The sequence below is a fragment of the Malaclemys terrapin genome, chromosome 17 (genome assembly GCF_027887155.1).
Source record: "Malaclemys terrapin pileata isolate rMalTer1 chromosome 17, rMalTer1.hap1, whole genome shotgun sequence".
Taxonomy (NCBI): Eukaryota; Metazoa; Chordata; order Testudines; family Emydidae; genus Malaclemys; species Malaclemys terrapin.
The window spans coordinates 7,515,221-7,587,309 of record NC_071521.1 but is presented as its reverse complement, the minus strand read 5'-3'; the positions used below and the strand labels follow the sequence as shown (position 1 = coordinate 7,587,309).

At 44.2% G+C, this 72,089-nt stretch overlaps 1 protein-coding gene across 3 annotated transcripts; it reads left to right on the top strand.

The window, feature by feature from the left end:
- The first annotated feature begins 20,238 nt into the window (after positions 1–20,238).
- On the top strand, positions 20,239–70,999 carry OLFM1 (olfactomedin 1). 3 transcript variants are annotated; one of them, XM_054007905.1, is made up of 6 exons: positions 20,239–20,741; positions 41,091–41,240; positions 46,839–46,994; positions 50,055–50,274; positions 62,673–62,779; positions 69,304–70,999. In XM_054007905.1, exons 1-6 carry the CDS (start codon positions 20,646–20,648, stop codon positions 69,976–69,978), a joined length of 1,404 nt encoding a protein of 467 aa, XP_053863880.1. In that variant the 5' UTR covers positions 20,239–20,645; the 3' UTR covers positions 69,979–70,999. The 3 variants fall into 3 exon arrangements, with proteins under 3 accessions (XP_053863880.1, XP_053863879.1, XP_053863881.1); XM_054007904.1 differs by lacking the exon at positions 20,239–20,741 and adding an exon at positions 37,499–37,956; XM_054007906.1 differs by lacking the exon at positions 20,239–20,741 and adding an exon at positions 39,739–39,931.
- The last annotated feature ends 1,090 nt before the right edge of the window (positions 71,000–72,089 follow it).

The window sequence follows — 72,089 nt, the reverse complement described above, 5'->3', positions numbered from 1 at the left end:
AGAGGGCATCCTTAGCAATTATCCCAGAAGGAAAACTTTTAACTTTCATCTTCCCAGGTTGCTGTCACTTCAGGGGATTTTGCAAAGTGCCACCTTTTGTGTTGTTGGTGCACTTTGAGCTTCGGGGTAGGAGGGGGTGTCACTGCTTTCATTGCACAGAAAACTTTCCCTTTTTCTTTCTTTTTTTAATATGCAACTTCATCAGAGAGGTGTTTTAAAACTCCCGACTACAAGCAGATCTGAAGGGCCTTTGAGATCTTGAAAGGCTCCTGCCTCCTTGTCTTAATTTGGATGCTGTGTATTCCCTTCACTATTCTTCAGCTCAGAATCCAGCGTGAGGTGTGACCCGTGACATCTGGCAGCTGGTGTGCTCTCTGCCTGGCCCAGAGTCTATCTGGCACTGATGCATGACTGCCAGGATGAGAGGTTTCTTGACAACTGTAAGTGCAGAATACCATTCCCTTCAGTTGTACATAAAGCATTCCCCAGTACATAGTTTGCTAGCTGCTCCTTTCATCATAGCTGTTCCTTTAAAGTCATTGTTAGTGTTAGTGAAAGTTGTCGGATTGACGGCACAGGTGACACTGATGAAAGTTGTGCAGACGATGCATAAAAAATCCAGTAAATTAGCTAGAGCAACATGCGGTCCAGGGGTGTGAAAGCCAGTGACATCTCATCGGAAAAAGCAGAGCATGCAATAATCTCTACTCTGCCGAGTTATCCTTAACAGCTGCAGTAACTGATCTCAGTTTTGTGTGTCAGTTTCACCTATTACCTTTCTGGTGTAACTAGCAGAGCTGTTTGGAAAATGGCAATTATTTCTCATGGGAAAGTTTAAAAAAAAAAAAATTCCCCTCAAAATTTTCCATGATTTTTATAAACACCTGAAATAAATTCAGTTTTCTTAAAAATGCCAGGTTTTGGAAAACTGTTCAGTTTTCAAAAAACAAACATTTGTACTGAAAACCCACAAATGTTACTGAAAACCAAGTTTTGTGGTGGAAACCAAGAAATATTACTGATTTTTTTTTTTATTTATTTTCCTGAATAAACAGAACATTTCAAACAAGAATCAAAATTTTAACAAAAATGTCATCAAGAATATCAAATATTTGAATTTTTTTACCAGCTCTGATCAAAGCACTAAGTCAATAAGGCCCCAGTTCGGCAAACACCTGCACCCATATTTAACTCTATTACTGTGAGTGATCCCAGGAGATAAGGGCTTAGTAGTAGTAGTCAGTAAAGTTGATGAAAACAAACTTTACAAAGACATCATCATTAGTAGTGTCACTTTAAGAGTAGCAAATATGTATTTTCTCAAAGCCCTTTCCCAAACTTTCATTACCGTTTACAATACCACTGTGTAACAAGTATTTTTATTCCCATTTTACAGGGAGGTAAACTGAGGCACAAATAAGGATTAATGAGGTGCCCAGGTTACGCAGTGAGTCACGGTAGATCTAAAAGTCCTGGCTTCCAATGCATCCCTCCAATCACTCGCCCCCAATATTTTGGTCTTGATTTGCAAACCTTTTGCTTTCAGTCCTAGAATATACATTAACAGGAGACTGACCCTTAGCAATTAATTGAAGTTTCCAAAGGTCAGGCGTTGGTGGCCATAAATATCCCATGCACACAAACTGGGCCTTTTAAACCTCCTTTTAAATATTTATGACCATGCCTCTGTGGCTACTGGAGAATCTTGTAATGTTATTAAAAAAAAAAATCCTTCTGAATCTAAAAGCTCAGCGTGAACCATTTTCATATATTATGCATCGCTACGTGCTGTTTATGGCCATCTTCGGCAGTGTTTATATGGTAACAAGCTAGAGTTCATGAATTTTGAGCTTTGAGGGGACGTGGGTGTCTGCGGCGTTACGTGGGAGTATGTTCCTTTGGCATGGGAGAAAGGGCCAGGAGGTGTCCTACAAGCCATGGCCCAGCACTCTTGTTTAGCAAATGAGGGATGGATCAAGTGCCAGGCCAGCCTGTTGGCAGTTGCTGCTGGAATGTGCCCAGAACTGGCTTCTCCAGTGAGCTCAGCGGTGTCACTGTAACAAGCCCTTTCGCTGCCCACTTGGGTCGGAATCTGCTGCGAGTGGGATGCGCTTGAGTAGCTTTGTGGTGTCAAGCAACGCCATCGGCAATAAAGACACGGCTCCCATTCCCTCACCTTGGCTTATGGAGTGAAGGGCAGTCAATCAGAGGTAGGGCCTTTGCAAAGGCACTGTATTAGGTTAGTATAGTGTCCTCATAGCAGAGAGGAGAAAGGGCTTGACTGAAACCACTGGGCGCAGACAGACTCAGTGGTTCTCCTGCTCTAAACACAAGATCCCCCTAAATCCTGGCCTGAATTACTCCCCTGCCTCACAGGGTGTAGTGAGGATAAATCCATTAAAGATTGTAAAGCGCTTTCAGACCTACTGATGGAAAGTGCTACATAAGAACCACCAGTAAACAGCCATGGAAGGGACTGCTCACTACTCCACAGCTGGCATTCCCTCAGGATACCTGGGTTTCAGCTACTCTCCAGCTAGAAGGCCCCCAGTGATGATGTGCGGTAACATTCATAAAAGGCTCGTGTACATATAGTGACAGAAGGAATCTACCGCCATGAGTAACAATGAGCAGCCGTGGCCGTTGTCTTAAGCGCCTCTCGCTAGCGTGTTGCTAATTTTTAGGCAATGTACTGCATGCAGCTCTGTGCATAGGCTCCAGATGCAGATGTGCATGTCATGCCATTACACGGCGGGTTGCCCACGCCTCCTGGGGGGCCTCTGGCACTTACTCCGTTACAATTCCACGGTTGGGAAGAGTTAAGGAGGTGAGGTCTTTCGGGCCAAATTCTGCCCTCTCCTTCACCCATGCAATCCTTTGGACTCTCACCAATTGTAACCCAGCTCGGAATCCAAGCCGAGATGCTGACTACGGCGCTTTAGAAATGCAATCAGAACCCCAGGGCTCATGCTTCAGTTTCCCCTTATTTCAAAGCTGCTCTTGGTCTGGAACCTGCTGTAATTCATGGAATGTTTTCTTTAAATGTTTGCTGTTCCAAGGAAAATGACCCAAAATATTAGCCTGACTAAAGCCAAAGGCAAAACTCCCACTGTGTCCTGTAGCACCCAATGTAATGTACAGCTCGCTAGGGCCTGGCCCAAAAGCTCATTGAGGTTAATGCAAAAACATACACTGATCCAAGAGAGCCAATCTAAAAGCACTGGAAACGGAAGCTGTCTGGTTCTCTGTGGGACAGATGAGGTATCGTGTAAGAGTGGCAGGGACCATGCAAGCCTCCCTACACCACCCCCACCAGTTTGCCTGCATCTTGTTGTGGAGGGACTTAGGAGCACCTCCAATGGTGAAAGGACAATGTAGTCCTTGTACCTCTACAGTCCTATGGCTTATTGGTGAGGAGACCAATAAAGATGATGGTGACATGTGCTATGGGTACCCATTTATTAGATATTGGTCTGAGGCCACCCACCCTTTCCCCACAGGGCACCAAACACCCATCAAAAGATAATGTGAACCACTTCCAGTGGTTGGAGCAGGGGAACAGAACACAGCACTCCTGGATTCTATGCCTAATATCATACCATTACTGATCCAGGAAGTCACTAAACCTCTCCATTAACTTGTCTCTAAAGTGGGTATAAAATATTTATTAACTTCACTCTGATGATATATTTATTTGCAGAATATTGTCCAGCCACTAGGTTTCTCTATGTGCTGTACAGAATTCCAAGCAGGGCATGGTCCCTGGTAAACAAGAGAGACAAAGCTGGGACTCAAACTGTGTGGAATCTTGTTGGTTTGTGTCAATAGATATCTGTTTCTTTCAATAAACACCTCCTGTTTAAGGTAGACTGTAATTCCATATGTCAGGGACCTCACTGCGGGTTTGAAATGCCTGCTGGTAAAATGCTTTAAGACCTTCAGGTAAAAGGTGGTAGAGATATGCAGAGTATTATTCTGTAACTGTGTAAAAACATGTTGTCCGGCCTTTACAATGTAATATACTTGTCACCTTATAGCATGCCACCTTTAAAAAAAAAAAAAAACCTCCAACAAACATGAAGTGTTATTTCTAGAAAAAGGCTCTAAAAGTGCCACCAAAAGTGAGAGTGAGAAGAAATGCTTTGGATACAGACAGCTGGAGGGAGTCAGTGTTGCTGCCAGATATCACCCCTTTAACACAGCGTCGCGGGCTTACACCAACTCAGAATGATTCCCATTGTTGTTGCGAACGGGAAATTGATTGGTGTCACTCAAACCCAGGGACGCAGAGAGAAGCTGGCAGAGAGGCCAACCAAGCTGAAATCACTTGTGTACTCTCAACGACTTCTAATTAACGCAGAGATGGGCTTTTGTCTCCATGCAGAACTGTATAATGCAGGCTGACTGATCTCTTTTTCCAGATGCTACTTGGAGAATGGCTTTATTATCCCTTTCTTTGCAATGTTTGTGTGTAAAATCACTCGTGGTTCTTCGGGAAAGCGCTAGGTGAGTTCTGCTTCCCAGTCCTTGTCATTTCTGCCACTGACCGTTGTTCTTAACTCCAGATAAAACAAACGGCCCCCTCTTCCTGGACACCCTTCCATCATTCGGCATTGATTAGGCCAGTCGTAAAATCAAATGTGTGTTGATAACAAAGGGTATGTCTACACTGCAATAAAGAACCCAGGACAAGTCTCAAAGCCTGTGTCAATTGAGTGCAGTGTAAATGTTCAGTCTCACTCTGGTGTCCGGGGTCTGAGACCCCGAGAAAGGGGAGGATTTCAGAGCCTGGGTTCCAGCCCAAGCTGGAATGTCTACACTGCTCTTTTTCACCCTGAGAGCCAGGGCCAGTTGTGGCTATGCTGCAGATCTCTTATTGAAGTGTCGATGTACCCTAAAGCATCACCGTAAAAATTCCAGTGTGGATAAATAGGCACATAAGGAAGTAGGATATGGAGTTAGGAAAAAGAATGGATTGAAGCGCATTTAAAAAAAAATTAAGGCTAATCAGAGTTAAAAAAAAAAACATTTTGGTTACTTTAAAGCAAATGATACTATAATGTACTTGGTATATTACATCTTCAGTTGCAAAGTAGCATCTGCTCCATAAAATGAAATGAGAGAGTTACCATATGTAGGCAGCATAATGCGGACCCAAATTAAATAAAAACATTTCAGGGGATATGGTCCAATATGCAATCTGGGCCTTGGAAAATGCTGAGCTTTGTGCTATAGTTGCTAGCAGTTGGCTAAAGTGTTGAACTTGCAACAACACAAACACGTTCCATTTTTTAGCAACATAAGCTGTCATCTACGCATTCCCTCTCCGTGCGGCATTAGCACTGGAAAGTCAGGCACGTATTGTTTTAATTTATCGTCTTTTTTTATTTCTTGCCATTTTTTTGCACCGGGCTGATTGCAAATTTCCATTTGCTGCGAAAGCTCTGCAAGTGGAGCCCCAATTCAGTGACTGCACCTGTTAAGATAATACACTTTCTATTTAACCAACTGCCACGACAGAAATACAATGGAAACTTTCCCAAAGAACACCCGGTGAAGAAATAAGCCTGTTAAGAAAATACATTGCTAATGTACCTAGAGATAAATTGAAATAGACAAAGACATCTGAAATATATCTGGCTGCCACCTTGCCCAAATTCCCACCCTCTGAAACAAATACCTCTTAAAGGAAAAGGCTTATTAAGAGACCAATGTTTTTGAACAGCCAGATGTTACTCCTTTAAGAGATCAGTCTAAAGCTGCAAAGAAGAACCCTTCCTGCATGAGTCCAGCTCACTGAGTCTGTAGCATTAGCAGTTATTCTTCTCGCCCTCCACTTGTTTGACTTTGATGTGACGTAGAAAGACTTAAGAAACTGCAGGAGCCTCTCCATTGCTGGAAGCCAGAAGCAATGATCCTTGTGTGAGTTCAAAGAGCTTGTGAGTCTTTTAAAAAGTGCTAGTGTGATAGATTGTTTTCTTTTCAACGGGATGTATCAGATTGTGAAAAGGAAGGGGGGGAAAAGCCACATTGGAATAGCAATAAATAGTGGCGCTGTTTTGCATACTGCTTCATGTCTTGATGGCTCAGGTAATTATGCCCTCCCAAACCAGAATTGCATAGTCTGTGGTTTTACTCTGCTTGCTCGCATCCTAATCATTTGAATAATGAAGATGCTAGCGATGGCACCATTGTGCTATTTAAAAGCGATGACATAGACTCACCAACTGTGCAGCGTGAACTGAAGCAGCCGATGAATAAAAATACAACCTCAATAGAAAGCAAAGGGAAATGCAATGTCTGCTCATGCAACTTCCTGTGCATCCATCTGTAAACGTTGATACGCCTGTAAAACCTGTAGGAAGTTACTTAGTAAGAAAGGCCATTTCCACTGAATTTGCAGGCCATTTGCACCGTGAAAATGGAATTCAGTGGAAGAATTATAGAGAAATAGTATTATAATAAAATTGTATGTGCCTAGGACATCACAGTTGACAGAATGCTGCCCACCAGGTTCATTTAGGACTTTATGTAGCTGTGGGGAAAGAACTGGAACCTTCTGGAAATAACAGGCTTCTACTGTTTAGAATCTCCTTCAGTACTCCGCGGTATCAGGTCTAAGACACATGTTGCAGTTCTGATTCCATTCATTAGTGGGCAGTAGATTCTAAATATCCACCACCCAGTTCATTCCAACGTTGTCAGTAGACGAGGTGGTTGAATAATGCCAAAAAAAAAAAAAAAATCCTGGTACTTTTTTAAAAATAAATTTGCTTCAACTGTTCTCAGGCCTCATGCCCACTATCAATTAGACTTCAGTCCATTTTTAGTATTATTTGTATTAAAGTTGTCCTTAAAGACCCCAACTGAGATCAGGGCACCATTGTACCAAGTGCTGTAGATGCACATAATAAGAGACATTTACTGCCCTGAACCCTTACAGTCTAAGTAGACAACATGTTGGGTAGGAGAAAGAGAGTATTATTAATCCCATTTTACAGATGGGGAGCTAAGGCACACAGAGATCAGTGACATGCCCAAAGTCACATGAGAAGTCTATGGCAGAGCTAAGAAGCAGATCCCCTGAGTCCCCATCACAGGACCTTTTCTCCTTTCAAGTGAATTTATTGCAGGAATGTCGGCCAAATCAGTAAGTTATAGTTGAACACTACAGAGTATTCGTGGAAAGTGTATTTCTCATCAACATGTTGCTTGCTTGTAGCAGTTCAATGTTCCAAGGGAGGGAGGTCTCCTGTCAACGTATGGGCCAAGTCCAGCTTTGCTTAGCTTATGAAGTCTGGCAAAGTGGCATGACTGAAAATCTTCTCTCTCTCATCTAGGCAGCCACAGGGTTAACATTGAAACTCAGTGGCTTAGTCACCAGCCACATCCAGTTTTGTTAACGCCCGTAATCGCCATTGGATGGGAATCCTCTCTATGCCATTAGAGCTGCTTTTCCAGGTACCTTTTGTTATCGGCCTATCCACTTCCTCATTCCTTCAGGTGCCTTAATATTTGTTCTTTCTGAGACAAGAGGATGAGTCTTGTCAGTCCTCTGAATCCTTCCAGGGCTCTGATCTGCTCTTTCTTGGTCTCCCTAAAGCATTAGTGAATGGACTGAAGTCTTGCAGCATCCCCACCCCTCCCATCCAAAAAGAAAGGTGATGTGCTGCAGAGGAAAAAAAAGACACGTTTTCTAAAAATATAAGCAAGCCATCTTTTCACAAGTGAGCACACATGGTTCCTTTCTCCTGTCTCTTTCATCCTCTGGCTGCATTCCACGCACGTAGTAGGCAAAGCTCAGAAACAGGCAAGAACACATGGAAAATATCCCTGTTCAACCTAGTATTCTATTGCACCAAAGGGCCAGATCCTCAGGTGATGTGAATCCGTGCAGGTTGGCTGAAGTCAGTGGCCCTGTGCCAATTAGCGGTAATTCAGGTTTTGGCCCTAAATGTTGTAACAATGGGATATGCATCTTCCCAAATGTCCCTGTATGTGTTAATCTCTGCAGCCTCCTCCTTACTGATGTAATTATGTTCATCCTTGGGACCACCTTCGGTGTCTGAGGTAGCCTGGGAGGTGGTGGGAGAGGCGGCTCTGCTCAGCATCTGGACTTGGTTGCTCAGAGTTGGGGAGAGGCCCCGTCATGAGGCCAGGACCCTGCCCAGAGACTGGGACAGGTGGCACCATTGCCCTGCCCACTCCCTGGGAACCCTTTGCCTTTGGGCCTCTGTAGCGGGCTGCAACTCTGACATGGGGCCCGGGTTCTGGAGCCACAGGTAGTTTCTTGTGCAAAGGAGCAAACGCAGCTCTGCAGGGTGTTTTTGTGCCCCTGATTTCTGTGGGTGCAATTGACCCCACAAATCCCCACTAAAGCCAGCCCTAATCGGCTTCCTTTGTTCTTCTGGGTCCTGAAAGTCACTATCACAGACAGCTGCTCTGTGATGTGAGTTAATGAGCTTGAGGCCAAGCCCATCAAAGTCAATGGAAGGGAGGCAGGGGGATGTCAGGGATACGGCACTGGACTGAGATTCAGGAGACTTGGATTTGATTCCCAGCTCTGCCACTGTGCCTCAGTTTCCCCTCTCACTTTTGTGTGTCTTGTCTACTTGGACTGTGAGCTCTTTGGGGCAGGGATTGTCTCATGTGTTTGTACAGCACCTGGCACAGTATGGCCCCAAACTTTGTTGGAAAAACAATGAGGAGGCTGGTGGCACCTTTGTTGGGGCATCTAGCTATTATTACAATAAATAAAGACCGCAACGGAAAGACTCCTACTGACTTGAATGGTCTTTAGATCAGATCCCGAACTCCCCACAGTCCTGGGGATGACTGACGCTGGAAAGGCAGGGAGGGGAAAACCTGTACAAAAGTCACTATAAATAAACAGAGGATCTTTCACCAGCACTAAATTCACACAAAATAGAACACAAATCCTGCCTTCACGGGGCACCCATTGCCTTGGCTGGAGTAGCCACTGGTGTAATTAAGCAGAGTGTGTCGCTCTAGGAATTTGTGCTACTTCTTTCTCTGAAGGCCTAGCACAGAATCTGCTGCTATGGGTTTTTTAATGCACTAATTAAATGGCCCCATTGTACGTTCGCTCTATCTGTTACCCTTATTGTTTGTAAGTCCTGTCCTCGTTTTCCATGTTCCAGATTTGAAAGATGGGAACAACAGGAAAACAAAAGTTGTTTTTGCAGAATATTCGCAGGAACTATTTGTACCTTGAGTCTAACTATGAATGCTGCTGAAACATGTCAAAATGCATTAGCTGACAAGTTGTTAATCCAGGCAGCCACAGACCAAAGCAAAGACGGGGGGGCAGGTGTCCAGAATTTCTGAAGATCAGAATTAAGGCATTTCTCATGTGAAGCGGCTGGCTCAAAGAATCAGTCCACTTTCTCTGGTGTGGGTCTATCATGTAGATACAAAATAGTTTGTATCTACATGATACACACACACACAATTGTTTTTCAAGGAAAAAGAGCCCATAAATGATTGCAACCCTGGAGCAGCACTAACACATACGCTGGCAACGTATGTGGGTTTTATTGCTTCATGCCAATTTACTTTACTATTCATGAAAAAAAAATGTTGGTGCTGTTACCTTAGCAACTGCCGCATCCTATTTTGGTGATGTTCTGCCCGAGGTACAGGAAGTCTTTTCTTAAAAAAGCATGCACTTATTTATTGATTTCTTTTTTCCTTTTTCCTTGACAATGTGCTAAAAGTTGATAATGCCTCATCAGTGGCACATGTACACATTCTGGTAATGAAACAGCAGGAAATGCAATTATTAATTATTCATGTTTATTATTTGTATTATCATAGCCCCAGGAGCTCTAGTCAAGAATCTGGACCCTGTGGTGCTAGGCGCTGTACAAAGACAGAACAACAAGACGGTCCTTACACCGAAGAGCTTACAATCTAAGTGTAAGATAAATGCTAACAGGTGGAAACAGAATGCTAGGGGAGCGTAAGGAAACACTGAGACAATATTGGTCAGTGTGATAGATGGTGGGCTCACTGCTAAACTGCTAGGAATAATAGCCCATGAATAGTGCTGGGTGATACTCCTGGAATCACCACCTTTTGCTTGCTTTTAGGTCATTACCATACCACTACACAAACGAAAAGAACAAACCCCGAGGTGTGGTGGTCTATGGATTACAATGAAGATCATAAACCACCTTAGTTTCACGCCAGACTGGGCCCAGTGTCATAACAGGTCTGTAGGTCCTGGCAGAGAAGATGCTCTGAGTTTTGGGTTTATCGTGGAATCTGGAGGTTTATGCACTCTTCTCTGTTGCCCTCGTGCCTATCACCCTTATCGAAAAGTACTACATTAACGTTCCAAAAAACACTCCCGCTTACAATAGCAGTGCCCTTGGCTGTTGCTGAAAGATGCTATACTTGTTTCTATATGAGAGGCCTTGACATGAGAACAGTTCTATACCTTTGCAACTGACGGAGCAGCATAATGAGTTGCAGGAAGACTGTATTGTGGAAACCTTAAACACCTCCACATGTAATGATGGAACGTGGGGAGACTAGGAATCTAAATAGCCCAGAATGAACTCCCTCTGAACTAAAAAAGGGACACAAAAGTCACCATTGAGAATGATCTTTTTGACCTCAAGAACTTTTCTCCGCTCCTTCAGTGACCTGTGGCCATTGCCCTTATGTCCTCTTGCCTTGTCCCCCTTGCATTGGACGAATGCTTATGGAATACTGGACCAAACCACAGACCTCTTTTCCTCCCCGCCCAAAGTAGAATGGGTCCTTGCCACGGCTACCTCCACTGGCGACCGATCACCAGGAGTTTCCAAGGTCATGATCTTTGAGCGGGTTGGAGCCTTCATTTTAAGATGACAGCTGGATTGGCAGCAGAGATTGTCATGTTGAATTTAGACTGAATGCTCTTCAGAGCAGGATTCCTTTCTCTGCTTGCTGTGGTGCCTTGCGCATTTTGGAGGTATCATGGCCAGTTTTACGCTTTCACCTGTAATTTTAGTTTTTCCCAAGTGAGAAGGTTTTTCTAAAGAATAGCTTTGCTTTGGTGGTGTTGCTAGTTCTAGTTGTAAGTGACTTGCCAAAGGCCATACAATGAACCAGTGGCAGAGTCAGGAAGAGAGCCTAGGAGATCATTCCACAAACTCCAACAAAATAAGAGTCCTGGACAATCCTTGCTGCTGCCACTGGGAAACTGGGGCTTTACATCTACAGCTATGTCGGACACAATGCTACTACACAGCATCTCAGCTGAAACTGCACATCCAAATAGCCAAGAAATCTGGATCAGGAACTAACTCCAAACTTGACAGCTGTCTGCTATCTCCGTCAATGTCCCATATTCAAACACCACCTTCCACCACCCTTTGGAGAAGTTCGGATCCAAAACTTGTGACTTGGGTCTTGAGACCATCTGTAACCCAAAAGAAAGAGTGTCTCACTGCACAGGAAATGCAATTAGCATCTACCCCCCAACAGGAAGGGAATACGCTTTCTCTGTCCTGTCTGTACATAATGGAATACTCAGAGATATCCTATGAGTCTACTCCAGGTTAGATCCTCCGCAGTTCTATGAATGTCACCACACACAGAGTGGTATCAAGCCCTACGTTTCCATGGGAGTGCTCAATTACCCTGTCATGGAGCATGAGGAACCCATGACAGCGCTGCTCTTGCCAGGCACCTTTCTCCTGTCTCTTGACACTTTTCAGATAGGAGATCAATAATATGGGTCAGCTTGGAAAGTCAATCGCTCTCTGGACAACCCTTAGCAGACAGCCTAAGAAATGTCAGCATAAATAATAAACCTCCAGAGGGGCTAGTAAGTATCTGGGGTTGCTTAATATATGAGGGTCGTGAGCCGGGGATGAGATGAGTAGGGTTTATAAACTACTATTCCGAGGTGGGTCCAATAATCAGTCTCCTTGGCTTTTTGTTCATCAGTGCCCCTGTGGTGCAATCAGCAATATCTTACTGTGTAGTTCAGATGTATTCCCATACCAGTCAGAAATATTTTTCAGCACACAAGATGGTTCTTGCTGCTTTGTGAATAGGACGGAACTTCTTTTGGGCGGGGGGGGGGGGGTGTTGGACGGCTTAGGGAAATAACAAGTGACTATATAGAACCTTTTATCTTTTGGTTGCTTGCTTGAATCCAACCCAAGCCCAGAGAGAGTGAAAGTTGGTATCATCTAAGGAATGGTGTCCCTAGCCTCTGTTTGTCAGAAGGTGGAGATCGGCAGGAGATCACTTGATCATTACCTGTTAGGTTCACTCCCTCTGGGGCACCTGGCATTGGTCACTGTCGGAAGACAGGATACTGGGCTGGATGGACCTTTGGTCTGACCCAGTATGGCTGTTCCTACGTGCATCTCATGGATGTTTTGCAAATGGCTTTGTTAGCCTCTGTTTCATCCAACTCACAAGTCAAAGGGTTGTGATTGGTCAGATGGTATTTTTCTTGTTTCCCTGATCTTACAATTGGGTGGGTCTTGGTGCAAATCCTTGTGGGAGGTGAATTTAAAATGTGCTCTGTGCGAGTGTTCCAATGTGCGAGCTTAAAATTTGGCCTCCCTGGACATTCATGAGGGTAAAACGTGACTGCATGATCTTTGGGGAAAAATGAACACAAAAGGGGCGGGAACACAGCAGAAGTGAATTTGCATAAAAACATATACAAATGGCCACAGAAAGGTTTGTGCATTTTTTGTTCAGGTCTGTAGGTAGCAAAGCCTTGGAGAGGTGGTCATCACCATGCCTGGAATATTCTTACTCTCAATGGGAGAAGAGAACCAAAATATGCTAGTTAGCAGCAGCCACTTGGCTGCGTGGAGAGGCTGTTGGAGAAGCAGCTAAAGGAGACTGCAGGACCAGCTTTGAGGGAAGCAGTCAGTCTGCTCCTTGAGAGGAAAATGGAGGGTTTTATTTGTTTTGTCTAAAACACAAGTAGCAAAGGGGAAAATTGGCCACATGAATTAACAGCAGCCATGTGGCCAACTGGAGAAATACCCATACCAGTAGATGTGACTACTCTCAGTCCTTTAAGAGGAGCAAGATTGTTTCATATATGTTGCAGCTTACATTCAGCATGCAGGAGTACTGAATGGGTCAGGCACTGGTAATGCGGTAGAGAGCTTTTTACCTATTAGATGCTATTTGGAATCCAGCCCGGCATGGGCCCTCACTTGGAAAGAAATAAAATTAAAGGGGCCCTGGGGCTGCTCTTACTTATGCCACAGAACTGCCAGGTCAGGACTAAAAGATGTTTCCCTCTTGCGGCTGTTTGGTGGCCGATGTGAAATGAATTGGGTGCTTTAGTTCCCAGCGGAAGGGGGTAGCACCATCATAATTGATACTAATTGACGACTGATCAGAGATGCTAAAGGAATTATTGAAACCTGAGCTACCCCCTTGTCCATCAAGACACTCAACTAAAGGGTGAGGAAGCTGCCACCGCTGTCAGCTTTGTAGGTGAATGAAAGATCTTTGTGTCTAGGGTTGGGCAGTTGATCCAGCACCTTTCATGAGCACTAATCCAACAAAGCAAAGTCCTCAATGGCCAGTAGGCCTAGCCTGCCAATGCTGTGAATTCCTGAATAATAAAGCGGCACATGCCCAGAGCCAATGGGTCACTTCATTTCCAAAGGATGCTTAAAAATGGTTCATGGCCAACCTTTTAAAAAATGGAATAGGTAAAGAGTAAAAAAAATATGTGAACATTGATGTACTTGCTGAAATGTCTTCTGATTCCAGCAAGACCGTTTGCATGCTGGCCTACGGACACCACCACTGGCACCTATGTTAGTTAAGTCTCTACAGATTGCCAAAGTATATAGACATTAAATTACCATCCCACTCCTTCAGGTGGTTCCTCCTAAACACGATTCATTCCTATGAGAAGGGTTTGGCAAGGGGATGCTGTGGGAAGGCAGCAATGCCTCTGTCCCAGTTGTACTTTTTCAGTGAAGCCATCAGTGCCCAGACCTGTCCATCTGGCACCCTTCACCAGCAATACAATTGCTTTAAAGAGGCAGCGTGGTCTAGTGGATAGGGCATCAGATTGATTCATAGATTTGGAAACCGGAAGGGACCAGTATGATCATCTAGTCTGACCTCCTGCATAGCACAGACCTGAGGATTTAACCAATGGCATCAAACCCAGCATTTCCGGGTGAACTAGAGCATAGCTTATAAAAAGACATCCAGTTGTGATTGAACAACTACAAATGGTGGAGAATCCACCACCTCCCTGGCTAAGTTATTCCAATGGTTAATTACCCTTCCTGTTAAAAAAGGGTGCTTTATTTCTAGTCTGAATTTGTCTCCCAGCCACCGGATGCCTTGATGCCTTTGCTTGCTAGACTAAACAGCCTTTTGCTATTAGACATCATCTCCCCATGACGGTACTTACATCTGTGATCAAGCAACTTCTTAACTTTCTCTTTTGTTAAACTAAATAGATGGAGCTTCTTTAGTCTCTCACTCTAAGGCAGGTTCTCCAGACCGACAGTGGCTCTTGCAGCAGTTTTCTGAACCCTTTCCAATGTGTCAACGTTCTTTTTAAAGTGTGGACACCACAGTGTGGGAGTTGGTAGACCAAAGTGCTATTCCCAGCTGTGTCACGGATCTACTGTGTCACTTCCCCTCTCTGCACCTCTTTCCCTTTCCCCACTTCATCTGTTTTGTATATTTAGCTCGTGAACTCTTGGGGGGCAGGGACTGTTTCTTACTTTGGGTGCGTATTGGACCTGGGACAATGGAACCTGGAGCTCAGTTAGGGATTCCAAGTGCTACTGTTTTACTACTACTAATAATAATAATAGAAAAAAGCAAACCAGATTATGGACCAGATTCTCCTCTCACTTATCCCAGTGTAAATCCGGAGTAATTCCACTGAGGTCAGTGGAGTTACACAGATATAAAATGTTAAAAAAGAATCCGCTCCATACGTGCCCCCTCACTAACTTTTAAAATGTGTCTTTGCTTTGTGCATGACCCAAAGTCTCCTTTGTTATTTGAGCAAATACAAACGTACCTAGCACAGAACATTGTGCTCATCTGCTGTTCTGAGATGCCAAAATGGGGGCCACACAGCATGGCTCCCAGCAATGTGAAGGGCAGGGTGACGCCGCTGTCCTCATGTTGTGCCGCCTACATGTGGCAGGCTCACTTATTGCTTTGCTGATGCTTGCTTTAGGGTTATGTGTTTTCCAGCTGTGAAGTGAGAATTTGCTACCCAAAACTCGTAAGTCGCTGCAGCTCTTTATAGAAGGGTCAATAGGCATTAGACAGTTTCTGAAAGAGCTTTAGATGGTGCATATTGGTACAGTTCCGGCGACAATACTGCAGCTACATGAATAGCTGCTGAGGATCAGGCGCTGTGTGTTGAGGGTGGTGGTTTAGCCGTTAGGGTCCTAGATTCGGCATTAGGAAACCTCAGTTCAAATCCCTGCGGCACCACAAACTTCCAGTGTGACTTTGGGCACATCACTTGGCCTGACTAGATTGACTCCCCCTGTTGTGAGGATTATTATGCAATGCTTGGATCCTATGGTGGTAGGAGTCAGACAAAGACCTTAGAGAGGGATAGTCCTTTCATTAGCTTTTATTGTTCATTCTAATATGAAGTGTCTCCAATAAAGAGCCTATCGTCACTGCCCTTGGGGTATTACCTCACTGCTCAGTGGTATGGGCTACCAAATTCACGGCCATGAAAAACGTGTCACGGACCGTGAAATCTGGTCTTTTGTGTGCTTTTACCCTGTGCTATACAGATTTCACAGGGGAGACCAGCATTTCTCGGATTGGGGGGTCCTGACCCAAAAGGGAGTTGCGGGGGGTCACAAGGTTCTTTTAGGGGAGTCACAGTATTGCCACCCTTACTTCTGCGCTGCCTTCAGAGCTGGGTGGATGGAGAGCAGCGGCTGCTGGCCGGGCGCCCAGCTCTGAAGGCAGCGCCCCGCCAGCAGAAGCGCAGAAGTAAGGGTGGCAATACCAGACCATGCCATCCTTCCTTCTGCACTGCTGCTGGTGGCGGCTCTGCCTTCAGAGCTGGGCTCCCAGCCAGCAGACACTGCTCTCCAGCTGCCCAGCTCTGAAGGCAGCGCCCCGCCAGCAGCAGCGCAGAAGTAAGGGTAGCAGTACCCAACCTCCCCACAATAACCTAGCAACCCCCCAACAACTCCTTTTTGGGTCAGGACCTCTACAATTACAATCCTGTTAAATTTCAGATTTAAATAGCTGACATCATGACATTTATGATTTTTTAAATCCGATGACCATGAAATTGACCAAAATGGACGGTGAATTTGGTAGGGCCCTAGCTATCAGGCGATTACTCCCTGCATTCATACTGAATCATATCTCTTCTGCCTTTGTGTTTTCTTCCATCCAACCATGCAGATGGTTATCAGTCCCCACTCTGCACGCACATGCTGTTCAGCCGACCGACCCATCTTTCCTCCGGTCAATCCAAGCATGTCCATTGCTCTTCTCTGATCTCTAATTCATCTACACCTTTCAAGGAAAGCCTTGTCCAACACAATACTCCTGTTGAAATCCCAGCTCAGGGGGACCATGACCTCTGTTTTTTGTGACATGAAGCCTACGTACAAACAAGCCCAAAATTGCATGGGCCATTATTCCTGCCACAATGCATTGACAACTTGTGTCCCATTTGCTTACCGCTGTCACTGAGAAATCTTCCCAAATGTTCTTCCTTCCACTGAATTGCCTGTGCTTTGTACTACGTTAGGAACAGGAATTGTCATACATCAGATCAGTGGTCTATAGACTCTGGTATCCTGTCTCTGACAGTAATCAATATCAGAACCTTCTGAGGAAGGTAGAAACCTCATGTAATGAACATCAAGGGCTAAAATGCCCAGGAGGGAAGTTTCTTACTAAACCCAGGAAGCCGCTGGGTGATATATGTCAAAACATGCATCATAATAATATATAAATTGGGCATTAACTTTTCCACCTGTAAAATGGTAATAATAATACTGATTTAATTCACCAGGGTAACATAAGATTTTTAATGTTATCTTGGCATTGCTCCCCTCAGTGTTGCAAGGCCTAAGTGATTTAAATGGCTAAATCCCATTGATAAAAGTGACTTAGGTACCTAGACCCTGCGTACCATTCACTTTCAGAGACTTAGGCGGCTTAAGTCAATTTTGAAAATGAGACTTAATGAAGACGCCCTAAGCCAACGGGAGAGAGCTCTCCTGTCGGCGTAGTTAATCCACCTCCCCTGGGGAGAGTAGCTAGGTTGATGGAACAATTCTTCTATCAACCTAGTGCTGTCCACACCGAGGCTGAGGTTGGCTGAAATATATTGCTCAGGGGGGTGGATTTTTCACAGCCCCTGAGTGATAGCTGGGTCAATCTCTTTTTTTTAGTGTGTACCTGGCCTTAGGCTATCTCTACACTGTTACAGGGACACAACTATGGGACTGCTGCTGTGCCTCTGTATCGCTGTAGTGTGGACCCTTGCTACAGTGAAGGGAAGGGTTTTTCCACTGCTGTAATTAATCCACGTCTACAAGAGGCAGTAGCTAAGTCAAGCGAAGAATTTTTCCATTGACCTTGTGGTGTTTACACTGGGATTTAGGTCTGCTAACTATGTCCTTTAGGGGTGTGAATTTTTCATGTCCCCTGAGCAAGACAACTATGTTAACCTAAGTTTTAGGTGTAGACCAGCCCTTAGGGTTTGCAATGCTGAGCAGAGCTACTTCTCAATACCTTTAAAAATCTGAGCCTTAATAATGAATACCTGTAAAGTCCTTTGCAATTCCTGGGTATTAGGCACTCTGTAAGTGTGTGTCTGAGGCAACAAAGAAAGGTCTCTCCCTTCCTATGTAGACAAAGTGTGTATGCCTATATATATGTGTGTGTGTGTTTCTATCTTGCTGTGTAGAAAGAAGAGTATTTTCACCAATTTTATATTGGTCTCAATACTTTGGATCTAAGAATTTTATATATATTGTTTCTAGGGCTGTCGATTAATCGCAGTTACCTCACGCGATTAACTAAAAAAATTAATCGTGATTAATTGCACTTTTAATCGCACTGTTAAACAACAGAATACCAATTGAAATGTATTAAATATTTGTGGATGTTTTTCTATATTTTCAAATATATTGATTTCAATTGCAACACAGAATGCAAAGGGTACAGTGCTCCCTTTATATTATTATTTTTTATTACAAATATTTGCACTGTAAAAATGATAAACAAAAGAAATAGTATTTTTCAATTCACCTTATACAAGTACTGTAGTGCAACCTCTTTATCATGAAAGTACAGCTTACAACTGTAGATTTTTGTTTGTTTGTTACATAACTGCACTCAAAATAAAACAATGTCAAACTTTACAGCCTACAAGTCCACTCAGTCCTACTTCTTGTTCAGCCATTCACTCAGACGAACACGTTTGTTTACATTTGCAGGAGATAAATGCTTTCTGTTTATTATTTACCTGAAAGTGAGAACAGGCGATCGCATGGCACTTTTGTAACCGGCATTGCAAGTTATTTACATGCCAGATATGCTAAACATTCATATGTTCCTTCATGCTTCGACCACCATTCCAGAGGACATGCTTCCATGCTGATGATGCTTGTTTTTAAAAAATGCATTAATTAAATTTGTGACTCAACTCCTTGGGGGAGAATTGCATGTCTCCTGCTCTGTTTTACCCGTATTCTGCCACTTATTTCATGTCTCGGATGATGACTCAGCACATGTTCATTTTAAGAACACTTTCACTGCAGATCTGACAAAACGGAAAGAAGGTACCAATGTGAGATTTCTAAGGATAGCTACAGCACTTGACCCAAGGTTTAAGAATCTGAAGTGCTTTCCAAAATCTGAAAGGGACAAGGTGTTGGAACATGCTTTCAGAAGAGTTAAAAGAGCAACACTCCGATGCGGAAACTACAGAACCCGAACCAGTGTAAAAGAAAATCAACCTTCTGTGAGTGGCATCTGACTCAGATGATGAAAATGAACACGCATCAGTCAGCGCCGCTTTGGATCATTATTGAGAAGAACACGTCATTGGCATCGATGCATGTCCTCTGGACTGGTGGTTGAAGCATGAAGGGACATGAATCTTTAGTGCATCTGGCACATAAATTTCTTGCGATGCCGGCTACAACAGTGCCATGCGAATGCCTTTTCCCACTTTCAGGTGACATTGTAAACAAGAAGTGGGCAGCATTATCTCCTGCAAAAGTACTCAAACTTGTTTGAGTGATTGGCTGAACAAGAAATGGGACTGAGTGGACTTGTAGGCTCTAACGTTTTACATTGTTTTATTTTTGAATGCAGTTATTTTTTGTACATAATTCTACATTTGTAAATTCAACTTTCATGATTAAGAGATTGTACTCCAGTCCTTGTATTAAGAGAATTGAAAAATACTATTTCTTTTGCTTTTTACAATGCAAATAGTTGTAATAAAAATAATAATATAAAGTGAGCACTGTACACTTTGTATTCTGTGTTGTAATGGAGATCAATATATTTGAAAATGTAGAAAATATCCCAAACTATTTAAATACATGGTATTCTTATTATTTAACAGTGCGATTAATCATGAGATTATTTTTTTAATCACGTGATTAATTGCAATTAATTTTTTTAACCGCTTGACAGCCCTAATTGTTTCCCTTTTTGGGTGGTTTTGGCATTGCCATGACCTAGATCAGAGACATTCCTCCACTCCCACCCTCTCCAAAATCAATTAGTCAATTTCTTATTTGTTTGTAATCTCTGACACCAATGGAAAGTGCATGGGGTATGGCAATATACCTGTGTTGAAATTTAAATGAATTCAGGTCCCTCATATGCTTGCAATCCTGAGTCTCCTGAACAGGAAAAGAATGAGGGGGGGGGTGTAGAGGGGTGCTGCTGTTAAATCCCCCCCCTCCTCCCAAGGAAAATCCTCTTTGCCTTTAAAATACTGGGCCAGGGCTTGCCTCAAATTTTCTGCAGAGGGACCTTCCCACATTCAGCCTCACTCCCTTTTGTCTGCTTTCCTCAGCTCCCCCTCCCCCCCCAGTACCAAATCTGACCCCTCCTCCTTTTGCATCTGGCTGCATTTTTGATCCTGCTGCTTTACCTCCCCCCTCCCCATTCCCTTCTCCGTGTCTAGTTAAATTTCCCCCGCCTTTGTTGATGTCACATCCTGTTTCAAACATCCATCCCTGCTAGTAGCCCCTGCCTTCCAATTCTTTTCCTTTTTTTTTTTTTAATCCCTGTCCTCCCTCCATCAGCCCCCCTTTTCCAGGCAAACTTTTGGCAATTGCAGAGATAATCATTTCGTGCTCCGCTGAATTTCTCCTCGCCAATGTCTTTCGATCAGGGGAGCCATTAAATAATAATAATAATAAAACAAACAACAAAAGCCAGAGAGAGCCAGATCAGAGAGAAGAGGAGAAACGGGGCGCTCACTAAATATGCAAAGTGAAGGCTGTGCTAAGCAGATTTCTTGCATTGCCTTCTCGGGGTACTGAGAGAATCATAATTAAAAAAAAATCTAAGGACTCAAAAGCAAGCAAGGGAAGTCGGTGATCAACGCAGCAAAAGAAAATAACCCAGGAGGAGAGGGGGAAATCTGCATGCCAGGTACCTGGAACTGTGTGCAAGAGATGCAACCTACAAGCAAGCTTCTGGGTCTCTTCTTTCTTCTGCTGATGGGAACAGAACTCACTCAAGTAGGTTTCTCTCTCTCGCTCGCTCCAAACGCCATTTTCTACTAAAGCTGTAGAGCATAAAAGAAACTAGAGTAGGAAATTGCATCTTTCTGTCAATTTCACTCCCCCCCTCCCAACCCTCCCCCTTCCTTCTTTTTGGAACATGCAATAGATGTCATTCATCAAATTCCTCTCCTGCGATGCAGGCAAGCAGTGCGGGGGAGCGCAGGGCATAGGGAGAACCAGGGTGGAGGGATAAAGGTGTATGTGTGTCTGGGGAAGAGGTCGTACTTAAAGGGGGATTTTTTTTTAAGGTTGCCTTTGTGCCTTCAGATCTGCTGTAGTTTTTTATTGCAGCCAGATCTGGAATGGGGTAGGGTGGTTGAATTCAACTCTCCCTCCCCAATTAAAAGTTGAAATTCAGGTAAGGTGAAACTGGTGAGTCTGTAATGTGACTGCCTTTTGTTTCACGAGGGGAGGAAGGGAATTCATCATCTACCACAACATTTCATCACTGTGGGGCTTGAGTGTTATCCTGCTTTTTTAATTCCTCCTTCTTCTTTGAGAAGTCCTCAATTAAAGATGAGGTTGCTACCATCTCAATGCAATTCTCAGCTGGTAAAAGGACAGGAATTAGGGGGGTATGTGATAGCCTTAAAAATTCAATAGTATAAGTAGCTTGAAATGCACATTCTGTTATTTGTAAGCTAGGGGTTGGTCAGTCGGTCTGTCTACTTGTGTGAGTTCTATTTTCCCTTGTAAAATATGTAATTTCCACCTGCAATCACTTCTGTTTCATTCCCGCTCACCCCCTCCCCTGTATCTAGATAAACGACTGATGTGGTGCTCGCTTTCCTGATTTAGGGTGACATTTAAATGTCCCTCAGTGTTTCCAATTGTGGCATGCTTGGGGGCTGTTTCTTTCTTTGATTGCCTTTCTGTACTTCCAAGCCCACTTATTGTTGAGTTGGGGGGGGAGGTTGGTTTTTTTTTTTTTTTTTTTTTTTTTTTGTGGGAGTGGAAATAAAAGTCCATTCCACTTCTTTGAGAAACAAAGGTGGTTTTGCTTTTTCTTAATCAGGCAAAAAAGGAGCAAAAGTGATCACAAGGGGGATACTCTATGTGGCGCGGGGGTGTGTGTGATAATTGTAATGTTGCCTGTAAGCAATAAATAAATAGGAATGGACTCTCCCTTAGAGGCTGTCAGGTATGGAACCAATTAACAGCTGGACTCTCATTCTAGATATGTTTTTTTATTATTATTACACACACACATACACTAGCCTCTGAAGTCACTGTCCTGGGTACTGAAATTTAGTGGCTAAAGCATGTTTCACCTACAGAATATTTCTGAGCTGCTGCTGATAGGAAGAAATCTCCAAAGCAAAGTCTTAAAATGTTAGGACCAAGGGAGGGGCTTATTAAAAACAATTCCAAGTTGCCTGTAAAGTGGAAGGGCTGGGAAGGAATTAGAGCTAACGTGACTGACCAATGAAAATCTGTTGTGTGCATTGAGAGAGTAAATACCCCAGGGTATATACTCGCTCACATACACCCGCATGTGCCAAACTGGGCAAAGCAGGATGAAACGGACAAGAATTGCCCTGAAACAAACAAATAGTGCTCCCCGATGAAGCACCTGCCATCCTCCTTTGGCATGACAAACACCAGCGATCTTTTCTGCAAGCTTTTATCTTTCCTCCTCTCCCCCTTCTTGGTTGCCCCCAGGCGAGCATGAGAGTATCTGTTTCATGCGGAATTTGAATTTCTTGGCTGCATCAAACTCTTTCCCCCAGCTGCTTAATGGCTTCTTTCTCTCTTTCAGCACCCACCTTCTCTGCCTTGGCATTTTCCTGCAAGGACACCTTAGCAATTGCATCTCCTTGTGCTGGAGGCAGCTGCTGGTGTTGGCGGAGTATCAGATTCTGTTTTGCGGGTGTGTAAGAACTTTTGTCCCAACTTTAGTCTGGGGAAACTAAATCAGACCACTCCAGTGACAAGCTTTGGGCCAGAATAATCCCTGGCTGACTTCAGTGGAGCTATCCCAGAGCAGTATTTAGCCCACTGGTTTTAAATAAAAACATATAAACCTTGGCTAGATTTTTAGCAAGGTACCCTTCTTGCTTTCTTTCACTGTCTACCTTGCGCACCTGGAGCTGGCGACACTGATTTAGGCTCCTTTCTCTGAACCGCCTTCCTGTTCCATGGGAACGGACAGCTCTCCAGCGGAGCTGCAGCATTGTTCGGTTCTGCAGATCCGTTTCGGAGTTTTTGCATCTCATTTCTGTAGCACAGCTGCCAGATGCAATCCCCAAATAGGCCTTTCATCCCTGACGCCGCCCAGTTCCGTGCCTCCCACGTGTAATTTGGTGCCAAATTAACATCTCTATCACATGCACTGGAGTCACACTCTCATCCGCATTCCCCTACCCCCTCCAGAGAGCCCGATGGGGGGGTCATGGTTAAGGGAAGATTCATTTCTAATTAGGCAGCTTTCAGTGACAATGCAAAGGCAGTTGTCCTCCCCCCCGTTCCTCCGTTTAATAACATGAAGCATGCACATCAGCCCCCCAAATACTCCCCATAAGGGGTGCTAGCGCAGACTTTGCAATGGGAAGGTGGTGAGTACATTGCTTTTCTTTCAGGGAACAACTGCTGCTGCTCTGTGTACAGAAGGGTAACCATCTCCCGGTGGGAAGGGAGAGAGTTGTTTCCAACTAATCATATCTGAGCACCCTAAACGAGAGCTGAATTCTCAAGTAATCCCGGTCACAGCTGGCTTCTGAACAGGAGGGTTAGCTGAGCCCGAACCCTGAATTCTCTCCTGGAGCAGGCGGGACATTGCAAATGGACGCTGTGCATTAAATCCTGAAAAAGTAGCACATGCTTGGAATCAAGGCCTGACTAAAAGTTAATAGGAACCCAAGTCAAAATAACAGCAGTTGGCCAAACTTCTGCGTCACAGAGCCTTGCCATAGTTATAACTTCAGCTTGCCCTTTGATTCCCCACTTGTAGTTTTATCCCTTTAGACTTGCATGTTATTGTCTTTTTAATTTCAGAGTTATTTCCATATGGAAATATTCAGAATATTAGAGTCCGAGGGTTATATCCTTAAACTGCATTTCGCATTTTTACAGGTCAGTGATCCAAATCCAATTTGAATGGACTGGATTTTACAGCAGCTACTAAACAGTGCCTCTAGGGTTTAGGCAGGAGGGCAGTCACTGGTACCTGTTGCCATTGGCAGGCAAAACCCCAATTCTTCCATCTACATGCATGCAGGTTTAGCCAATGTTCTTCTGAGTTCAGAAAGAGTTTTCTTTCTTTGGCAGTTGAAACCCTAGAAAGATAAAGGGTTACATCCTCAGATGACTTCAATAAAGCGATGGCAATTTATACCCCCCGAGGATCTGCTTCAAAAGGTTTATTATATGTGGCTATAGATGCAGATTTAAATATAGCCCCTGATTCTTGCACTGGGGTAAATCAGGAGTAACTCCATCTAAACCAATGGAGTTAGATGAATGGAAAACAGGTGTCAGATCACAATCAGGATTACAGACTCTTCCCCACACCATCCCCAATCCTGGTTTATAATGTATTTAGTCTCTCTTAAAACAGGGCTGTTAACTTCACATTGAAGTACTTATGAAATTGCCATAGCTTTTTCCAGAAGTTTTGAGGGTACATAGAGATGTAAGAAACACTTTGATATTTATTTTAACCAATAATAATTCAATCCACAGAAGAAATATACATTCCCTGGGGCAGGGAAGTTATTAAATATTTAGGGCTCCCATTTAAGGGTCTAAAGGGAACTTTGCCACTGATTTTCAAAATAGCATATCTGGTTCATTAGTATACTCTTTTCATCCCTGGGTGCCCTGGCAAAAAAGTGTGCACTTCCAATGGATCTGTAAAACCCCATAATTGTGAGTGCAAATGCACTGTCTACCTATCAGTTTGCACCCCTTGCACAATTTTCCAGGTGTCCAAAGCCGGGGGTTCTCTGGTTCATTGACACTGGAGTCAAACAGGAATAACTTCATTTGAGTCAATGAAGTTACACTGCTGGTGCAAAAGTGAGAGGAGAATCAGGCGTGCATTTTTGGGATTACACCCGTTGCTTTGCAGTTGAAAATGTGGCTCTTAGATTTTGGAGCCAGAGAGCAGGGAAGGAGGATAGTACTTCTCTGACTCCCCCTGCACATTGATACCCACGCAGCTCAGTTCTAACTCACTTTAACGGCAGACCTTAGACTGTGCTAGTTTAGCTGTAGCTGTCGAGGTGATTTTCAAACATTCACACTGATTGCTAGGCTCCTTCATCCCCTATTATGGAGCCACATTGGTAGAATTAAGCTGCAAATCTGCAGCCTGTAACATGAGGCAGATGCCTCATTTCATAAACCAATTAGTGTCTCGTTTCGCTAACTTCAGCTTTCACCAATAAAAAAGACAGGTAATTGTCAGCCTTGGGTTATATTTATTACTCAAGTTATCAGTCCTTGTAATCAGTATTAGCATCACTTTGTAAAGTAATACAAAACTAATTACTATCTAACTGAATTAGGTAGATGAGGACTGTAAAACTGCATTGACAATGGAAGAAGCCAATTCTCAGTTATGAGTGATAAGCTGTGGCTTTTGCTTGCTATTATGAAACCATGAACCAAAGGGCCATAGCAATGCTGGAGACAAACACTAACATGGCTGTAGAGATGCAGACGCAGGGAAGGAAAGGAAAATGTTTCTTTTACGATTTGTTATTTAATAATTATTAAGCTAAGCTTTTCATGAGGCAAGTGGGGTGCACGAACCATTGTGAAAGGGAAGAAGTTTGCACTTTGTTTTTGCACACAACCTTTCATCTGAGGATCTCAGAGAGATCTGCAAATATCAATGACATTAAGTATCATTACTCTTGAAGGAAGTGGGTTTTTTTACACACGGGTAAACTGAGCCACAGAGAGGCCATGATGAGTCCCAGGTAGCACAGCAAGTCGGTGACAAAGCTGGGAATAGTGATTTCTAATCTCTTACATGCTTTAACTATTAGACCTCCCTTTCCTCTCAGAGCAGAGTCCAGGAGTGCTGACTACCAGTCTCCTGCATCTTCTCACTACTAAACTTCACTCCCCTTTCAGCACTGGAAGTAGAACTCAGGAGTCCTGACTCTCAATCCCTCCTGCTCTACTTAGTAGACAATATTCTAAATCTAGTGAGATCACAAGAGACCTTGTGGGAAGGACAAGAGCAGGGAGATTAAAGCAGGTGCTTTGCCAGACGTCAGTACTAATTATGATAGTATAAAGCAATTGACACACACAACAATGGGATATACTTATTTATTCATATAAAAAGACTTTCTGCACAGTAATTCCAAACCGACCTATGGAACTATTTCCCCATCCACACCCCAGTAATTGACCTTAAGGAAACATGCTCGTAAAAGATATGCTGATAATTGCTCCTAATACAAACCTCATGTATTGAAATTATTGCAAAACTCCCATTAACTGTAAGGCTGTTGTACCGGGCTCGCAGACTTCTGACACATAGTGGCATTTGCTATGAGATTGTAGGTTTAGTGTCAAGAGCAGCTTTAGCTAAACACAGATTGAGTACAAAGCAAAGATCTGTAAAGGGGGATTATTCTGTTCAAATGTAATACTGTGAGCATGATCCTTCTGCTGCAAAATTCAGGGCCTTCTGTACTGTGTGTAGAGAGTAAAACTCACACAGCACTTACCATGTGCAAGGAATTGTCCCATGTTCTGAGCTAGAATTTAACATCCTCATGACTACTGTGCAGCATGCTGTGCCTCGCCCCAGAAGTGGCTGCATTTCAGTGCTGCTCTATGTGTCTAGAGCCAGTCAGGCATACCTTATGCAAAACTCCCACTGAAATCAATGGGAGTTTAGTGGGGGTAAGCTCTGCTGAATGAGGGCCGTGGTTTGTGCAGAACATTGGGATCTTTCAGGACAGGGAGGTGCAGTGTAAGTATAAAACCGGAGGCTCTGTTATAGGTGAAAGGAAGCTAGTAACATTTCTATTGCTTCAGTGCAGTCCTGCTCTATTGAGGCGTTCCTAGTGCTATGAAAGCTCTTAGGCCCAGCTCCTCAAAGGTACTGAGGGGTCTAACGCCCATTGATCCCCTAACTACCTTCTGGGGATCTGGGCTCTACTGACTTCAGCTGTGGGACACAAAGACAGCAGAGTGAGGCCACGAACTTTGTATTGCTTTCGGTGCTCAAGGACTATGGAGGAAATAATGCTCCTTGCTCGCTGTCAATTCCCCCATCCCCCAGTTCCTGGAGTCTCTTCTCAGTTTATTCACCTCCCTTGCATTCTAATGGGGCCATGCACAGGGGTCACAGAAGCAGGAGGGGGTACTCTCACTGCCACAGCCAAGGAGGAGGGGGAGCTGTAGGGGAGCACTGCTCTCCCACTCCTGGATGGAAGTGGGGGAGCTCCCTTCTGCTATTAGCCACTAAGTGGGGCGTTGTGGTCCCTTTCCTGTGACTCCCAGCCCTGGTTATACACCACTATTGAGGGGAGAAGCACAGAATGCCCCCTTCTGTTTCCATTATGCCCCCTTCTGTCCCCACTGCCTCAAGAGGCTCACAACCCAGAGGGAATCTGGGAGAACTGAGCGGAAACTTTGCAAAAATATTCTTTCTAATAGTAACTCTGCTGCCCAAGCCCCCACCCCACGTGCACGTGTGTCTCTGGCTATCCACACACGGGTGGACATTGATGTACAATATACTGCCATGTACTTATCACATTAGAGAGGTGCCCAGACCTGAACATCTCACCCATGGAAGGGTTTGAATCCAGACCAAGGTCCAGGGCCAGAGCTGTACTTTGCAAGCGGTCCCTGTCTGTGTCATAGATGGAACCAAAGCCCCACAGGCAAAGAGTCCCTGAAGCCTGATCTGCATTAGAATGTTGTCCTTTGCATCTGTCTAGACCGTCTGTAGTACACTATTATGCACCCACGTGCCCAGTGCAGTCCAGTCTGTTTAATGTGAACATCGGCTTCCCACTGCATTTTCCCCATTAGCTGGGGTTTCCCAAAGCAGAGGCCGGTCCACCTGACTTCCAGTTCTCAAAGCCTCCTTGTGAACTTTCTGCACCGACAGCTAGACAGTGTCACTTTAAAAGCAAATGACAACTCCTGTGATAAATGACACTAAGGGACAGATCTTTTTCTCCGTTCCCCAGACCCAGAGGCACTGCTCACAGTGCAAGTAGTGTGCGGGTGTGTTGCCCAAAGACTGGGGGAGAGGCAAGTGGTGTGGAAACACACACAGGCTGTGTGGTCCCTACTGTGCCACAGAACACAGAGCTTGGGATTCCCCAGCTTGCAGGAAGTTGATTGGGGTGGGAAGGGAGGGACACATGGGCGTAATGCTGATGGATCTATTGCTACATGAACCCATCAGACACTGCTCCTCAGAGGGGCATCACTGTAGCCCCGCGGCACCACAGAATGACTTGGCTGCTGCTCAGTGGTCTAGGAGTATAAGGCCTGGGCTACACTAGTGGCGGGGGGTTCGAACTAAGATACGCAACTTCAGCTGCGCTATTCGCGTAGCTGAAGTATCTTAGTTCGACTTACCTGGCCATCCTGACGGCGGCGAGTCGACCGCTGCGGCTCCCCCGTTGACTCCGCTTACTCCTCCTGCCGAGGTGGAGTACCGGCGTCGATTCGGGGATCGATTTATCGCGTCTAGATGAGGCGCAATAAATTGATCCCCGATACATCGAACACTACCTGCCGATCCGGCGGGTAGTATAGACGTATCCTAAGATTCATTCTCCCAGCCTCAGTAGGCTACCCGGACACCCAGCCTGATTACTCTGGGCTGTGCTGTTTGGACAGGATTTGCCTTATGGGGCAAGTTCTTCCCGGTGCACGAGGCCTATATGCACCTCGTAAGCCTCATTTTGAGGAACTGAATGAGATTTAAATGGTGTGTATGTCTCATGCTGGCCCTTTGCACAGCGGTGAATTTCACCTTAGGGTTATGTGGAGCAGGCAGGAGGAATCATTCTCAGGTTTCTCCCTTCCAAAGGAGCATTGATGTGGGATGTCACAGAGCTTTTCCAGAGCACAGCTGCCACCCATTGCCATCCTGGTTTTGGTGCTCATCCAAGAACTCTACAAAACATGCCTCAAAGAGATGTTTAGTTCAAACAAGGGAGTCCTGTGGCCTGTGTTATACAGGAGGTGAGACCGATCACAATGGTCCTTACAATCTATGAATCTATAGGGCATTATCACTGCTGACCTCAACCCCGCCTCCATATCTGCCCCTGCATTTATGTGCATGCACTTGTTTGTGAACGCAAGGAAGCATGAAAATAGCATGTGAAAATAACAGTTGCGCTTGCCAGTCACGCAGTTGCTGAATTGGCACATTCCTCTGCCATTGACATAAATACATGTTAGGCTCTGGATGTGTAACTGACACAGCTTGGGACACCGAGAACCTTCCCTGATAAAAGGATGAGCCTGTATCTCTTAAGCTAAAGAACAGAGCTAAAAATCCCTCTGAATCAATAGGAGTCTTTCTACTGTGGTCAACAGGACTTGGCTAGGACCCCAAGTCTCCACCTGTGGCAACTTCATAACCTCTTACGTGGGTGGACCATCCATTAGAGGGAGACAAAGATCTATTTTATTAGCGTGTCATGCATAAATACAGACACAAATTTATTGACCACATTTGAGAATGCTGGCCTCTCAGGTCAATATTGCAGTCAGCTGGGTTCATTGTACATTATGCATGCACAACAACTTTTTCATTAGTGAAATTTTCCATTAAGCAGTTTGCTATTAAGTGGAATCCATTCTATACCATATATTTTTATATCTTTCCTGCCTCATTCTTTATTATTAAGGATATATGCATGCAAATGAGATCTTTTGTTCCCTAACGGTTCATCTTTCCCTGCTGCTTATTATCTCATTACAGCAGTAATTCACTCATTGAGACATCAGAATTGGCTGCTCTGGAAATGATTGATGTCATGGAGACATCAGGTGTAGAATACACAACGGGAACAGATAATCTCAGGGCTTGTCTATACTTACCGCGCTGGTTCGGCGGCAGGCAATCGAACTTCTGGGTTCGATTTATCGCGTCTAGTCTGGACGCGATAAATCGAACTCAGAAGTGCTCCCCGTCGACTCCGGTAATCCTGCTCGCCGCGAGGAGTACGCGGAGTCGACGGGGGAGCCTGCCTGCCGCGTCTGGACGGCGGTAAGTTCGAACTAAGGTATGTCGACTTCAGCTACGTTATTCACGTAGCTGAAGTTGCGTACCTTAGTTCGATTTGGGGGTTTAGTGTAGACCAAGCCTCAGAGACATAAGGAGCCTCTATTCAAGCCAGATAACCTGTGTGATAAACAAGGAAGCAGTCAGAAGAGAGGTGATCTGAGATGTTGAGGCAAACCTGAGACTAAGAGAGGTTTTGTCAAAAATTCGAAGAAGTGCCAGTTTCTCTTTAAGGGCCAGATCCTGCTTTGCACTGGAAAGCTTCCCTAAGAGGATGGTGTCAGGTTGAAAACAACGGGCCTGATTCTTCTTGCACTTACACCACTGTATCTCCATTGACCTCAGTGGCATTACTCCTGATTTACTTTAGTGTAAGTGAATGTCGGTTCAGGCCCAATGTATTTAAACATATGTCCTTGATGTCCTCGTGGCTTTTTTTTACTATCACCTTTTAGACCATGACAGTTGAAAGAACCTGCCGCTAATGTCCACTTGAGCAGTAACAACGAGGGTTTTATTTTTGCATTTCACTTAGCTTGGGCAAGGTCAATACACTGGTCATTTTCACTTCCTGGGGCTCAGGTCTTAGCATAAAGCTGCAGTGTTGGGGTTTCTAACCTTGCGTGCCAATATTTAAATCTGAACCAAAAAAAAAAAACCCAAATAAAAAACCTCGTCTCACTTAATAATTGCCATTTAAAAATAGAATAGAGACGTTACCATTGATCATGGATTTTGCAAAGCCTCCATTTGGGGCTGGAATTGGTGTATCTGTGTGTGCCCCTTTCCGCTACATCCAGGTGGGACTGACTGTTTGGAGAAAGTGCTGTGGCGATTTGTTGAGCTATAAATAATGGAATTAGGGTCTGATACGGAAGGCTCCAATCCAGGAATCTGGAAAGACAGTAAATGCATCAAGTCATTGAAATGTCCGTGATGATTTCAGAGAGTCATTGTTCTCTGGATGTCCGGGCATAACTCCCCTTATGTTAACGGGCTCTTGAAAGAAGAGAATAGATACTCTGGAGCATATGGGAGCAAAGGAGCCTAAAAATTCAAATGGGTTTATTCTTCCCTTGATTATCCTATGCATGGCCACTTCCTCAGCTGTTGTAAATCAATGTAAGCAGTACAGCTATGCTGATTTACACCAGCTGAGGATCTGGCCCATAATTTTCATAAAGGGAAGATGGTTAGAATAGGGATCTAGGAGAGGGAATAGATTGGGAGCCCAGACTATGGGAGTCTGTGTCTTTAAGCACCTCAGGTCCCCATGCCTCATTTGCTCTATCTGTGAAATAAGTCTAATAAGTCCTACCTCCCAGAGGCCCTGATCCTGCGCCATTAAAGTAGAGCTTTGCCATTGGCTTCCACAAGAGTAGGGTCAAGCCCAAAGGTGTTACAAAACTTAACAGTTGGAAAGCATTTTTCAATCCTTGGAGGAATGGTTCTGTATAGTACTATTACCACTACTGAATACCAATCAAAGTACCTATGTGTACTGAAGGGGAATGAATCTTTATACCTGCCTGGTGGAATAAAAGCTACAAAATGCATTTTTGTTATAGTTTTTAAAGAATAAAGTATGTTAAAAATACTATGTGGGTAGAAGGTGAAAGGCTAAAAAAGATGATAATTTCTTTATGCTTCTGAACTAATTCTTCTTCTATATATTTGTTGAAGACTAGCATGAGAGGTGTGCTTTAGGTCATACCCTGTTTCCAAATGAGCATTGAAATGATATAAATACTGCACTGGTAGGTGTCGTACAGGATCAGGTGCTCAGATACTGTGGTGATGAGCACAGTATAAGAACCTGAACAGACTAGAATAGAACAGAAGGATGTGATTTCCTTTAAGAGCTTTCTGCAGATGGAGTTTTACCTTAGACATAAGCATTCACTGCTACCATCCTGGTAAGAACGCGAGGACAGATTTTGATCTCAGTGACACCAATGTAAATCTGAGTTGTTCCAATGAGGCCACACATTTACATCTAATTATTCGTTGGATATTTGCACTGAGGGAAAAATATTCTACCATCCACCAGTACTTGTGCCAGCCTTCCATGGGAATTAATGAATCATGGGAATTCAGTATAGGAAATATCAGTAGGATTGGACACAAGGGTTTGGGATAATTCCCCCTCCCTCCCTTAGTAAAGGTCTTCTAATGGCAGCGGCCCCGCAATATGAGCAACCCTGTCATGACAAGCCATGGTGTGCACACGCAGGGCCATAGCCTCATTTTAATTCAGTTCGTACTTGGGCAAAGTGCCATCAAAGTCAATTAGAGAAACGAGGTGGGTGAGGTACTATCTTGTATTGGACCAGCTTCCGTTGGAGAGAGACAAGCTTTTGAGCTTACACAGAGCTCTTCTTTTGAAGAAGAATGTATTTTACCTCGTCCAACTTGTCTCTCCAATATCCTGGGAGTAATGTGGCTACAACAACACTGCGCGCATCACATCGATTACGGTTTTGCCTCTGTTGAGGACTGAGTGACAAATGAGCAATGAGCTCGGGATTTGGTGCGGTAAAAGAGGTCAAGAGTGACAGAGAAACTTGAGTTAGTTTCAGGCTTGCCAGGGTTATTGGGTCTGACCCAAAGCATAGTGGGAATTTTTTCATTGGATATGGCCCATCATGAACGACAATGACACGCTCCTACCCTGAGAGAGTCCTACTAGCTGTGGGAAGAGAATCATGTTTAAACTCTTTCAATCTGCAGCCATTGGGTGTATCCAGAGATTGAACCCAATCGTGCTCCAATCCCACTGAAAGCTCCCACTGCCGTCAAAGGGAGAGGCGGCAGGCCTGGAGTCCACAATTTCACATGGCCTCGCCTCTCTCCTCTTAGGGGGGTCTTGTGAAACGTCTGCTCTGTTTCTTAAAACTCCCCTGATCTCATTGAAGGGCAAGTCCTGCTTCTGCTCCCCTGCCCACAGCAAGAGTAGTGGGGATCCTGGAAGGGTCCAAAGTTAGGGCTAGGGTTATGGTTAGAGGTGGTGGGATTGTGCACATGCGTAGACCAGCTCTGTGAGGGATGCTTCTGCAAACATGGCTCAGGGCAAGGTAGAGGCACCTCACTGTCTGTACCTCTTTTGAGACTTTGATCCAGCACCAGTGAAGTCAATGGGAGTTTTTCCAGTCAGCTAATAGGAGCAGGTTGCAGGCAGGGTAGAGGTTACTACCATGAAATAGATCCTTTTAGCAGCCTGGGGGAGGAATCTAAATGCACACTCAATGGGGTTCTCCTGGGCAAAGCCCCCATATTCAACCCTGGCTGATCCCCATCACTGGTGGTTTTTAAGAACCAGTTGGACGAACACCTGTCAGGAATGGTCTAGTCCAGGGGTTGGCAACCTTTGGAAACCTGGGACTGCAAACTGTGGCCAGTGGGAGCTGCAATCGGCCGAACCTGTGGACGTGGCAGGTAAACAAATTGGCCCGGCCCGCCAGGTGCTTACCCTAGCGAGCGCGTACCAAAGGTTGCAGACCCCTGGTCTAGTCTTACTTGGTCCTGCCTCAGTGCAGCGGGCTGGATTAGATGACTTCTCAAGGTCCCTTCCAGCCCAACATTTCTAGGATTCTATGCATATGGGACAGGTTATCCCATTATGGGAAGGATGGAAATATGGTCCGGTGATTAGGACACTAGTCTGCAACTCAGAAGATCTGCCTCGGTCCCCTGCTCTGTGTGACATTAGCCTGTGTGCCTCAGTTCCCCTTCTTTGAAACCGTGATACGGCACTGCCGTACCTCACAGGATATATCCATTAAATATTGTGAGGTGCTCAGATATGACAGTAACAGGGGGCTGATAAGAATGATAGATAGTGAATCTGTGAATGATTAGTTAGCTAAAAAGTTACGTAGCAGCAAGTTATTCCTACTTCCAGAAACAGATCCTTGTTTTCGCCAGTAAATCTGACCTGTGAGATACCAAAAATTTGGATGACATCACCAAACTTTCTCTGTTGGTCTATATTTCATTGCCAATGTCTGCTCTTACACTGACAAAGGCAGACTGGGAGTTGTCTCTTAACAAATCCATTTCAGAGCTATTTAGAAATTCCCTAGGGGGGCAAGGAGTTATCAAAGAGGACTGGGAGTAGGATGATTCATTGCGCCACTGTATTTATTATCATTGATCCACTGTATTATAAAGCATCTTTTCGAAGGGGTACTTGCAATACCAATCTACGCTAGAAGGTGGCACTCGAATCCAACAATTGCAGAGGCTCTCTGGCAGCAGAGTTGCATAATATGCATGTCAGTCACTGTTTTGCAATTGCACTTCAGCAAGAAATTAGACCTTTTTGCAAATACAAAGTTAAACATCTTTAAATCCCCTCCACACACAAAAAAAGGTGAAAACCAGTGTTGCAGTAATAAAACGTATGCATTGCAGATCCTTGAAAGAAGTTAGACAATTGCATATAACTCTCCATCTTACCTTAATTGTTTTGCTGTTTCAAATCTTGAGAGGAGGAAAGAGTTTGTATTATTATTATTATTATTATTTTAAATGCTGTGATTACTTCTTGTTCCTCTTGAAATCTCAGGAAGCAGTGGGATAAGCCTCTGATTCCCCCGAGGCCGCCTTTATTACTGTGGAGCAAGAGATGTGATTTTTATTCTTTAGGGAATCCTGCACATGACCAGAGGATTAATTTTGTAATCTCTCTTCTGCATGTGGTATTTAAATGTTAACCTAGAAAAAGATAAGATGGACTTGTGAATTTCGATCAGAGGAACGCTTCCTTTCTGAAGTCATTGGGAAAGTTATATAAGCCCCTTAAGGAATTTTTTTTAAATCTTGAATGAGAACTGTTTCCTTATGGAGAAGCCGCTTTCAGTGAAAATGTTTTGACAAAGCCATCAGCACAGTTTGCAATGAAATGGCCATGCGGCTTCCTACTTACAGTTTGGTTCACTGCAGCGCAAGCAATTGCAATATGAGATTTGTCTGAAAAAGAAACCAAGAAGCCAGATCCTCTGCTGGTGTAAACCAGTGGAGCTCCACTGACTTCAGTGATTTGCACCAGATGAGGATCTGGCGCGATGTGTATAATATGATTTAACCTGCCAACTTTTGGCTGATCAGGGTTTTTTGACGGAGGCTGCAAAATCTCCTTTAAACAGAAACTTAGCTGCAGCTCAGCGATGTAAAAACTGATGCCTCTCCTTCATTATTTAGGTCTGAAGTCCCAGAGGTCACATCTGGGGGCATGTAGTGATCCACTCATTTGTTCTAGATCATACAACCCCCGGACTAATGGGACAGACGTGATCTGAAATGCGTGACCTTTGACCACTCCCCAGCTGTTACAGAAAGCTGAGGGGGGAGGCTGAGATGCTTTTGTTCCTCCATTGGACTGTTGTATCTAGTGGTCTGTCTCATCTTATATTTAGACTGTCATCTCTTTGGGGCAGTGACGGTCTTTTTGTGACGTATTTGTGCAATGACTAACACAATCCTTGACGGGGGAGCTATTGTAACACAACTAATGATGATTAAAACTGAGGTACCTTACTCACCACCCATGGGAGACATTAGATTTGCTGGGGCTAAGGTAGAGAGGGAAGTTCATTTCCTCAGTGCTGGAGAACATCTCTCCCAAACTTAAGACAATGAAACAGACATGTTCAGAATGTAGCAAGCTCCCCATTCAGACATGGAGGATCGTCTCTCTCCAGTTGATGCCCCTAATTTGCCACCCCATGAATCACAGCTCCTCCTTGGAAGATGCTTGTTCTCCATCACATCTTCCACCTTCTGCCATCCTGCTGTCTTGACCTTTCTATAGAGAATCAGGGAAGGCTCTTTGAAGTCTGCCACTGCCGGATTATTCTCCATTAGGGTGGGGTTGGGCTTCCTTTGGAACTGGAGCAACTAAAGGTTAAGGAAGGAGAGGTCTACCTGGTGTGAATAAGATTTTGATTCCACTACCTGGTTGCGGGCAGGGCTATAAACGAGGCAAGGAAATATGAGGGACTTTTCTATTTAATTTGTTTACATTTGCCAGCCAGGGCAGGTGGAGGAAGAGCCACCATCTTAGGCTTAGATTGCCTCTGACCCTCAGCACTCCCATCCTATGTCTACACTGCGATAAAAAACTTGGGGCAGCGAGTCTCAGGCTCCAGCCCAAGCCCAAATGTCCACAGTGCTATTTTACAGCCTCGCAGCCCGAGATGTGTGAGGCGGGCCAGCTGCGGCTGTGCCACGGGTCTTTTATCGCAGTGCAGATAGACCCTAAGTGACAGTGGCTCAGAACATCACACAACAGCTGGGTCAGAGAAGAGAGAAAGTGACAAGAATAACAAAGCCGCAGATCCCCCACTTTGACTGTCTGGCCATCGCATGTAAGGCTGGGTCAATGGAAAACACACCATCTTGCAGAAAAGTAGGTAGCTACGAGTGGCATTAGCCTCTCTTATGGGGGATGGGGAAGAGCTCCAGTTAAAATGAGAGCAGATGGAGTGCCGTGCGAACAGGACAGTTAATACCTGGGGAAGGTAACCAGAGTGTCTGAAGAAGAGCTCTGTGAAGCTGGAAAGCTTGTCCTTTCCGCTAGCCGAAGTTGGTCCAATAAAGCCGTGGTTTTCAAATGTTTTAGGCTGTGTATCCCTTTCCAAATAACGTAATCTACCCCATGCCCCCATCTGAGATAGGGTCAGAATATACCGATGAAAACAGGGAAAAAGACGGTCTGTCCGGGGTAACACGATGTGTTGTCTGCCAGGACAGGATTTTTCTCGCATGCCCCTAGCGTACAGGTACCCCAGTTTGATATAGCCTCACCCACCTCGTCCCTCTCATATCCTGGGCCCAACATGGTACAACAATAGTGCAGACAATTATTGTCTGGCTTCAGAACTGTACAAGGAAAAATAGGGTGCAGGCAGGCAGAGAGCCCACTGCTCGGATTATAATCCAGTTTCTCATCCTCCTTATTTTCTTTCCAACTAATTGTTTGGGTTCTTCCTAATATTTGTGAATGCAGCTGCTTCTCTCTCTCGCCAACAGAGGCTGGTAAAAGAGAGGTTTGTGCCACACTTTAGCTCCCTGGCAGCTCCCCTGACTAACCAACCCTTCCTGGGGTTCACCGACGCCTCAGACCCCGGCCTGGGTGTGGTGCTGATGCAAACTGATACTCAAGGGGGAGAGACACCCCCTTGTGTACTTACCCACCTGGCCACGGTGATATGTAAGTCCAAAAAGGCTGGGCCTGTCTGTGCGAACGGCGGCCAGGGGGAGCTAAAGAGAAGCAAAAGGAGAGGGAAACTAAAAAAAAAATCCCCCCCCCCCCCTTCTCCAGCAGTTTGACATCAGAGCGCGTTTTATTTCCCCACTAGCCGCTGGTCTCCTCCCCCCGCCCCAATCCATTTCATCCCGCCCCAGCGTCAGTTTCAGGCATGTGCATTGCACGTCCCAGGGAGACGCGGGGTTTTGGAGAACGGTCTCCTTCCACATTGACAAAAAGCCCCCCAGCACCCCTCCCTCTCCCCTCCCCTCCTCCTCCCCCCTCCCCACCAAAATCCCCCTTGCAATCCGCCCCGAGCGGCTGGCCGCTGCGATCCGCCCCCCGGCTGGTTTGCAAAGCTGCGCGCCCCGGGAAGGTGGCTAGGTGGGTGTCCGGGAGCCAGGCAGAGGAGACACCCCGGCGGGAGCGAGCCGAGATGTCTAGGAAGCGCTCGGCCGGCGGGGCGGTGCAGCGGGGGGCGGTGAGCCGCGGGCAGCCCCGAGCCGGTTCGGAATGAAGGGTGGCTGGAGCCGAGCCCCGCCGAGATGTCGGTGCCTTTACTCAAGATTGGAGTCGTCCTGAGCACCATGGCCATGATCACCAACTGGATGTCGCAGACGCTGCCGTCCCTGGTGGGGCTGAACACCACCAAGTTAACCGCAGCCTCGGGGGGCACCTTGGACAGGAGCACGGGGGTAAGTGTCGGGGAGGCTGGGGTGCAAGGCACGTCTGTGCACTTCGTGTGTGTGTCGGGGGCTGGTGTGCAGAGAATGTGCCCTTCGTGTGTGTGTGTGCCGGGGGGCTGGTGTGCAGGGCACGTCTGTGCACTTCGTGTGTGTGTCGGGGGCTGGTGTGCAGAGAATGTGCCCTTCGTGTGTGTGTGCTGGGGGGCTGGTGTGCAGGGCATGTCTGTGCACTTCGTGTGTGTGTCGGGGGGCTGGTGTGCAAGGCACATCTGTGCACTTTGTGTGTGTGCCGGAGGGCTGGTGTGCAGGGCACATCTGTGCACTTTGTGTGTGTGCCGGAGGGCTGGTGTGCAGGGCACATCTGTGCACTTTGTGTGTGTGTCGGGGGGCTGGTGTGCAGAGAATGTCTATGCACTTTGTGTGTGTGCCGGGGGAGCTGGTGTGTTCCCTGGTGGGGCTGAAGACCACCAAGTTAACCGCAGCCTCGGGGGCACCTTGGACAGGAGCATGGGGGTAAGTGTCGGGGGGCTGGTGTGCTGGGCACGTCTATGCACTTTGTGTGTGTGTCGGAGGGGCTGGTGTGCAGGGCATATCTATGCACCTTGTGTGTGTGTCAGGGTGGGGGGTGAGGCCTGGAAGCACAGATCCTTAATTTGCAGGAGGGGCACAAAGTTTGCTCTGGATCGGGGCTAGATGCTGCTGGCCCTTGTCTCCTGTGCCAGGCGCGTTTCTGTTAGCTGAGGTGAGGGTAGCGCGGCTGATCACTGTCATGGTTGGTTTGGCTGGCTTGGCTTTGTTTTGTAAAGTCGAAAGGTCTGGCCTGATCGTCCGAGTCCAGGGAAGCGAAGTGGGTGGCAGAGGCCAGTCATTGGGGTGGGGAGGGAAGGGAATAGCTCCGCTCCCAGCTTTGGTTGGCTGTGTCCTGCACCTGTGCCGGGAAACTGACTGGGAGAGGGTGCGTGTGTGTGTTTAAATGCTGTCCTTAGAGGTTTCCCAAGGGCAGCTCTCTCATCTTGTAGAGCCTCAGGAATGGGCCGGGTGGAAAATCCCAGGGGTTTCTTTTTAGGGGGGCGGTGGCTGTGTGTTGGGGGGGATGGGGAGGAGATGAAGATGTTTTGCAGTTGTGCTGGCAGAGGATTTGGTCTTAGAAAATCTAATTGTGCCATAGTGACTTGTCCCATTCCCTTCCCCCACCTCCTCCTCCTCTCTCTCTTTCATGTGACTGGGTGTTTCTGGGTTAATCCAGGAATCTTTTGGTTTCTCATTAAATAGGTTGTCAAGATGGAGCTATTGAGAATTGAGCTACAGCCTTCATTTGCATAGCAGTGGGGCGAGATTGCCATAGTTAGAAGAAGGGCACGGTAAAGGCACATTCCCAGCATGACGGATTGCTTGGAAGGAAAGGCACAGAGCTTGTGCGTCCTGCCACTCCTCTCCTTGCAAAGCTGCCTTTGTGTGTTGGCAGCGCAGCTAAGGTGCCCCTCTTAGACCGCTGTCCTGTTACATAACAACCTGTTAGCTAGGAGTCTGGAGAGCATCCTGTGAGTGGAAAGTGGGTGTCTTGGGGAGGGGTTGGGAGTGAGGCTGGCTTCCCCTTTATATTTCCCTGACTGAAAAAATTTCAAAAGTTCCTGTGTCATGACATTTCCATATAGCTTGCTGTCAGGTGTAAGACCCACAAGAACGGATGCACTCAGATGCCTGGAATCAATAGTCATTATCAGGATGGAAAATGCATCAGGGAAGTTGCAAGTGCATTTTAGTCGTGCCTTATGGTGCCCCTTGTCTTTTCTGAAAGGATACTATAAACTGGATTCTTATTTATTGGAAATGGCTGAGTATAACAATCCTTCTTTCTTCCCTTAGCAGGAAAGAATTGACACCTCTCACCTCCAGGCTGTATGCTTCTGTCTTAAAAAAATTAGCATTTTGCAGCCTCACTGTTTCAAGATGAAGAGTATTTGATATAGTGTCTCTGTTAATTGTGAGTGGATTTGGCAGTTTGTTCCCTGTTACAAGAATGTGATGTGACCCAAAATCATTTTAGCTGTAGTTTGTCTGTCTATCTATCCCCATACACTCCGTCCGTTGATCTATCTATCTATCTATCTATCTATCTATCTATGTGGCTGTTTGCAAGGTTATTTATTGCATATTTAAGCACTAAACCAGCATCTTTCCTTCTAGCTGGTGAAATACTGGTCCCTTCAAAATGATCAGAGACGGTGATTAAATAATGTATTTTGCAAAATGTTGTGTGATTAAAGGGAAATGAAGGTCAGAGATCCTGCAGGGGCTGGGGAATGTGTTTAGCTTCATTGCTGGACTCCCTTTCCACATATGCATTATGGAAGCCCAGATCCTAGTGCTGATTACATCTTCAAGGTTGTATTCCTCGTTAGCTGGTGTGCTGTCTCACGGCTATTCTGGGCTATTTCTCCTCCTTGGATTAACAGAACAGTTTAAGAAATATTGCAGTGCTCCTGAAAATCTCCTGGGACACTTTGAATAGCGGAGCGGGGAAAACCAGTAAAAATGCTGGTTGCCTTTTCCTCATAAGAGCTAATTCCTGTTTCAGGACCTTGGAGAGCTCTGTAGATTCCCATTGATTGCTGCTCTGTTCCTGGAGTCAGGAGAACACTGACTAGTACATCAGGATGCACTTCATTCTCTGTGTGTCAAGGAGAAATTGAGTGTGTGTCTTAATAATAGCATGGCATCAAGTTTCACACAGGCTGGGTGTGCATCAGAACTCACTTGAACTAATGATGCCAACCGACCCTACTACCCCTTGATTTTCCATCCCACATATCCCCAATCTTCCCCATTGTGTCCATATTATCTGCTTCAACTCTTGCTCTCCTTTTCATGCCATCAAACTCTTTGTTTACCTGTCCCCAATCCATATTTTTGCATTAAAAATGCATCCTATCCTTCATATTTACTGGGCCCTTGGAGGAACCTTTCCTTTATTTATTCCATGGTTCCATTATGTTTCTATGTTGCTCTATTGCTGCTTGTTAAAAAAAAATGTTTTTGGTTGCACTGAATACTTCCCATACATCCATTTCCCTACACTCTCGCTATCCCTCTAAGTGTCCCTCGTCTTACTTAACCCGCCCCCTTTTCCATGTATCGCTTAGGTGTTGCCTACCAACCCAGAGGAAAGCTGGCAGGTCTACAGCTCTGCCCAAGACAGCGAGGGACGGTGTATATGCACAGTGGTGGCTCCCCAACAGACGATGTGCTCACGTGATGCCAGGACAAAGCAGCTGAGACAGCTCTTAGAAAAGGTAATGGGATGAACCATCCTGTGGGAAGGAGGGAGGATGGTCTGGTAGTTAAGGCAGGTGGGATTCAAGAGATCTGGCTGCAATTCATGGTTCTGCTGTGGACTCCTTGAGCAATTCCTTCTGTGCCTCATTTCCCCATCTGTAAAATGGGGATGACGACAATACCTGCCTACCTCACAAGGTGGGAGGATCAATTCATTCATGTTTGTAAGGTGCTTTGATGTTATGGCTATGAAGTATAAGTATCTAGATAGAGGAAGGTTTGTGAAAGCCTTTGTGAAATGTAATAAGATCAAAGATACATGATGTTGCCTATGTAATTCAGTCGGGGGAAAAATTCTGCAGTTGACTCTAATCACATTGGTTTTTATTGAATTAACACTTAAATATTTTCAAAGGGTGAGTCTCGAAAAGACAAGAGAGAAGCCCAATTAAAAATGAAGCCCAGGCCCTTTTAGCTGTATTGATATTAAAAAGGTTGGATAAAACAGCATGAGCCATCGACATCAAATAACATGGTCGTGAGGGCTTGTAGTTTTCTTCCTGACATTGACATTCGCATGGTTCGTTTTTAATAGTCTGCTGTCTGGAGAGATCAGAAGACACATCCCTGATATCAGGAAATTCTCTGGATAATGGATCCCATTGAAGAAACACCGTTTCTTGTGAAATAGTGCCATTCTTTTCTAAATCTAAGTAGACTCTTGTATTGGGGCATGTAATTATCCCTCGTGTCTAAATACTGTACTATGCCAGCATCTGAAGTATGTGACACAATAATTTTTATCCTGATACCTGGAGGAAATTGACGTGTTAGTCACTCAAAACATTCATAAACCTGCACTTAATGTGTTTTACTCTGCTCTGAGTACTATAAACTGACACATGAGGCATTTCTCCTTTGTTTGTAGCATAAGCTTCTGGCTTTTGTTTCCTCACATACTAAAGAGAACATGCCCAACAGAACAAAATCTGAAGTAGGAACAGGGGCAGCACTAGTATCAAAGACCCATTGGCTTTGTATAACTACTCACCTGAATAAGACAAGCAGGTTTTGACCCAAAGTCCTATTCAAATGTAAACAGTGGGTGTGGGGTGAAAGACCTAAAATGTGATTGTTTCCAATGCAGAGGGTGCTGAAATATAAACGTTCATTGTTTTTCTTAGACAGCAAGCTGCTCTTGGGATGCCAGGGTATAAAGTAAGGGAAGAATGATGTGCAAAGTCAGATGCTCGTGTGTGTGTTAACCGATCTATCTCTACACATGCACCATCCCGTAAGAAAACCCACAAATAAAGGGGTGAGCCATAGAATCATAGACTTTAAGGTCAGAAGGGACCATTATGATGGTCTAGTCTGACCTCCTGCACAACGCAGGCCACAGAATCTCATCCACTTCTGTATCAAACCCCTGACCTATGTCTGAGCTATTGAAGTCCTCAAATCATGGTTTAAAGACTTCAAGATGCAGAGAATCCTCCAGCAAGTGACCCGTGCCCCACGCTGCAGAGGAAGGCGAAAAACCCCCAGGGCCTCTGCCAATCTGACCTGGAGGAAAATTCCTTCCCGACCCCAAATATGGTGATCACCTAAACCCTGAGCATGTGGGCAAGACTCACCAGCCAGACGCCCAGGAAAGAATTCTCTGTAGTAACTCAGATCCCACCCATCTAACATCCCATCAAAGGCCATTGGGCATATTTACCTGCTAATAGTCAAAAATCAATTAATTGCCAAAATTAGACTATCCCATCACACCATCCCCTCCATAAACTCATCAAGCTTAGTCTTGAAACCAGATATGTCTTTTGCCCGCATTGCTCCCCTTGGAAGGCTGTTCCAGAACTTCACTCCTCTGACGGTTAGAAACCTTCGTCTAATTTCAAGTCTAAACTTCCTGATGGCCTCTGATCTGGATCTCCATTGAAACAAAATCCTTTTAGTAAAATGTAACTGCAGACACTTTTGGAAAACCTCCAAGCTCACAAGAAAGATCTGTTGCTGGCTGCAAGCATTCCTGCCCCTTTCAAGAATCTGACATCTTAACTCCCCTAGTTTTGTGATGAGAACTAGCCTCACATTTTTTTTCACCACAAATAGCAGGAGAAACATAACATGTCAAAGATATAATTGTGTTTGGATTTTCCAAGGAGGAAAGCAACCATAACCTATTATTCACCTTTGGGGATAATAAAATGTTCCCATAACTGGTCTGAGCAAAGCTGCATTTTTTGAGTGAGTAATTCTTTTCTTTTTTGATTTTTTTTTTCTTTTTGAAAAGTAGAAGAAATTTCTTCCTTAGAAATTGATGCTATAGGCTTTGCATAGAGGTTTTGGGAGTTAAGCAAAAGCTCAGGTTCAAAGTTGTAAAAAGCCAATCTATTCTAAAACACATTGACACCAAAGTATGAAAATTAAGTTAGGGGGGCCAGTGAGTACCCCCATCTCATTCTGCTTCAAAGGACATTGACATCACTTGGCACCTCATGTTTTTAACCCCCCTTTTAAAGCAAAGTTACAATAAAACTTGAAAAAAATCTGGGTGTGCCCCCCATGCTACCACAGTGTAGCTCTCTATCGCCCTCTAGTGGCGAGACCACAGATGGAGGAATTACGAGTCGTACTGCCTTCAAGTGAATGGACTGGTCCTTTGCCTCAAATAGTGGAGGCACATGCATTTAGCTCCAGACGGCCCAGCAGGGGTATTACTCATAGACACTACCCCCAAAGGATAGCACCCACAGACTGGGATGGTCAGGATCTAGGAGATATTATCTAGCAGACGTGGTTTGCTAGAGTCACCAGGCCAAATTCTGCTCCCAGTTACACAGGTATAAATCCAGAGTAACTCCATCAGTGTCAAAGAAACTGGCATAACTGGAAGCAGAATTTAAATCCCATCTTATTAATTTTTTGCTTCCCTAAGGTAAAATCAACTATTTTCCCCCTTGGCAACCGTTAGCTTGTCTATTTGCTGCAAAATGAGGTTTTATGAGCACTCGGAATATGTGAAAAAATACTCTTAACTAAGGTTCTTCAGGGGTTGTAAGTGACTGGAAGAAACTGAGGGAAATTGAAGACAGAGAATGTATTTCGGTCTCAAGTCCAGGAAAACACTTACGCCCCTGCTTGACCTTAAGTCCATGAGCAGTCTCATTTAAGTTTAATCATGTGCTTAAGTGCTTTGCTGGATCAAGACCTTAAAATGCTAATGAAAATAAAAGATGTGGATCTTTAAATGATGAATCTGACATTATTGTCAAAGATCAGGAATAATAGTAATTGATATTTTAAAATGGCCACCATAGGTTGCTACTTAATTAAAAAAAACCTCTTATAAGCAATGAACGGAATGGATTTGAACTTTACACCACACACGTCACTGGAAATAACTCGTTTCACTGTATGTCCTCACGTAAGCGCCCTTCCTTATTTGCCTTAAGTTAATTCATGCACAGTTGGGCTTTTTATCGGGAGTGAGCACTGGCACAATTAATTGACCCAGTTTTGGGCAACTTCAAACTTAATCCCCATTTCCATTGGCAGATGTACAAAGCGATCCCACTAGGCAGAGGCAGGTTTTCTCAGGGAAGGACTGGCTGGGTCAACATGATAAAAATGTTGTGCAAGTCCAGGCTGTAACAGACATGCCACCCAGTGCAGGCAAAGCTCCTTAGATTCCTCCCCATCCATTGCAGGCAAATTACTGCCTTACTGTTGACCACCTCTTTTTCTCCTTCTCCCCATTCAGTGCAGTCTACCTAAAGGCCTGATTCTCGGCAATGGCCTAGGTGGGGCTGGGACAGTTGTTGCTGGGTGTGGATGGGTGGTACTGCTGGAATTAGGTACTGAAAATTCTTTCTTCTCATCACAGTCCTGACCAGAGCTGAGAGAAATTTACTAGCCATGAAACCATTTGCACTGGTTGGACAATGAGCTTCTCCACCTTAGCATGTCACAAGCCATTAGACCTTGATGCATGGGTTCCCCTTAATTATTTGGATGTTACTTTTCATATTGTCCTTGTCATTAGATGTTAATTATGGGCAACCTCGATCATTTCACAAAACTTAGAGAAAAGCTGGCACTTGTCCCGTGGCTGGTTCCAGCAAAGTCCAAGAGGCCTGTGCTTCTGCTACCACACACATTTCCTACAGCCATGTTTAAGAGGAGTTAGACTGGCTCAATGAAGCTCCCTGGAGGAAATACTGAATGCCAGTCATCTCTTCCGTATCCCCCAAGTCCAATATTATAGCTTCACTGAGCATTGAATGTGCAAACAGGAGCTATTTGTGGTGGCATGGAACTCAGAGAGCTTCTTGGAATTTGTTTGCAGAGGAAGTTATAGCAAGGTACAAAGAGTAATATTTCCTTAAGCTTTGGGTTCTGATAAGAATTGCGTTAATTTCAGTGGAAGGTGTACCAGGCTTTCAGTCCCTAGTTTAGCAAAGCATTTAAGCACAGACTTCACTTTAAGAACTGGAGTATTCCAAGCTGAAATCAATAGGCTTCTAATAATAGTTGTTATTATTATTGTATTGCATTGCATTGGATTTATTTGTATTGTGGTAACATCTCAGGAGTCCCAGGACTCCATTTTGTGTTAGGAACTGCACAAATACAGAACAAAGACTGTAAGCTCCTTGGGACAGGGACAATCTTTATTTGCAAGCTTCATTGCTTTCCTGAATTGGGGTCATAGTTAACATCCTGTAATGGCACAAATATTGGGGTGGAATTTAGCTAATCAATTGACGGCAACCCTTCAAAATCAGGTCAGTGTTCTCACAACACTTCTCAAGGTGGAGATAAATGTTTTAAAACATTTGAAAACTGAGTTCTCTGGTGGCATCTAGCACTGATTCCAACCTTAAAAGTTATTGAGATAGTGGCCGCTAAAATCAGAGGTCTCAAGTTGGTCAGCCAGAAATGACAACCACCATAATCAGAGGCTACATTTGGAAATATTAGCCTTTAATGTGAATGCATGTATTATTTGCCAGTTTATACGGCATTGCCTACCTCTGAATGTATTCTTTGTGACTGGTGACATACAACTAGTAATAAAGAAAAGACCACGTTGTTTGAATAGTGAGGTTTTGCTAGCTGGGTCTAAAGCCTTCACTTAGGCAATCAGTGAATGTCTCCTTCTGTACATGAAGCAGTGATAATTCATACCTGAACAGAAGTATTCCTCTTAGTCAAATATTCTTCTGTTTAACTAATAGTCTTTCCACCTGCAAAGGCAGACATTGTACGCTGGCTCAGCCAATCAGAGACACCATTAAGACTCATACATTTTATACTTGACTACAGTCCTTATTTGCATTCATGATTGTTGGATTATTTTCTGGAGCCTGGCAGAATAAATGTTTATGAAACCAATTTGCTCTGTTTTGGAGCACATGGTCATAATACCATCAGATGCTGCTGATTAACTAGTAAATAATGTATCTGCTGATTCCTCTTTAGCTTTGTTGACTGAGTGGGAAAAGGTCAACGTTTTGTATGATGAGGCAAATGATGCTGCCTAGCTCCTATGAAAGCTTTCTCGTTTGACTGTGTTGCCTCTTTTTATTTTTTATTTCTTTGGACAGGTGCAGAATATGTCTCAGTCAATAGAGGTATTGGACAGGCGAACTCAAAGAGACTTACAATATGTAGAGAAGATGGAGAACCAGATGAAGGGGTTGGAATCGAAATTCAAGCAAGTGGAAGAGAGTCACAAACAACACCTGGCAAGACAGTTTAAGGTATGTACATCCTCCAGCCTGCTAATGAGGCTACAGTGTCTCTTCCTCTGCCCCAATATACCGTGGGGCAAATGATCAGAGAAGACAAAAACAATTCTCCAAACTTCTATGTAGATAAACCTACTGTGTGGCACCACCCCAGGGTTCTATTCCCACTGCATTCTGGGCCTTACTCAGCAAACATTGATATCCACAAAAGTTTTGCCTGAATAGAATCAGATCTTGAATGCACTGAATTTCCAGGAAGGAATTTTCAAGCATGCATTGAGAATAGGTCTCCTAATGTACACTCTTACTTTGTAAAGATAAGACCAAATGACCAGAGTGATATGGCAACAATGAGGAGGAAAAAATGCCGGTAAAGTGTATAGGTTGCTTCTTTTTCAGTAATTAGCCCAAAGTCCTCATGTTAAGTAACCTCAGTTAAAAGGTAGGCAATTCCTATATTTGAGCATTAGTGTCCTCACTGAGTGAAACAGATCACTCATGGACCAAGGAGCGGGCAAGGATCTGGGGTGACATCCTGGTGCCTCTGAAGTCAATAGGAATTTTGCTGCCGACTTCAATGGGGTCAGGATTCCACTACTGTATTTCACTGGGTTTGGGGAAAGATCCCATCCAGACTGACATCATGGACCCATTTATTCTCTTCTGAAACAGCCCATGAGTTGGAGCATTGCTACCATTTACGTAGCAAATGGAATCCAATACTACCGTGGCACCAGAGAATTTCCCCTTCACATTCTTTGAGAAATATTTTGATTACATTTTCTTGAAACATTTCCCCACATTTTTTAACAACTAGCGAGCTGGTTGAAACGTTTTAATTTCAAGATTTAACTGATGTTTTCAATTTTGAAATACCAACATGTGGAATTAAAAAAAATGGGAAAGAATATTTGTGAAAATTGTCAATTTCACCCTCATTTTTCAACCAGCTCGGATCATCAAGTTCAATTCTTCAGCTTAGATCTAAGGTTAGGACCTGCTAGACTGAGACAACTTTCAGCTCTAACAATGTGATCTTAATCCCCCCCCCTCCCACACACACACACACACCCGCACACCATGGTGATACATTCACTAGAGAGTGCAAATAAAAACGTATAAAACATCGGAGGGGAACTCATCACTTGAAATAGAGGAGCATGGAAAACAAATAACGTTTCACTACATGGGCTAGTTTCCAATCTCATTCATGCCAGTATAAATCCAGAGTAATTCCACAAGACACTCAGATACCATGGTCCTAGGCATTGTATAAGAATCTGAAATGGAACTGTCACTGGTGCTATTCTGGATTTACATTGGTTTAACTGAGATCCGAATATGGCCTATTATTAGGCTTGGTAGAATAAGATTTTTATTTTTTTAAATAATTTTGACAGATAATATAAATGTTTATTTTTAATCTCCCCTCCCCCCCCCCCAGTTTTTCTCAATTTAAATTTTCACAGTTGCTCAAAATTATAAGCATTTTTTTCTGATTTTTATCGATTTAAATTTTCACAGTTGAGGGACAGTATGAGGGGTCAGACGATGGGGGCACAAAGATCATCATTATTTAATGACAGTAGACACCGAGAATCAAAAAGTTAAAGCTCTATAACTGTTAAAACACAAATTGCCACCATCATATATTGAAATGTGCAAAATGAATACCTTTAACCCAAACTGTAGTGAGTTCTCAAGTTGATTTTTTCTTACTTTCCCTATCTGTAAATTTCAATTATTACTGATGGAAATATTTTTCCCTCGGTTTGTGTGTGTATGGTGAAATCGACGTTTATCAACATTTATCGATAAAAATCTAATCCTTCCAAGCCTACCTATTATGAATACTATCCAATGCTTCATTACATGGTAAGTGCGTGCATATTTACATGTGCATTGTTGTCTAAGGGATCTCAGCATCTTCAACAAAATGTTGTGTACTATGCCTTTAAAGACAGCCTTTCTTTTCATTAAAAAAAACCAAAACAGTTTGGCGAAATAATGGCTGTGTTTCTGGAGAACCAAATTAAAAATGATATTTTTAGCATGATTAAATAGCATTAAAGAATTGTTCATAGCAATTGCTGCCCAGGCACAGGGCCGGCTCCGGCTTTTTTGCCGCCCCAAGAGGCGAAGCAGAAAAAAAAAACCCAATCGGCGGCACTTTGGTGGCAGCTCAATCGCGCCGCTTCATTCTTCTGCGGCAATTCAGCGGCGGGTCCTTCGCTCCCAGGGACTGAGGGACCCGCCGCCGAAGACCTGGACGTGCTGCCCCTTTCCATTGGCCGCCCCAAGCACCTGCTTCCTTCGCTGGTGCCTGGAGCCAGCCCTGCCCAGGCATGATTTGAAATCACAGTCACAGCATTTTGTTTGTGCCAACGCCGGCGTTAAAATGTGAGTGGTTTGGAGTTGCGTTTGGGTTTTTTCTTATCATAAAACTATTTGTTTATGAACGGATGTCTGTGTAAGGCAGGTTAGTGAGCTAGCTCCTCAACAGTATTTCATTTTCTTGCTTACAGGGCTAACTTAAAAGAAAGTTTTTTCAATGCTGCAGTGACTGAAGAAGCAGTTCACTCCCATGTAACCATGAAAAGAGGGTCACAGAGCATTTTGCACCATGCATTTCTTTCTTTCTTTATTATTTTCCAAATTAGTACCATATCTCACTAAGGAACCTTGAACCACAACTGAGATCTTCCTTTGCATGCAATTGTAGATGCATTTCATGAATAGTTTGAAACCCTTGTCAATGCATATATATATACATAATTTTTTTAAAGAAAAAAAAAAACAACAGAACTCTTTGTGTATGTGATCTGAAGCATGTAACCGTAAGATGTTGCATTCTAAAAATGACAAATAAAGGCCTTTCCCAAATATTTTGGTGTTCTACAGACTGTTTAATATACTCTTTCTAATACATCATTTGGACCAAAAAAATAATAATGATAAGAATAATTGTGGGGATAAGAACATTGCACTCACGTAGGAAGCAGCCAGATCAAGGCAGAGTGTTGCAGATTTTTGCACGCATAGCACTGAACCAAGCTTATTTTAACCTTGCAGGCAATAAAAGCGAAAATGGAGGAACTTAGGCCTTTGATACCAGTGTTGGAAGAGTACAAAGCCGATGCAAAATTGGTATTGCAGTTTAAAGAGGAGGTCCAGAATCTGACGTCAGTTCTAAACGAACTCCAGGAGGAGATTGGCGCCTATGACTACGAAGAGCTTCAGAACAGAGTGTCAAATCTTGAAGAAAGGCTCCGTGCATGCATGCAAAAATTAGGTAGGCTCAGAACAATATGGTGGCACTGGCAAAACACCAGCAATGTAAAGTACATATTACATCTGGAGGTAGCAGTGCTGACCTGGACATCTCCTTGTGCCTTCACTGCACTGGCTATAAGAAATGAGTTCACAAAGCAGGGTCTGATCCTGTAAACACATATGCACACGAGTAACTTTACTACCGTGAGTAGCTACTCACCTGAGTAAAGTTACTCGTGGCGCAAGTGCATGCAGGATCATATCCTCAGTTGGACATGAGACTTTGCAAAGTTAGCAGTGAAATATGGTAAATAGGCTATTTTAAATACTGCTTATGCGATGCAAACACTGGGTCTCCATTTAAATTATGTATCATTGTCCAGTCTTTCTGCTAGCTAGAATTGGGACATACCATTTTAAATAATATGTATGTGGGGCATGACTTTTTACCAGACAAGAGCACACCCTCACCAGTATTTGCTCACGTTTGTGTGTGGGCTGCAGCTCTATAAAGAATATAACACTCCACCCCACCCCACCCCAATCCATCACTTCCTTTCAGTGAAGGAGTAGAACTCTATCAAATCAGGCCAAGTAAATAGAAATTGTAAAGCACAGGCAGCCAGATTCTGATCTCATTGCAGCTGTTATCAATTGGCCATAACCCCACTGAAGTCAGTAGATTTCTTCTGGAGAATACACCTCTGTAACTCAAATCAGAATCGGGCCCGAGGTAGAGGGTGAAAATGTTGGCCCTTTGAGAAAAAGAGGGGATTCTGCATTCTGTGTACTTGTTGCAAGACATTTCCCCAACATCTGTTGACCTAGCTCCCTCCTGATTTAATTTTCCACTTACATTATTGACTTGCTTGTTAAGCAATTTAAGTCATCTGAACACATTAACCGATCCACCAGTCTATTTCGGTAGCACATTTGAAATTATACTCTCATGTGACTTCAGTAAAGATCAGCTGCCTTCTCATCACTGTATATTTTTGGCAAGGTACCATTTTATTTTTCTACTGTCTATGCTACTGGGATTGTTTCTGTTTGTTTTTAGACCTTTCCACCTTTGTTAGGAAGCTTCCTCCCTTTAGAAATTGATTGCTGTTATTATTTTAGCCTGTTATCTGTTACCTTGTAACCCACCTGTCAGCTAAAAGCCCACAGAGGAAAATGAATTCATTTAGAGCATTATATATGCACAGACAAATTTCTATGGGAGCTGTGGATAAAATTTGCAAAAGTGTTTAAGTGACTCAAGTCGTTAACACAGTCTCTAGAGTATAAGTCTAATTAAACGTCAAAGGGACTTAGGCTCTTCCGTGCCTGACTCATTTTGAAAATGAAGCTTGGGCTCGTAAGTTACGGACGCGCTTTTGAAAATGCCACCATCTCTGTCTGTTGGGGAAGGGAAAAGCCCATGTCCGAAGGAAACTTAACGAGATTGGCCAGGTCCTCAGCCATCAGCTTAGTCTAAAGGAATGAAGCTAGGCTGATTTACGCCAACTGAGGATCAGGCTTCTTGATTTAAAAATAAAAGAACTTGGAAAAGCTTCTTTCTCCCCCTCCCCCTGCTGAAGAGATGCATGCAAGGCATGCCGCTGCTGCGCCTTGTTATTTACCATGTACAATATTGCAGTGGTTTTTGGATTGTAAAGAAAAATTCTCCACCTCTGTGCTATAAAGGTGAAATTCACAGCACAAAGGTCTATGCCCCATTTAAGATCTGAAAGTATGGCTTCAGTGGCAAATCAGTGGGGCATAGACCTCGTACTGGGCCCTCTGAGTTTCATTCTAAATATTTGAAAGGAAGATGGAATCTGGTTGTTATTATTTACTATTATTATTATGGTAGTACCTACCGGCTTCAGATGGGATTGGGCCCAGTCCCTGCCCCCAAGAATTTACAATCTGGACAGGCAAGAGAGGGGTAGAGCATAGGAAGGAAGTATCATTATCCCCATTTTATAGATGGGGAACTGAGAGACAGAAAAATTAAGTGATTTGTCCAAAGTTACCTAGTAAGTCTGTGGCAGAGCCTGGAATTAAACACACGTCTCCAGAGGCCCAGTCGAGTGCCTTAGTCACAAGAGACTTCTGTTGTGAGGAAGCAGCTGTCTTTACTTGTCTCTTTTGACAGAAGAGATGGGGTTTCACATGAGGTAACAAATGGAGAGCAGTGATCTATTTTCTGTCCCACCGTAGAGAGCGTCTCTTCAAATCTACCATTTTTGGTTGTCTCTTATGTTCCCATCCTGTCTCTTGAGAAATAAGAGACTCTTTCTGTTTTTCACTGCCAGCTCTCTGCTGACCTTTAGTCACTTTAACTCTAGGAACCGAAGAGAGGGCATAGTAGGAAAAACTAACATTCTAGAGCAGAAAGAAAAACATCAGAGCTGTACCTGAAAGTGGAGCAGTATTGTGCTGTCAATATTTTAACCAAGGGCTTCTGTAAAGATGCACCCAGAACATGTGATAAATACCACACAGACCAAAGGTGTGTGTGATTTCAAGGAGAAGAATGGAGGAACTGGGGAATCTAATTTGAGCTAAGCAAATAATTGGCAGTGAATAATTGTTTAAACAAAACAGCCCTCTTTGTCTATTGGCAAAAATTCCTTGGATCCAGTCGTTACCCTAATGTGTGTGTTTGTTCAAGTTCCATTAGCTAAATAACTTACCTAATTTTTGTTTCTTTTGTAGCTTGACCACAAAGGCTCAACTGAGGAATTCAGTTGCTTAGTTGGGATTGGTCAGAGGTGTCACATCGGATTGTTCCTCTTCTTTGACAGCATGACCATGTGTAATCCTGTATGCAAGCACTTCTTAGCAGGAATGCTTGCGTGCATGAATGTAAAATTCAGTTTGCATGAAAACTCACCCGTGTAACTTTGAAATGAATTGTTTTATTAGGAGCAACATTGTCACACCTTGATGCTCAATGTTAGTCTCCTAAATCCCTATTTGGGAACCTAAATGCAAATGGACTGAGCATCACAAATCCTGAGCGTATACAAATCCCATTGGAGTCGATGGTACTTATAGGAACTCAACATCTTTGATTGTCAGGCGCTTGTATTTAGGTGCCTGATAGGGTTTTAGAAACCTAATTTTAAATACTCAAGGTCGGCTTCCTCAAGTGGTGTGAATCAGCACAGCGTCACTGACTTGTGTCGAGCTATGCTGTTATACACCAGCTAAGGATTTGGGCCCCAAGTTTGCAAATGTTAGCCTGCCATTTTAGCCAGTTGCTTGAAAAGAAAAAGGACATGGGGAGGAGAGGAAAGGGGGCATTGAATATGGCTGAGGTGAGCCCGTTGAAAAATACAAGTGCATATTTGCAGACTGCTGTATTCACACCTCTCCTCCAGGAGGACGTCTGAGGCACTTGGCAGACAAACGTGAAGTGTATTTGCGGGAAGCATTTGCACCTTTTTCCTGAGAACCGCCCTGGGCACACGGAGACTGCAACAGCATGTGTATACTGCTCCTTTGAAGGAGGAGGTGGGAGAGAGCCATTGCTGAAAATGCCTGCTCCGGGGATATGATGCAACAGGACCCAGAGAGAAGGGGCCAGCTCTTTTCAGTGGAGCTGTGGGGACTGACACCAGCTGAGGATGTCGCCCAAGGTGACTCCATCAGGTGCAGGGAGCCCATGTTGACCTTCCCTTGAGTTTAGTGTCAGAACTTTAACGAGTGGCTCCAGATCCATCCCAGTATATCACTGATCTCGGGTTCCCTGAGGGGGAGAATCTGGGTCTTTTGAAAATAAGCCTCTTCCCATGCTGCTAATTCTGCTTCCTATCTCACTATTACCACCTGTTTAGGACCAGACTGTGAGGCACTCACTCCAATTGAGTAGCACCCGACTCTGCATGTAACCCCACCCCACTGATACCACTGGAACTATTTACCGAGTAAGGTACTACTCAACATGAGTAAGAACCTGGCAGCCTGGCCCTCAGTGGAGTTTATTAATACTCAGCTCCTGGGGTAACAAAGAATTCCTTTGTGCACAGCCCCAGTCTCTGTCCAAGCGTTGGGGTCCCATTCTCAGCTAGGTTACATCAGTTTTACACCATTGATTTCAATTGTGATAGGCTGCTGCAAAACTGGAGCCGCTCAGCAGTGGAGTGGGTCCTTTGATTTCAAGCCCTGAACATGCAGGATTTCTAGTACATTTCGGAGCTGGGTTCAGTCAAACCCATTGTATTCCCCTTGGAATGCTGCTGAGTAGGAATGCGTTTTGAAAGCTAAAGGTATGGTTGTCAGAGATGCTGGCAGCTGTAGTTCACTTCATTTCAGCACCTCTGAAAATCAGGCTATTGCAACACTGGCAGGTATTTTGCTGCTGGGGAACTAGTGCTGTAAAATGAGCACTAAGGTGGGTGTTAAGAATGGCAGGTCCTTCCCACAATCTACACCAATTATCCCCCCACTGGCTCAGCTCCACGTTGGGTAATTGCATTCTCCCTACATGTGCTCAGATCCTCTGCTGCTGAAAGTCTTTGTCATCCCAAAGCTAACACTCTGGCCTGGCGCTCTTCACTATCTAGCCCAAACTGTTGTCGAGTGGTGCTGTGTGTTGTTTAACATGTTTCATCTCAGAGGTAGTTGCACTGCAGTGATGGATGAAGTGATTCTTTTACATAGGTTATAAATGTTTTTGGGATCTGCAACAGGGTAAAACATTTGGGAAAGGGTTAAGGGCTCCTTGCCAGTTACGTGACTCAGCAGGGAATTTAAGGGAGAGTGTGGGCTCTTTTAGGGGGAGATGAGACAGGCAAGGGGGAAAGATTCTCTGTTGGTCTGGGGAATTGATTTATTTTGGTGTCATCTCCTGAATTTTGTGCTTGAATGATAAATGGGCTCAGAGACAAGCACCTGAAACTGACTTAGGCATGGCCTTGATTCCTTCCTGGGCTGATGAGATAGCCCAGTAATTTACAGAACACTTCGGGATAAAACATCCCATGTAGACCAGCCCAGCTGGTAAATCATGCAGGCAACCTTCTGCAACTAGGTATTGTATATTTTAAATAGGTTTGCGTTGGCCATGCTCACCCTCTTCGTTTTTTACTTTCTGTCGCCATTCATGGATCAGAGTGTTACTGGCTCAGATATTTACAGGGAGTGAATTCTACAGCAAGCGTTTGTGGGACTAGATTTTGCAATTTGTGCTTGCAAGTATTTGCCCTGGAAATGCTTCTATGCTTGCCCTGTCATGTAGTTTAAGGGGTAAACTGCGCTAACCAACATGGATTAAATTCCGAAGGTTCCTTGCTACTTCAGAGTATATAAAACGTGAACATAGAATTAATTGATTAAATTCATAGCAAAAAATTCACCGATATTCCACCAGCACAAAATGAACCCAAATGTGCTGACTAAGTTAGTTGTTAGTTATTTGCTCAGCTCTATAACTGGGGAAAAAAAATTGTATTGGAGACGTGCAAAGGAACCTCAGTGAAAGATCAGTGGTAGGCACTGTACAGACAATAACAAAGAAAACAGTCTCTGTCCAAGCCATGTTCACAGTCTAGAGGGTATTTACAGTATTACTAACTTAAAAAGCTACTAAATACCTGGCCCACATTGGCCTGGCCAGCTTGGAGGTGCTAGACTCGTGACAGAGACATCTCATAGTGTCTGAGGGCCTCTTCCCAGTTCCTTGGTATTTTTCCTCCGGTAACCCCCATTGCTTTGAGCTCCACACTGCTGCAGAACGATTTGTTTTAGACAACGTCCCCCTCCCCCTATGCTTTTTTATTTCTCCTAAGCTTTACTGAAGAATCAATACTGAAAACATAGCCTGACCCTGGTGTGTGTGTGTGTGTGTGTGTGTGTGTGTGTGTATCTATCCAAAGGCAGGTTCCGTTTGTTGTTCCGTTCACGTTTTTTAAAGATCGCTATTTATATGGCGATGTGAAGGTTTCTATTCAGGCGCCGAAGAGAACTCTTGCAGAAGTAGCTTGAATATCACTCAGAATTGCTCCTTGAATTAGAGGACAAGTTTAAGATAGCAGCTGCTCTCTGCAGGTTTGGAATTCTCTCCCTTTCAAGCTTCCCCTTGATTCTTAAAGCGCTCCCTTTACAGGGATTAAGAAGAACGTGCACACCCTAATACGAAATGGGGCTCGGCACAGAATAGGGAGCTGATCCCTAAAACAAAACAACAGCAACAAAACTCTGCCCCACAACAGTACAATTTAGGGACTGGAGGAGTGTGTTCTCCCCCCACCCCTCCCTACACACGCATTCATCCTTCCCAGCTGCATTTCGATTAGCAGTCAGATTAGAGGTCTCCCAGGCAGAAGACAAAGGCAAGATCAGTGCTGAGCTTTCTAGTTGCTAAAGAAAAATCTGTTTCCACCCTCAGAACTGTCCTTGCAAAGGAAGAGAGTCGATCCCGATGCCCCCAGTGTTACAATAGGGGTGTGTAAAATCACACTGGACTAGATGCGTCTCCAGTTTGTGCAAACGGAGGTGCATTGCTGGATTAACAAATTCAGGGCAAAAGTCTGATGGCCTGGGGATGGATTGGGTAGTGGGGACGAAGACAAAGAGGGCTTCTCCCTATGCTTCCACACGGGCGCTGCAGCCTGGGAATCCGCTCCCTGGCTCAAAGGGGCATAACCCTTCCCCCGCTGCCACCTCCGTGCCCTGAGCTGCCTGCTAGCATCTGGGTGAGTTCATATTATTCCTTTAAAAGCAGATGTAAAGAGCTCGCAGTTCGGAGCGCTTGTAACGCACACACCTCCGGGGTGTGGTGCTCTGTCCCATTTAGTGGCACCAAGACCACTTAGCTATGGCTGTAGCAGACTAATTAATTTCTAAGGGCCGTGAGGCTTTTAGCTTGTGCCGTAGAGGCTCGTACACTAAGCTCCAGAGGTCTCAGGTTCAATCCTGCCTGTTGGCGACCGGGGTCTGTCGGCGTAACACGCTCACTCAGGCCACACCAGCAGAGTGTCTGCGGCGATCGCTCCACCCCCCAGTAGAGCCCTGCCACTGTCCTGCTGCAGGATACAAATAATTTCCCTTGACTTCCATGGGACTCCCTCTGCCCGAGGGGGAGAATCTATCCCCAGCAATGAAGCAAGGCCCGAACTTGGCCTGGCGTGCTGGCGACTCACAATAACCGTTGAGTCTAAATCAAACAAGCCCTTTGCCATGAATCTAAAGATCCTATGGCTTTAAAATGGCTGCTTGGCCACCACACCTCATGCACTGGCTGTGCAAAAAGAGGTGTTTTAACCCCTATTACAACCCTAGTGAAGAGATGACAGCCGTAGCTGGAACCCATGTTAGATGGCTGAGGTATGCCCTTGCCTCCCTCGAGGGTGATTTAGTGAAGGCAAGGTCAAAAGACGGGATCATGTGGAACCCCCCAGTGAACTGAGCCTTGAAAATATCAGCTGTAAACCATATTTGCTGAGCCAGCCTGGTGTTTGGCGGGAGTCTGACTGCCATTCTCTAGGCCTGTGCAGTCGGGCTCTACAGGACCCCAAATAAATCTGACATGGTATTTGGGGAAAAGTAGGGCTGGAAGGGACCTCAAGAGGTCACCTAGTCCATCCCCCCAGGCTGAGGCTGGACTAATAGATGCCTGATAGATGTTTGTCTCATCTGTCCTTAAAAACCTCCAGTGACTGGAATTTCATAGCAGTTGTACAGTCGTGTTTGTTTTTTCAAGCCCCTCCTTTTTCCCCCTCTGCATCCGGGAATAATTTGTGGAGACAACATAAAGCAAACCCAAGTCATTTTATGTGAGTCTCACCACCCAGTGACTTGAAATACCCTCCAAATGTCTGGACTTGCATCACTTAAGCACCATAAATGGGTCCCTGAAGCACTAAAAGAGTCAGAGGAAAAGCAAGCAGAAACACTGAGCTATTGGGGGGTTATTCGGGTTTACCCAACTATTGGGATATTCAATATGAAAAACATGAATGTGAGTATAAAGAAGCATAAAGATCGTGACTGAGCCGTGAGCATATTATTATTAATTATTTCTATTGTGGTAGCACGCAGGAGCCCTGGGTAGGACTCCATTGCGCTAGGGGCTGTATGAACACAGATCAAAGCGGTGGCCCACATATCCCTGCTATTTGTATTTTTTGAGCCCAGAAGGGCTGAGTTTGCTATGTAGGCAAATACTCTGCACCTAAGAGTTTGAAAGGGTTGCTCTTTGTTGCTCAAGAGTGAGCCCTCAGGTGTGATTAAGGAGCATAATTTAGGAGTTCCAGAAAGAAGGCCCAGTCAATGAGGAGTTAAAAATTAAAAGGCTCTACGACGGGCAGTATTGTTTAATGGTTAAATGAGGGGCCCCAGAGTCAGGAATTTTGGATTTTAGTCCCAGCTCTGCCGCTGACTCATTGCACGGTATCTCCTTGAACAAATCAGATAATTTCTTTATGCCTCAACGTCCCAAGATGTAAAACGGGACAACAATCAAGAACCTTAACTAGGGTGACCAGATGTCCCGATTTTATAGGGACAGTCCCCATATTTGGGGCTTTTTCTTATATAGGCTCCTATTTCCCTCCCCCCCAACCCCCTGTCTGGATTTTTCACCCTTGCTATCTGGTCACCCTAACCTTAAATCACCAGGGCCTTTTGAGGCATAACTCATTAATGTATGCAATGAGGCTGTATATGTGCAAATTATTTATAATAGATGGGCTATACAAGGATCCTATCCTGTGAGATGCTGAGCTGGGTTCACATTGAGGAGTCTCCATGCCTAGCAGAAAGAATTCAGCACCCCGTAGAGTTTTTCACAACACACAGTTCCTCACAGCTTATATCCAGCAATCACTAAGCACATGGCATGAAAAAGACCGTTGTGTAATGTCTGTAGTTGCTTCTTGGCTGGAATGAACAAATGCCACTAGAAATTCCCAATGCAATGCAAAGATTGTAGCTGCCCCTCCAGAACAATAACACCTAATGACTGATGTCGTCTTACCTTAGATGGAACTCAGGTGGCTAAATCAATAATGCATCTGACTTTTAATATGAGAGTCCAGGATACAAGTCTTGTTCAAGTGGTAGGTTCTTAATCTACATGATAAATTTATGAATGGGATTGTATGATGGGGTTACCTGTGATAGCAGGGCCTGGACTCAAAGACCCAGGAACTTCCTTCCAGTCCTATGTTTCTAAATCCTGGCCGTGTAGCTCCAACTTTTTAGATTTTGCCCACTGGCACCTGCGGCTCATGACAGATTTAAACCATGAAAGAGACTTCTAGCCTGGAATACGATCAGCCCTAGTTTTCCACTGGGAAACTGTTATAAATGTGTCTCCAGCTAAATGCAAAGTGAGCTGTAGCCTAACTACTTGCAAACAACACCAGTTTACCGGTATCAGCTTTAAAAAAAAAAAAATCAATGGGCTTTATACAAGTATTCGTTCCAGGAAAATAGAGGGATAGTGAATAAATTGACAGCAATGTAGTGGTATGAGACTGGCAGGGAGCATTTGGAAGCTCAGTAGACAGAGGCTGGTCTTGTGCAGGAAAATTTGCAAGAAATTACCCGCGTATTCTTTTAACTTTTTGTATTCTTTCACCAATACCTCATCCGTGGCTGAGAGGGATTTAGGCTGAATTCAGTCCATGTCAAGAAGCATTCATCGTTCAACCTACATTCTGGGCTGCATGGACGCTCGGCTTTTTGGCCGCGCTCTCCTACGTTTCCATCCCATCTCTGCTTGGGGGTGAGATATGCAGAATAGCCCCAGTAGTTACTTTAGAACATATCGGACGTACGGTGGTAGGCTGAAGATGTGCTGCAACGCAGGGAAGCAAAGAACCATATCTGAAGTGAGAGATTTTACTCTGGGAAGTCACGACTGGCTAAAGAATGGTATTGTTATTGGTGGGGGTCAGGGACACACACTAGGATGGTGGTATTTTTTTATTGTCTAAGGCTTTGTCTTCATTGATACAATGAGGGGTTTTGTTGTTTGCTTGTTTGTTTTGACAGCAAGCTAAGAAGCACCAATAGCTATGTCCCCGTAAAATCTTAACTTGGGACAAAGCACTTGTAATGTTTACTGCCAGGTAGCTAGGCGAGGTCAGTGCTACATCACCCCCCCAGGGCAACTGACCTTCGTTTACCTTGTAACAGGAAAGTGCCTTGCCTCCAGTGTCGTTTGGCAGTGGGAGAGCAGACATGGCTTCCCGGCATCTTTTGCCTTCCTGATTCTAGGCTGTGTTGGGGACTCTGGTGTAACTTAGACAGCCCTAGAGGCCTAAGTTACCACAGCCTCGTAGCGCTGGCCGATAGGCTACAGGGCGGCCCAGAATTTCCACAGAGCCTGCATGATGTGTCTGTGTCCCCGTCCCTGATGCGTTCCTTCCACCTTCAGTCACACCTGCAGCATGTCCCTCGTGCCAGGGCTTGGGAGGGGGGCCTCAGAAGGCCGCTTTACGGGTCTCTTTCACAGCGTCTCTCAGCCACATTCAGGGCTTTTAGGGAGAATTTAGGGGGCTTTTTCACTGCTCTGATGCTTTTGCCCTGTGTAAAGGGGCTGGAGTAGAGGTAACAATCTCACCCACTACTGAGTAGCTAAGAAGCCGTCCAGTTGGCTAATTAGAACAGACCAAATGGAAACTCAAAGAATAGATATCCCAGAAATCTTAGGCATGTACTTAACAGCTTAAAACCGAGGGCCTGATTTGAACTGCTGTAAACCAGCCCAGCTTCATTTACTTCAGTGGAGCCACAGCCAACTTACCCCTGAGGGATCTGGCCCCTGATTTCCAGTTTTGGCTAAAGAAACCATGTTCGCGGCAGTTCAGTTCAAGCATCAAAATCCATTGACAATAGCATACGCGCCACTTTACTACTGAGACCTTCTCCTTGACTGAAGTGTCACAGGTTTAACAACCTAAAGATCAGAGCCAGCGAACACCTTCCCAAGTTCAGTTTGCATTGTTATCCATATTCGTCTACCCTTATGTCAGCTTATAAAGGACACGGGTCTACAAGAGCTGCTTTGCAGAACGGGTGCGAGGGTTTTAAACGACTGCTCCTGTAGCAACAGTACGTTCAGTCTCAGTCGGCAGATTCTTCTGCTGCAGCTTGCTTTGACTTTCCCCTTGCCGTTCTTTAGTGCGTATATGCAAGTGTTTCAACAGCCTGGGATGGCAGCGTTACTGAAACTTGGGGGTATTATTGTAAATATGAAATCACCATATGGCTATATTTTAGACACTAAAAATGAAGCGCGGAAGACATTTATTGGTGTGAATCCTGAGAAAGAGACAAGATTATATTTTACTGTGTGGAACCATGGAAGAGATAGATTGATACAGAAAATTGAAGGAGCAAGGAGAATGGATGAGTGGTTAAGACATCAGAGCCAGATTTTTAAAGGTATTTAGTCACAGATAGGTGCCTTTTCAAAAGGGTGTAGGCATGTAACTCCCCTTGAATTCAGTGAGTTTGAAGTCAATGGGAGTTAAGAGCCAGTTGCTTTGGAAAATCCTATCCAAATCCTGAGGCATCTAAATACCTTTTAAAAATCTGGCCCTTAGACTTTAGTTCAAATGCGCATGTGTTCAAATCCCAGTTCTGGTAAGCTCACTAGCTTGGGCAGTGCTTATATCACTAGATTAGTGATTGGGAGATCTGGCCACAATTCCTGGCTCTGCCACAGACACACTACATGACCGTGGGCAGATCACTAAGGCCAGATTTTCGGAGATGCTGACCACCCAAAACTCCAGGTAAAGCCAGCAGCAGGGGTGCCGTGCCTCTAAAACTCATGCCCTTAATCGTGTTGTGTTTCAATTGTGTAGCAAGAATTCCCTACCTCACAGGGCGTTGTGTGTGAGGAAAAGACATTACTGTTTGTGAGGTGCTTAGATACTATGGTGCTGGGCACCAGAGAAGATGACAGATAGGTACAGGTAGATAGTTTTGCTGGGAAGATAGGTATATTTATATAGAATGCCCCACCTTTTTAACCTGTCCGAGGAATGTCTGGAGTCTCAGAATGAGCATCACCAGGTCTGTTACAGCAAAACTGAACGGTCACTAGTCAGGCTAATTTCTCAGCCTGACGCTGGCTAACTCTTCTCCTCATTTGCTGTTCTGCGACATTCGCAGCACGTTTGTTTTCGGGAAAGTTCATTTTCTTAGGGGCGCTGTGATAAGGACAATTGTTATTAAGCGGAATGAAACAAACAAAAGCATCCGACAGCTGTTCACAATCTAATTGCCCTTAATTAAACTAGCTCCCTATCAACTGGAGAGAGGCAATGTCACAGCAACGCGGGCGAGTCTTAATGCCTGTGTCGCTCCTCAGAGCTGCTAAGTTCTGAATGTCTCAGGCCTGCCACACACGCTGAAGCCTATTCACTCATCCGTCGCATTGCTCACCGACTTTCCGTTTTTTTACAGCTTGTGGGAAGCTGACAGGAATAAGTGACCCAGTCACAATAAAAACCTCTGGATCAAGGTTTGGATCATGGATGACAGATCCTTTAGCTCCAGAAGGTGAAAACAAGGTAAGAGTACAATGTTCCCCTCCCCCTGTCCCACACACAGCATGTCCCATGTTACTCAGAGCTCTTTGCAGCAAAGCACTGAGACTCTGAATAGAGGTCCACCATCACATCTCCAGTCCAATGCCCACTGAAGACAGTGGAAAGACTTGATGCGTCTGAGCTTTATTGACCCTGTCTGCTCTGCATGCATATCCACACAGCACTTATTAAACTCATAAGGTCCTGCTCAGCAGGTGCTGAGCTACATGTCAAACCTGGAATGGATTCTCTAAAGGCTCTTCTTTGATGGGCCCAAAGGCAAGGGAGTCGGAGAGATTGACCACAAGTCATTACAACCCACACACATTGTAACGCTTCTTGAAGCTTTGCCTCTTGGTTGTTTTTTTTGTTTTTGTTGTTGTTTTTTTGAGAGGGGGCGGTTTACTTATTTATTTTATTCCTGACATTTTTTTATGTTAATTTTACGGTCACGGAAAAGTTCCAGACTCACAGCCACTGGAGTTCTCTCTTTATCCATTGGTAATGATGGGTCAAGTTTCCCTCCCGCCCACCACAGGCTGCCTCACCTCTGGAATGCAGGCACTGCCCCCGTGGAGGAGAGGATAGTACCATCTCCATGGGTCAGTCCATCCTCAGCCTGCCAACCAAGTTTCCTGTTATGGCCGATTACAATTGAGTTCTTAATGGAGAGAACATGAGTGCACTAGGAACTGGACCGAGACCCATCAAACTCATTCTAGGCAGGCTACTCAACATCTGTAATTATTTTTATTAACTTATAAAGCACATTCCTAGGGGGCTCAGTAAAACAGTGGCCTTATTTCCGGCTGGATATCTGAATGCAAATTCCAAGTACGTTACACGTGCAAAACGTGCTCTAGTTGCTTCTCATTATCAGCTGTGAGTTAAAATCCATTTGCTGTTTATTGGTCTGATGAGTACACATTTCTGTTTAGCCAGCTAATGGCAACAGCCCGCTCTCTATAAAATTAATGTTCCCTTAGGTTTTTTTTTAAAGGCTTCCCTGTCTGAAGCTTCCCTGTTTTCTAAAGCATAATGAACAGGTATGTGTCCTCTACAAAGCAGATAAGAGGGAGACTCCAATATTTGGCTTGTGGTTCAAGTCTAGATTTATTTTTCATGCTTTGACAAAATTCACACAGGTGTAGATGACGGCTCAAAGTGCAGGTCCGTATAGAATCAGGCCGACAGTTATTAGCCAACAGGAAGGGACATCGAAGTCCCATTCATTTCTATAACATTGCTCATCTCTCAGATAAAGTCATCTGACCAAGCTACATCTCCCCTCCTCCTCCTTCCTCCACCTTCATTGATGTGTAGAATTAATTTGCTGCATCAAGAGAGGTTTTTGTTTTGCTCTGTTTTGGTCTTTTCAATTCAGTCTGTGCAGCTCTGCTCACAAGGAGGTACAAAGCCAATAACTCGCTGAAAATCAATCTAGGTTTCCAATGAGTGATGGAATGGAAAATATCTGAAGGCATTTGCTGAGGACATTATAGGATGCAAAACAAACAAACAAAAAAGCTTGGCTAAATGGAAATTCACTATTGTTTAATGCAGCCTTGGTCAAAAGAGGGGGAGCAGCAGCACTGTCAAGGCAGGGTGGGAGGGCAAATTAATTTAATAGCTTACCCTTTGTTTGGGTTCTCTGGCTGAGACTGGGAGGAAGCCTACTAGAAAGAAGATACCTACTGATGATTCCAAAGTCAATTTCAGTTCAGGGATGCTTCTTAGCTCTGAACATGTGCATTAAACCAAGGGCACTATGCAGAGGGAAAGACAGTCTGTCCCTTCCTCTCTCCAACTTAATCTGTTGAGTTTATTAAAAAGAAGAAGGGGTGTCATGATTATAGTGTATAAATATCTTCACAGAAAGCCAATATTGGATACTAAAGGGCTCTTTACTGTAGCAGAGGGAGGCATAACAAGAACTATTGGCTGAAAGCTAAAGCCAGACAAAGTCAAACTGGAAATAAGACAGCGGGATTTTTAACAGTGAGGCTGATTAACCAAGAGGAGTGGTGGATTCTGCATCTCTTGATGTTTTCAGATCAAGCTGGGATGCCTTTCTGGAAGAGATGCTTTAATGAACAAACAAGTTATTGAGTTCAGTACAGGGGTAACTGGGTGAAATGTACTTGCCTGTGATATATAGGAGGTCAGACTAGATGACCTAATAATCCCTTCTGGCCTTAAACTCTATGCATCTGTGAAACGCCCCCGTTCCTTGCCTGCCCCTTAGTGGCCTTGCCCAAGAGACTCTGAGTCAACCGCAAGATCCAAAATCCCGATGAAAGGGGTTTTATTTTAGTCCCAGGTATCCCTCTTACAGGCATCAGTGGTACAAACCTTAAGAAATGATGAGAGATTATGTCAAGAAAACCCAAGCCTCTGTTGCCATATAATGAAAAATGTCAAAGTGAAGCTAAAATGCTTATTTTCAAGGCTGGGACACAGTGATCTGGTGACAAACTTTCATTACAAGTTTATTGCTGTTGTACCTTCTAACTGATGCAGATTTAATCACTTTCTCTGATAGAGGTTGGTGCAGCAGAGTGACTCTATCTCGTTGCTCATTATTCTTCTGCTGTGTGCTGTTTGGTTCTCAGAGCAGACCTATTGTATTCTGCCGTCAGTCCGGGACTTGCGTATCCATAAGCTTACAGGGATTTTTAAAGTACATAATCAATTAAGTTGTCTGGCTGGCTTGTAAATTTAAGTGCTTATGGTCAGCTGTTCAGTAACAGGATTGGCTGCACAGGATCCGTCTGATATGACTTCTGACAATAATTAAACCAAACTTTATGCTCATCATCATTAAAAATGTAATTTATGGAGCAGAACCAGAACCCTGTACCCATATCACTTCTCTTTTCACTCTCAATAAGACACAGGATTATTCTGCTTGGGCTAAAGTTTGGAGTATTTACTCAGTCCGTTGATGTTAGTGCAGCTGCTCCAGATTTACACTGGTGCAAGAGGAGAATCCGGCCCATTACATCTTCAAAACAAACTCTAATTGGCTGATTGCATTATAAGGGCCTTCCGTGGTTCCTAGCATCTTCAGAAAGCTATTTGTCTATCGTTATTATTAATTATTTGTATTATCTTATCATCTAGGAGCCCTCTCTTTAATAGCTGTCACACATAATTTCTTTTCTCCGGTAGATGATATTTTTAGGTAGGAAGGGAGCAGCAAGGTTTTGTAGGGACTGTAGCTCTAAGTTTAGAAGTACATGTATTATTTACAATAGATTTTATTTGAAACATACACATCTCTGAATTTCATGGGTTAAGTGGCAGAGTTTGAAGTCGATGGTGGGTGGTGACCAAAGCGTTGATCACCTCCGAGTTCCATCACAACACACAATACGTTTGGTGGGTGTTCTTCTATTCAGGTCCCTAAATGAGTCATTTGTTCATGTCATAATATCACTGAAGACAATTGGCCATGATTGTGAGTCTCTCCGGAGAAGTCCGGCAACGCAAGGGCAGGCGGCTGTTGAAGGCTGGGATTGATGTGTGCTGGCAGAGTTGTGTGTGGAAGAAGCTAGCTCAAAGCCAGATTGCACTATGCCAGGCTCGAGACAATGCTATCAATCTCTTATTTTCTGAAGCAAGGAATCTCATCAGATTCAGCCACCCTAAAATGTTAGCATCATAGCAAGGTTTTCTGCTTTTATGGTTTTAAAAATACCCACCAAGTTTGGCATGTATTACTTTTTAATGCCAAATAATGAAACAGGAGCAGCAGAGCAATACGATGGCTCAGTTTTGATTTTTGTAAAGCATTGTCATTTCCTGGGTAAATTCAGTTTAAGGTAAAATGTTCTTTAACCCCAAATTGGAACCCCTAATTCAATAAACTCCACCTTTGAAGGGGGAAACTCCACATCCCTTCTCCCAAGATGTCCTGTCTCTACCATCTTGCCGAGGGCTCAGGATCTTGTTCCATCTAGGACCTTCTGATGCCCATCTCAGGCCTATCAAAGGAGGGGCCTGGAACACTGCAGTTGTGGGTACATCCTTCATCCATGTTTGCAGAATGTTTCAAACCTGGGCTGTGTTTGAAGTTCAGTGCAGATGTTTTGCAGAGCTCTAAAGTTAATTTGCCATTCTAAGATAAACAACCAAACACAATGTGTGGAAGTTTATAGCCATATGAGAGCAGATGACTTTTTTCAAATTCAAATTAATGGAGATATCCCATCTCCTAGAACTGGAAGGGACCTTGAAAGGTCATCGAGTCCAGCCCCATGCCTTCACTAGCAGGACCAAGTACTGATTTGCCCCAGATCCCTAAGTGGCCCCCTCAAGGATTGAACTCATAACCCTGGGTTTAGCAGACCAACGCTCAAACCACTGAGCTACCCCTCCCCCCTTCACAGGACTCTGGCAATGATGGCCTGGTGGGGTTCTGATCCGTGTTTTATGCATTTACAGTTACATCTATTGTATCTTTGGTTACACAAAGCAGTGCAGCTTCTTCTGGAAGTAGCATAATTATCTTTTACATCTTTAATCAAAACAAGGGCTGTGTGAAATTGACAAATACTTCCCAGGACATTTTTTGAGGATAGCAAATCAAACTACTAGAGATAGGCTCAAACCAGGGGTTTCAATCCAAACCCTTTCAAAATTTCAGATGGTGATGGAGATTAGATTAAAATCTCTGGGCTTGATTCCACCCCTTACAGTTTTGATTCCAGGGCAGATCCAGAACCAAAAGGTATCTGTTTTCCAGTTTAGATTGAGTCAAAATCTCATGAGATCAGTCAGTGCTCTTCAGTTTAAGCCTGAACTCCTGGAGTGAAATCCTCGCCCTAGAAGTTCTAAAGAAGAACTAAAATCTGAATCCCAAACCCTACTCTAATCCAGATATGGGTTTTAACACTGTCTCCTTGGCAAGTTCTTCAAAAAAGAACTAGATAAATTCATGGAGGATAGGTCCATCAATGATAATTAGCCGGGATGGGCAGAGATGGTGTCCCTAGCCTCTGTTTGCCAGAAGCTGGGAATGGGTGACAGGGGATGGAGCACTTGATGATTACCTGTTCTGTTCATTCCCTCTGGGGCACCTGGCATTGGCCACTGTTGGAAGACAGGATACTGGGCTAGATGGATCTTTGGTCTGACCCAGGATGGCCGTTCTTATGCTCTTATGCACATCTGTGGTTAACATGAATTTTCCCATTGATACCTAAGTGCTCAATCTTCCTGCACAGAACTCGATGGAGGTTTTGCAATGACCATACAGACAAAAGTTGTATTTGTTTAAGACGTGCAAATACATCTCCTAAAAGTCATCTCTACTCCTATTTCATATATTATCTCTCCTCCAACTCAGATAATTTCTGGTCTAGAAAACAGCTGTCTTCTTGTTAGGCAGCTGCATACAAAATGTCATCAGTAGGACAGATGTTTTTTGTCTCCTCGCTAACTGTATTGCTTTGTAATTTGCTTCAGTCTTGGTTGCAAATGACTAAAGCATTTTGTAAGGAGTCTAGACAGTGTCCTTAGTGAACTGGCATTTAAGTAATAATCTAAAATATCTCCACCATCAACCAATAATCTAACAATAGTGAGATTTTGATGTCTTTATCTATTGTGTTGTAGCAGCCTCGCTTTGAGCTTTTGATGCAGGAGAGCATGATTTTTAAACGGATAAGGACTTTCCAATGAATTTCCATGACATTGAGCTATTGCATTCATATTCTTGGGTATGCCAAATTAATGGAGTTCCACACAGCAGATGATATAATTTAATACATGCTGCCCTGATGAGGCCTACAGGAAGCAAAAAAGAGGCATCAACATAATATATTGTTTTTATCCAGGCAGACTGAGATGTTAATTGCCCTTTCAAAGGACAAAAACAACTACCCGGTACTTCAAGGCAACAGTTTAAACTACAGAGCTGCTGGAAAGATGTTAGCGTCCCCATCTTGGAAAGCTTTTGTGCGCTAGTTAATTCAATCAGTTGCTTTTTAGATTGTGGACCTATTTTTTTTATCATTGGTAGCATCCTCCAAAAACATCATTTTCAAGCAAGTTGCCAATTACAACCTCTCCTCCTAGCAATTTGCTCTGGATTTCTGGTGATCCTTGGTGTCTGTCCAAGAGAAAACCTACTGTTAATAACTGCAGGCCTCCATGTCATTCTCTGAATAAGCAGGGTCTTGGAATGTGTGTTCCGGTGATGAGCTAGAGAGCAACACTTCTAGAACCAGTGAGGCCAGAAACAGTCTGTCCATTCCTCGTGGGTATAATGAGACACCGTGGGAAAAGAGTGACAGGCTTTTCTTCTCAAAGTGAGGTTTCCTTAGTTTAGTCTTTAGATTGTTCCCTTTTAACATCTAGTTTAATTTCTAAGGTAACTTATGATGCTGTCGCCCTACATATCTTCCAGAACTGTGTGTGGGGGAATCTCTCTCTCTATTGATCATTTGTTATGGTGGTTCTCTGCTGTCTTCTAACATGAAGTGTTTCCATTGTTTGCCTAGGTCTGGTACATGGATAGCTACCACAACAACCGCTTTGTCCGAGAGTACAAAAGCATGTCGGATTTCATGAATACAGACAATTTCACCTCTCACCGTCTCCCTCACCCCTGGTCTGGCACCGGCCAAGTGGTCTACAATGGCTCGATCTATTTCAACAAATACCAAAGCCACATAATCATCAGGTTTGACTTGAAAACAGAGAGCATCCTCAAGACTCGCAGCCTGGATTATGCTGGCTACAACAACATGTACCACTACGCCTGGGGTGGCCATTCTGACATTGACCTCATGGTGGATGAAAACGGCTTGTGGGCTGTCTATGCTACCAATCAAAACGCAGGGAACATTGTTATTAGCAAGCTGGACCCCAACACCCTGCAGAGCCTGCAGACCTGGAACACTAGCTACCCGAAACGCAGCGCCGGAGAGGCCTTTATCATCTGCGGTACGCTCTACGTCACCAACGGGTACTCAGGAGGAACCAAGGTGCACTATGCTTACCAGACCAATGCCTCCACTTACGAGTACATTGATATCCCATTCCAAAACAAATACTCACACATTTCCATGTTAGACTACAACCCGAAGGACCGAGCCCTCTACGCTTGGAACAACGGGCATCAGATACTTTACAACGTCACCCTCTTCCATGTCATCAGGTCTGATGAATTGTAGTCCACTTTTGTCTAGAAACTAATTAAAAAAAATACTAATATCAAGGAAACACACTTATTAAAAAACAGCTGCCAAAATAAAGAACAACTTGACAGAGGATTATACAGCATACACCTGACATCAGCATTACCTCTACATTTCTAGAAGTCCAAGCCTGTGTTCTATAGACTTAAGAATAATCATATACTTGCAGCTGGAACTGCACTTAAAGAAACACTGAAGTTTTTGTTTTGCTTTTGGTTCCAATAGCAAATCTCCAGTACATGCTAAAGAAGTAAGGCAATGACTGTTGGAAATTATCACTGGGGAGTCTCTCTCTCTCTCTCTCTCATGTGAGTTGCATGGACATTTTCCTACATCACGGTCAGCTATGATGGATGTGTGATTTGTATTTCTAAGTGGAAAAGATGGCGCTCTCCAGGGGGTGTTTGGTTAAGACTAACACTGGTTAGTTTTACTTGCATTCCATTGCAGCTACTGTCTCTCAACTGTGTTTTTGTCTCTTAGATTAACTGTGCTGAGACCCAAAGTAGCTCATGGATCTGTGTCTTAGTAACTATTAAACACGATGGTTTAAGTATGTATTATGAACAAGTTGTTGTACCCATATTGTTTGAACTTATGTATTCAGCAAATATACTGTATCATGTATGTCTGTTATTTACCAGAGGTGGCAAAACTTTGTATGTCTAGTTTATGCAATGAATGTTGTAAATGCAATGATGTAGTTTGGATTAATAAATGATGGTTTCGTTTCTTAAAAAATGACAATGAATCAGTGTTCACCCCTTATACACAGGTAATCAATTTCATGTTGCTAATTTAAAAAAATATTCTCTTACTGTTATAATATCTACACAGCATTATGATTGATGGAAATAGCTTCTGTGGATATTCTGTGGCATCAGATTCCCATATGAAGTCTTAGGAGGATGGACTTGTGAAGGAAATTAATTTTTTTAAAGAGGAAAACTTTGTACTATCCACAGTTATCTAAGGAACAATAAAAATATTAGGAGACTTCCCTGTTTTGTTTATTGTGTACTGGCTCTGTGTATGTAGGGGGTGGAACATTAGTAATTTATAGAGTTACTAATCTCAATTATATCTCTGTGCAACCATCTTGTGTTGGGGATGACTAAAAGGGAAAAATGGCCTACTGTGTACAACAGCTGGCACCGGGCAGCAACTTGGGGAATTTCCGAGGACTGTCTGCTTTCCAGTGTGCGTCATTCAAAGAATCAGGTGGATGTTGTCTCAGTTGCAGGACTTATGCATATGTTTAGATTATTGTGTATGCATCACTGCCCATGAGCTCTGCGTGATGTGTACCTGCCTTTCACTCAGCCCCTGGGATTTGGGCAGTGAAAAGCAGGCTGAGTATCTTCTGCTTTAAGGAGTTAAATTCCTCACTTCATTCATCTAAACAGTCTCTACTACAAAAGGAAGCAAAGCCTTGATGCTGTATTGATTCACTGCCAGCAAAGACGGCCTCTTTTGCTCCCAGCAGGGCCGAATCTTTCCTGTTCTACATCCTGACTAAACCCTTTGGCTTTCAGAACAGCATTTGACACGTGGCCTCTCTCCACCATATTCATCAGAGGTGAAGACACCGAGCCTTGGACTTGAAGACGGAAACTACAGTGTTTTCATACCCTGGTAATAATTTGAGAAAATTTTAGAATGAGGAAACTGTCCTCCTGCTTGAATTGTCCCCCAGTGTTTGTAATGGCTCACCATTGCCTCTGATCATCCTCGACCCGGTGTCAGAGACACTAGGTTCAAGTCAGCGTAAGACTGTCTCGTCTTGTCTTTGCCCATTGTGAGCTCATGGGGCTGAGGAATGTCATGGCATACCAACCCTTGCCTTCAAATAATCCCAGGGTGGCCGACAGCTGAATCTGCTAATGCTCTGTGGGCCCTAATGCCTTCTGCTGCCAATATACACCCCCTAACTACCTGTAAAACCATAATCCTTGGACACCCTGCCTCCCTGACCACCAAGGACACTTCCCCTGTTGATGACTCATCACCATGACCAGATTCACTCTCCTGCCCTCTGTCGACTGATCACTGCTCAGCTGATCCAACACACCAGGTGAAACTCAGGT

Coding starts and splice junctions, on each gene's coding strand:
- OLFM1 (XM_054007904.1), top strand. CDS start 37,807: ATGTCGGTGCCTTTACTCAAGATTGGAGTCGTCCTGAGCACCATGGCC. Junction 37,957..41,090: donor CCTTGGACAGGAGCACGGGG/GTAAGTGTCGGG, acceptor TGTATCGCTTAG/GTGTTGCCTACCAACCCAGA. Junction 41,241..46,838: donor TGAGACAGCTCTTAGAAAAG/GTAATGGGATGA, acceptor TTCTTTGGACAG/GTGCAGAATATGTCTCAGTC.